This window comes from Pecten maximus, chromosome 19 (genome assembly GCF_902652985.1).
Source record: "Pecten maximus chromosome 19, xPecMax1.1, whole genome shotgun sequence".
Lineage (NCBI taxonomy): Eukaryota > Metazoa > Mollusca > Bivalvia > Pectinida > Pectinidae > Pecten > Pecten maximus.
The window spans coordinates 6,076,065-6,148,153 of NC_047033.1; the positions used below are offsets into that span (position 1 = coordinate 6,076,065).

At 38.6% G+C, this 72,089-nt stretch overlaps 6 protein-coding genes and 1 long non-coding RNA gene across 8 annotated transcripts in view; 2 read left to right on the forward strand and 5 right to left on the reverse strand.

Annotated features, from left to right (window-relative positions):
• Nucleotides 1-2,539: 2,539 nt before the first annotated feature.
• On the reverse strand, nucleotides 2,540-7,990 carry LOC117317743 (protein N-lysine methyltransferase METTL21A-like). The gene is made up of 3 exons (XM_033872653.1): nucleotides 7,675-7,990; nucleotides 6,251-6,362; nucleotides 2,540-2,945 (listed from the first exon to the last, which is right to left on the reverse strand). The coding sequence occupies exons 1-3, from the start codon at nucleotides 7,936-7,938 to the stop codon at nucleotides 2,545-2,547; spliced, it is 777 nt and encodes a 258-aa protein (XP_033728544.1). The 5' UTR covers nucleotides 7,939-7,990; the 3' UTR covers nucleotides 2,540-2,544.
• A 164-nt stretch (nucleotides 7,991-8,154) lies between these two features.
• On the forward strand, nucleotides 8,155-18,381 carry LOC117317735 (uncharacterized protein C7orf57 homolog). Its single transcript, XM_033872643.1, has 7 exons — nucleotides 8,155-8,290; nucleotides 12,721-12,903; nucleotides 13,194-13,317; nucleotides 14,368-14,673; nucleotides 15,545-15,769; nucleotides 15,988-16,107; nucleotides 17,146-18,381. The coding sequence occupies exons 1-7, from the start codon at nucleotides 8,254-8,256 to the stop codon at nucleotides 17,216-17,218; spliced, it is 1,068 nt and encodes a 355-aa protein (XP_033728534.1). The 5' UTR covers nucleotides 8,155-8,253; the 3' UTR covers nucleotides 17,219-18,381.
• A 3,896-nt stretch (nucleotides 18,382-22,277) lies between these two features.
• LOC117317745 lies at nucleotides 22,278-29,034 on the reverse strand. Its single transcript, XM_033872655.1, has 5 exons — nucleotides 28,674-29,034; nucleotides 26,845-27,010; nucleotides 25,667-25,803; nucleotides 25,001-25,154; nucleotides 22,278-22,749 (listed from the first exon to the last, which is right to left on the reverse strand). Exons 1-5 carry the CDS (start codon nucleotides 28,720-28,722, stop codon nucleotides 22,572-22,574), a joined length of 684 nt encoding a protein of 227 aa, XP_033728546.1. The 5' UTR covers nucleotides 28,723-29,034; the 3' UTR covers nucleotides 22,278-22,571.
• Nucleotides 29,035-31,054: 2,020 nt separating this feature from the next.
• Nucleotides 31,055-35,242, reverse strand: LOC117317741. Its single transcript, XM_033872650.1, has 3 exons — nucleotides 34,577-35,242; nucleotides 33,655-33,793; nucleotides 31,055-33,073 (listed from the first exon to the last, which is right to left on the reverse strand). Exons 1-3 carry the CDS (start codon nucleotides 35,184-35,186, stop codon nucleotides 32,998-33,000), a joined length of 825 nt encoding a protein of 274 aa, XP_033728541.1. The 5' UTR covers nucleotides 35,187-35,242; the 3' UTR covers nucleotides 31,055-32,997.
• A 2,559-nt stretch (nucleotides 35,243-37,801) lies between these two features.
• On the forward strand, nucleotides 37,802-39,661 carry LOC117317738. Its single transcript, XM_033872646.1, has 2 exons — nucleotides 37,802-38,510; nucleotides 39,143-39,661. The coding sequence occupies exons 1-2, from the start codon at nucleotides 37,994-37,996 to the stop codon at nucleotides 39,559-39,561; spliced, it is 936 nt and encodes a 311-aa protein (XP_033728537.1). The 5' UTR covers nucleotides 37,802-37,993; the 3' UTR covers nucleotides 39,562-39,661.
• Nucleotides 39,662-43,467: 3,806 nt separating this feature from the next.
• On the reverse strand, nucleotides 43,468-52,764 carry LOC117317742 (nicotinamide N-methyltransferase-like). Of its 2 annotated transcripts, XM_033872652.1 has the most exons (4): nucleotides 52,711-52,764; nucleotides 48,504-48,650; nucleotides 44,772-44,973; nucleotides 43,468-43,996 (listed from the first exon to the last, which is right to left on the reverse strand). In XM_033872652.1, exons 2-4 carry the CDS (start codon nucleotides 48,640-48,642, stop codon nucleotides 43,573-43,575), a joined length of 765 nt encoding a protein of 254 aa, XP_033728543.1. In that variant the 5' UTR covers nucleotides 48,643-48,650; nucleotides 52,711-52,764; the 3' UTR covers nucleotides 43,468-43,572. The 2 variants fall into 2 exon arrangements, with proteins under 2 accessions (XP_033728543.1, XP_033728542.1); XM_033872651.1 differs by lacking the exon at nucleotides 52,711-52,764 and having other exon boundaries at nucleotides 48,504-48,706.
• A 17,419-nt stretch (nucleotides 52,765-70,183) lies between these two features.
• LOC117317746 overlaps nucleotides 70,184-72,089 on the reverse strand; it is a 2,004-nt gene continuing 98 nt past the window's right edge. The window contains exon 2 of the long non-coding RNA XR_004530237.1: nucleotides 70,184-71,022. This is a non-coding gene — a long non-coding RNA (uncharacterized LOC117317746). The remainder of the gene's footprint in view (nucleotides 71,023-72,089) is intronic.

A 72,089-nucleotide genomic window follows, 5' to 3' on the forward strand; every position in this document is an offset into this window, starting at 1 on the left:
TGAATGTCCTTTTTCTTTTTACCTGAGGAATGTCCGTTTCCTTTTTTTCCTTGATGAATGTCCATTTCCGTTTCCTCCTGATGAATGTCCATTTTCTTTTTACCTGATGAATGTCCCGTTTCCTCCCCCCCCCCCCCCCCCCCCCCCCCCCCCTGTTGAATGTCCATTTCCTTGTTCTCTTGATGAAAGTCCATTACCTTTTTTCTCATGATTAACACCCTTTTTATCTCCCCCCCCCCCCCCCCTCCAATTTCATATTTGCTACATTGTATAACTGACTGTGCCAGATTCATTTTTCTATATTTCCTTCTCCATCGGAATGCTTATCCCCCACGAATTCTTATTTCGTTCCTCAATTTTGTGTTTTTCTTTGCAATGCCTGCTTTTTTAGTGTAGCACTTTACACGTGGTACTCTCGAGTTTTATCATTTATACAAAGCAATGATTTCTCAAGATATCTTCCATAACGTACAGTAAAACCCCAATTACTGTTGTTTCATGGCTAACTTTCTAATAATGATATGCTTGTATTGTTCAACCAAATTACCGAATCGCAATCAAGCATTATGCTCTGCAAACCTGTGTATCGTAATATTTTCTTTTTGAGCTGGAAAGGACTGTTAAAAGAGTTTATTTTGACATCGCACATGCAATCATGGTCACTTTAGTTTCTATTCAAACTGACCGTGAACGAATGTATTCATATGGCTGATATTTAGGAAGGCTTTTGCAGTTTTTGGCACGTTTTCAATTTTTTGAACTAGCCGACTACTTTGCATGTAGTCTTTATTGTATCAAAATAATTCAATGTTTCAAATTTAAATGTCTTCCTTTTCAATATTACGCTATTGAAATCATTATAAATCGCAATGATTAGCACAGTTATCGTACAACATATTAATTTATTTTTAAGATTATATATGTTGTAAAGATATGTATGATCGTATTCCATAAACAATTGACAGGGTCCCTTAAAGTTCAAGTTAGTTGGGTTTTACATCTTGCTTTTGTTTGTTAAGATACAACGTATCTTGTATCATTCAAGAAATATATCTTAAACATATTTATATCTTATATAATACTAGTATATAAGATATATCAGGATAAGATGAAATGTCAGCCATTTGTTTTAATAAGAATGAAAAAACCAAAACCAAAAAGAAAAAATAAATCAGTCCTTATCTACAATTTGATCAATCAGGAATAAGTAGAAACAAGTGACTGTTTCAATCAAGAAACAGTCCTGACCTATTCACATATTTTTTTTAATATAGATCTAGGAAAATGGCTCTGCTCCACATACTTTGTGGACATACAATATTAATCTATTGACCTAGTTTATTACGTACATGTCTGTAAAATTTCACAACGATATATTGAGATATTATCGTGTATAATGTAGAATGAAGATAGGTCTGATTTTGTTTGTTTCTGGGTAACAGGAGAATAGTGTTGGGAAGACAAGAGGCCCAGAGGGCCTGTATCGCTCACCTGGTTTCATGAGATATGAAACAAGAATGATGCTTAAGTATATTTGTCACTCACCAGTATTGCTATGTCAATATAGCATAAGCATTTTATATGGGTACATGAACATTGGTTTTTATTGTAATTCTAAAAATGTCAATTTAGCCAAATTGCTCGCTTTAGGCCCCACCCCTTAGCCCCCCGGGGGGGTCAGCCCCACCATTTGTACAATTTTGAATCCCTACCCCAAGGGGATGCTACCAGGCAAATATGAGCAATATCCATTGCTAAATTTCAGAGGAGAAGTCATTTATATCAATTAAGCCAAATTCACCCCTTTTGGCCCCCACCCCTAAGACCCCTGGGGGGGGGGGGGGGGGGGGGGGGGGGGGGGGGGTCAACCCCACCATTTGTATAATTTTGAGTCTCCACCCCATAGGGATGCTTTTGACCAAATTTGACCAAACAGACGGACGGACGGAAGACGGATGCAATGGTATGGCATGAGCTAAAAATATCAACTGTTGTTTCTTGGTAACAGGAGAATAGCATTGGAAAGAAAATATCAACCGTTGTTTCTTGGTAACAGGAGAATAGTATTGGAAAGAAAATATCCACCGTTGTTTCTGGGTAATAGGAGAATAGCATTGGAAAGAAAATATCAACCATTGTTTCCCGGGTTACAGGAGAATAGTGTTGGAAAGAAAATATCCACCGTTGTTTCCCGGGTAACAGGATAATAGTGTTGGGCAGAAAATATCCACCGTTGTTTCTTGGGTTACAGGAGAATAGTATTGGAAAGAAAATATCAACCAATCAAAATATCCAGCACAGCTAAATTTCATGACTGATTCACTTCTGATGTTTTTTCTAACCACCACCAAAGACGTACATTTTAAGATACAAAGTATCATCACGTAATTGGATCAGATGGAGAAATAAGTGAGTGGACATAACAATTCTTATGACTTTCAAAAGCCATTGTTTTCTGTTTGTGGGGATAAGGGGCAAGGGATAACAAATTAATGGATATGTTTACATAAGCTTGTCTGACATATCAAAATACAAAATATTTCATCATCTGGCCTTGTCTTTATTTTTCTGTAGGAGTTTTCCATGGAATATCTTTACATCTCGAGATGAGTCATAAAATATCTCTTTTAAAGTAAAATGTTGCCTCATCAGTTCCAGGTACCGGCTGTCTCTGTTATACCGATATCGCCACGACAACAGCACCACAGTATTTTCATTACAAATTTGTAAAAATGTTTTCAACAAATCATCAAAAAGTTCCTCAATGTAGATGATGTCAGCCCCAAGTACAACATCATAGTCTGCAGTAAATTTTGTCCAATCTTTTGTCCAATCAAGGCCTTTAACATCAACATCTACACCAGGATTGTCCTTAAGGTTTTCATCCACAACTTCATTGATGTACTTCAGAGCTGTATCTAGGTCGGTAATAGTCACTTTCCCACCTATAAAGCAGAGAGTTTTTTCTTTATTAATGACATTTAATAGTCTTGTTTGTTTTCAATGTGATATGTTGTTTGTTTTCAATTTAATTTCTTGTTTTCAATGTGATATGTTATTTGTTTTCAAAGTGGTTTGGTTTGGTTTAGTTTATTTTGTTTAACATCCTATTAACAGCTAAGGTCATTTAAGGATGGCCTCCCGTGCATGCGACATGCATGCGTGTGGTGAGTGCGCATGTGTGTTTTGGGAGGCTGCAGTATGTTCGTGTTAAGTCTCCTTGTGATAGGCCGGAACTTTTGCCGATTTATAGTGCTACCTTGATCACTGAAGCATATTACCGAAGACACCCAACAGGACACCCCACCCGGTCACATTATACTGACAACGGGCCAACCAGTCGTCCCACTCCAAATATGCTCAGCGCTAAGCAGGAGTAGCAACTACCATTTTTAAAGACTCTGGTATGTCTCGGTCAGGGGACAGAACCCAAAGCCTTCCTCACAGGGGCGAACGCTCAACTTAAGGCCAAAAGTGAGGCATTGTCAAGGGAGACATTAGGAAGAAGAAAGCTGATAAGACAGAAAAGATAAGATTCCAAATTTAGTTGCCTCTTACTATCATGCAATGGGGGCAGCAGGTATAATTCTTACGCCCTACCTGCAGGGCAGGTTTTCAAAGTGATCTATTGTTTGTTTTCAATGTGATCTCTTGTTTTTTTTAAATTGACGCTAATTTTCTTCTGTGTTTTCTCTTGTTTGTTTACAATGTGATATGTTGTTTGTTTTCAATGTGATCTCTTATTTGCTTTACATTGAATCTCTTGTTTTCTATGTGATGTCTTGTTTGTTTTCAATGTGATTTCTTGTTTGCTTTCAAAGTGATCTGTTGTTTTTGTTTTTCGATTTGCTCTCTATTTTTTTGTCTTTGTGATATGATGTTGTTTGATTTCAATGTGATATGTTGTTTGTTTTCAATGTGATTTCTTATTTGTTTTCAATTGAATCTCTTGTTTTCTATGTGATGTCTTGTTTGCTTTCAATGTGATTTTTTGTTTCTTTCAATGTGATATGTTTTTGGTTTTCAATTGAATCTCTTGTTTTTGAAGTGATGTCTTGTTTGTTTTCAATGTGATTTCTTATTTGTTTTCAAAGTGATCTGTTGTTTTTGTTTTTCAATTTGCTCTCTAATTTTTTGTCTTTGTGATATGTTGTTTGTTTTCAATGTGATATCTTATTTGTTTTCAAAGTGATCTGTTGTTATTGTTTTTCAATTTGCTCTCTGTTTTTTTGTTTTTGTGATATGTTGTGTGGTTTCAATGTGATATGTTGTTTGTTTTCAATGTGATTTCTTGTTTGTTTTCAATGTGATTTCTTGTTTATTTCAATGTGATATTTTTGTTTGTTTTCAATCTGATCTCTTGTTTGTTTTCAATCTGATCTCTTATTTGTGTCGTTTTGTCTACCATGGTATTCAATAATCTGTGGTGTACAATTCTGCTTACAGCTGGGTGTCAAGACAATTAAATGTTTAAAATCCTTAACAAGATAAGAGTAAATGGTACTGATCACAGGTTTGACCATTGACCCAGAATGAAACAGTTAACCCAAGGGTCAGATGGTCACTCCCAAATCATATATCCCAGGGTCATATCCCCAGATCACTTATAATAATAAGTGATCTGGGGGTAAGATCCTGGGGTTAGATATTTCATATGAGATCATACAAACATATCCATGTGGTATATATACATGTACAGTAAAACTCGAATATAACGAACTCGGTTAGGACGAATTTTCACGTATAACGAAATAGAAATCAATCCCCGACTGTAGCACTATATAATATTAGTAATGTAACCACTTGTACAGCGAAATTTATATAATGAATTTTTGTTCATAACGAACTAATTCTTGGGTCCCTTCATCTCTCTGTCTTAGTAAATAAGCGCTCACATAACGAATCGCCAATCACCCGTAGACTCACCTGTACAGGGTTTGTTTACACAGCCGTCAAATGTCACGGCCAGCTTGCCGGGGCTCCCCAAGGGGATTTATTTGTGTGTTTACAGCTATGCTCACATACGCAGGTATGTAACAGGTATGTTTTTGCAGGCATACGTTTTACATGTATAATGAAATAAATTGAATGAGTACTAATCAGTGTTGGGTTGTATATATGTTTTTGACTGTGTACGTCGTGTCGGGTGTAGATATGGTTCGCCGTCAAGAAAGCGTTAGGCTTTAACGTTGGAGACGAAATTTATGATAGTGACAGCTGTAGGAGAAAATCTAAGAAAGACACTGTCACACTGCAGGTGACTTCGATATCCCTGCCAGTACTTTAAATAATTTTCTTTAACACAAGGATGATATAATTACTGAGTCCAACCAAGTCGAAAACGTGGACAATCATGCGGCGTTTCGTGGAATGTCCCGGATGCCATTTTTAGTGCTATGCACACTGTTCAATCTTTTATTACTCTAAAGACTGATGCATGTTTTCAGCAAAAGTCCATTCTAAACGTATTAATTCTGTAATTAAAGGAACGTTAATTTACCTGTTTGTTAACTTTTTTGGTTTAACAGTACTAGTCTTAGAAATTCGCTAGTTACAGCAGGATTAACACATGTAACAGATATTTTATCACCTTTTATTTATACAACGAACTACTTGTATAACGAATTCAATTTCAAGGTCCCTTGGACTTTGTTTTAAACGAGTTTTACTGTACATGTATATGATCTAGCATATTAAGTTACAATTGGTTGATCCTGATTTTTGTTTTAAACTAAAGGATATTAATCTGTGTTGAGCTATCAAACACAAATATTTTACCAGTTTTTGCTGTTGTTTTTTTTCATTGCGTACAGTTTATTCTAAATGTGTATTTATATGTAGTCTAACAATGAAACTTATGACAAATGTGACAAAGAAAGCATAACATATTTTCTGTTTAGCTTGTATAAAATGTTCAGCTTTAAACTCACAATGCACATTTTGAGGTATACATGTAGGCCTACTGTACCAAGCTATTTTGCTACATTGTGTAATACTGATTCATTCAAATGACCTTAAGTTGTCCCTTGAGTTGTGTAACTCAATCCCACACCACACCAGTCTTGAGCCCCACAATAAGGCAAACAGGCAGTTGCTTACTATTACCCGTAGCTAGATTTTTTCGCTAAGAGATGTTAAATATTTGTTTTTAATATATTGTACTCTATACGTTTATACCAAATAACATGATCTAAGGATTAACCATTCTTTAGACATAATCTTGCCATCTCATTTATTGATTATCACTTACCAAGTAGTGCTGCTACTATTCCAACAATCCCAGATCCAGCTCCAAGTTCTATGGCTGTTTTACCATTAATCAAGTCTTTATTCTTTTCCAGGTACTCGCACAATACAACCGCCTGTCAATGTAGGAAATACATGTAGAAACATGTACAGGTACAAACTAACAAAGGGACAGAACTGTGAAATGGTGTTGCCAAGTGAAGTAGGCTGGACCATTTACTCAAATAGACAAAAATATGCTCAAATACAAGTAGAATTCTCTAACATAACCTCATTGTGTGTGTTACATGATCATTAATGTGTTAATATTGCAACATAAGGCCTGAAGGAAAAAGTTTCAAGGGAGGTAACTCTTTTTCATATACAATTAAGAACATAACTGCAAAAAATATACCCAATAAAAGCATCAGTCTGGGTTTTGTTACTAGGCAAAGACAACGGCATGCAGTCCCCCATCAAATGGGAAATTATATGTCAAAAATGCACACAACTAAATTTGTGTAGGATCTAAATGTAAACAATGAAATTTCATAGAATTAAACAATTGCATTTGGTGGTATCAATGTGAATAAATTGAATAATATTCCATCTTTTATTGACAATATTAGAAGTTAAATGTAAGTGAATCAATGCCCTTATTAAGAAGTTCCAGTGACAAGTAATGCAGGAAATCAGGCCTGAAAAAAAAAACTTTCTTTGATAAAGGTCACGATCAAAGCCAAGTTCAAAATGTAGTTGAAACTTAGAAGTAAAAAGTAACTTACATAAGTAACATTCATATACATGTATATAGGGTGCAACGAATCACCGAAACAGACTGATTCAATCCGAAACGGACCGAAAGGGATCAATCAGGGGTGGAAATATGACATTTAAAAAGAATGAAATATGTTTTAGAATGTGTGTAAGATGTAACCAAACTGGAACCGATATACAATTGTACATGTAGAAATGTAAACAAAATTGTAGAGTGTGTTTCATGTTATTTGCGAGTTGTTCAAGTCTTTCTTGTAACCATATCACTTATATTATAATACTTCTGACTTCATGTACATAATCATAAGAAATTGATGACTATATTAATATCAGCAACATTATTTATTCAATATTCATGACATAATTTTCTATTATAATGGGCCGTATACATATTTTATAAATAACGTGTAACATTTAGATAATTTCTTTTATAACGGGCGGTATATAACTAACAAGTAAGAATGATCTACTTTTGATACAAGCCACATTGCCTCACCTAGGTGAACCCTTACCCTAATTATGAAGTCTGTTACCTACATGTAGGTCTAAGAAAGATACTGTAAAATTAAAAGACTTTTTTTTCTCAACCAGATTGAATTATTTCATTTCTATGTAAAAATATGTAGGATACTGTTTTAAAGCGTAACTACAGCTTATTTGTTACATACTTACAGCATCCCAAACGACAGCTGCTATCCCCAAACCTTTCCAGTCTTGTTTGATAACCAATTCCTTGCCGACAAACACAAACATTCTGCTGGGCTTGTGGAATGGAGATACCAGACTTTCGTCATACAGTACCACTGCTTGGGATGCCATACCCTTCTCTTTTAACATGCAACTATCAGTATCACAACTTTCATGATCTGTGCAAACGACAGATATATGAAGCAAAACAAGTAAACAGCATTTCGATACGTGTCTGTTAGTGACCATGTGGTAGCGAAAGTCCCCGTCAACCAAATTGAAAGTAGAAAATGAAAACCGGAAGTTAGCTTAAAATTCAGTTTCGTAATAAATTGATTATAACAAGATTACTTTGATAGTGTTTAGTTATAGCATAAGTAATTTTATATATAATCATATTCTTCATACTGCATTTAAGACTGTCGTTTTGAACGATCATAATATCACCTTGTGAAATACGAAACAATCATCCTGGCTGTTACGTCGTTTCCATGGTAGCATGTACACGGATCTGATCCACACGCTACCGTAACCCTACGGTATCCGTTGTAAAATCCTTACACTATGGCGACAACATCCGCAAAGAAAATAAAAGATGCTGGTAGGTTATCATTAATTCTTGACTGTTTTAATTTACATGATAATTGTCAATGGAAATATGAGTGAGTGCATATTGTATATCATGTAGCCACAGTCAGCTGACACTGTGACAGTAGTTGGCACTACACTTGCAGCGTTATGTTATTGTTGCGAACTAAGAACTGATATGATTGTTCTTACCATACTTGTAATGTCTTTGTAAAACTCAGTACATCAGGCTACCATTTACACATGTATATCACAGGTACTTCACTTGTGGACATGGTTACATAAGAGACCTATATAGTATATAGGTCTCTGGTTACATGTATGATGTTTTTAATCAAAATGTTACATTTATAGACGAGTAAATTATTGTATTACAATCTCATCATCATGCTTAATTTGTAAAAAAAGATATACCTATCGCACCCTGGCCTTATAAATTAGTATTGTATGTTTATGTTGTTACATATGTACAGATGTATGCACGAATACTAACAAAATTATGGAAAATATAAATCTACTGTAGGACAATCAACATGACTGTAGACCGTGTACATATTGTACTGCAATTTCAGATAATGTTGTACTCACAGTCACTAGACTCGTCTGTCAATAAATGTATGCTGTACGTGTGGACGGGGATATATAAACGGTACTAGAAAATACAATAAGACACAGTAAGAGTAGTATTTTTGGTAGTAGTTGAAACCATGTACCCTTCGGCTGGCATGGGCCGAAGGCGGAGGCTAGCGTGACATATACAAAGCTATGTTCTATGATTGAATGCTATGTGACCAACGGCCAAGATTTTTGAAAATATCCTGCTCGTACAAATGCTGAGGTGTTAATAGACGTTTATATAGTGGCTGTGATATATACAGATGTACACGTACATATATATATATATGAGTCAATTTTTAGCCCACCATCATCAGATGGTGGGCTATTCAAATCGCCCTGCGTCCGTGGTCCGTCGTCCGTCCCTCCGTCCGTCCGTCCGTCCCTCCGTCCGTCCGTCCGTCCGTCCGTAAACAATTCTTGTTATCGCTAATCCTCCGAAAGTGCTGAAGGGATCTTTCTCGAATTTCATATGTAAGTTCCCCTTGGTGCCTAGTTATGCATATTGCATTTTGAGACCAATCGGAAAACAACATGGCCGACAGGCAGCCATCTTGGATTTTGACAATTGAAGTTTGTTATCGCTATTTCTGAGAAAGTACTGAAGGGATCTTTCTCAAATTTCATATGTAGGCTCCCCTTGGTGCCTAGTTATGCATATTGCATTTTGAGACCAATCGGAAAACAACATGGCCGACAGGCAGCCATCTTGGATTTTGATAATAGAAGTTTGTTATCGCTATTTTTCAGAAAGTACTGAAGATATCTTTCTCAAATTTCATATGTAGGTTCCACTTGGTGCCTAGTTATGCATATTGCATTTTGAGACCAATCGGAAAACAACATGGCCGACAGGCAGCCATCTTGGATTTTGATAATTGAAGTTTGTTATCGCTATTTCTGAAAAAGTACTGAAGGGATCTTTCTCAGATTTCATATGTAGGCTCCCCTTGGTACTTAGTTATGCACATTGCATTTTGAGACCAATCGGAAGACAACATGGCCGACAGGCAGCCATCTTGTATTTTGATAATTGAAGTTGCTATTTCTGAGAAAGTACTGAAGGGATCTTTCTCAGATTTCATATGTAGGCTCCCCTTGGTACTTAGTTATGCATATTGCATTTTGAGACCAATCGGAAGACAACATGGCCGACAGGCAGCCATCTTGGATTTTGATAATTCAAGTTTGTTATCGCTATTTCTGAGAAAGTACTGAAGGGATCTTTCTCAAATTTCATATGTAGGCTCCCCTTGGTGCCTAGTTATGCATATTGCATTTTGAGACCAATCGGAAAACAACATGGCCGACAGGCAGCCATCTTGGATTTTGATAATTGAAGTTTGTTATCGCTATTTCTGAGAAAGTACTGAAGGGATCTTTCTCAAATTTCATATGTAGGCTCCCCTTGGTGCCTAGTTATGCATATTGCATTTTGAGACCAATCAGAAAACAACATGGCCGACAGGCAGCCATCTTGGATTGTGATAATAGAAGTTTGTTATCGCTATTTTTCAGAAAGTACTGAAGGGATCTTTCTCAAATTTCATATGTAGGTTCCACTTGGTGCCTAGTTATGCATATTGCATTTTGAGACCAATCGGAAAACAACATGGCCGACAGGCAGCCATCTTGGATTTTGATAATTGAAGTTTGTTATCGCTATTTCTGAAAAAGTACTGAAGGGATCTTTCTCAGATTTCATATGTAGGCTCCCCTTGGTACTTTGTTATGCATATTGCATTTTGAGACCAATCGGAAGACAACATGGCCGACAGGCAGCCATCTTGTATTTTGATAATTGAAGTTTGTTATTGCTATTTCTGAGAAAGTACTGAAGGGATCTTTCTCAGATTTCATATGTAGGCTCCCCTTGGTACTTAGTTATGCATATTGCATTTTGAGACCAATCGGAAGACAACATGGCCGACAGGCAGCCATCTTGGATTTTGATAATTCAAGTTTGTTATCGCTATTTCTGAGAAAGTACTGAAGGGATCTTTCTCAAATTTTATATGTAGGCTCCCCTTGGTGCCTAGTTATGCATATTGCATTTTGAGACCAATCGGAAGACAACATGGCCGACAGGCAGCCATCTTGGATTTTGACAATTTAAGATTGTTATCGCTATTTCTGAGAAAGTACTGAAGAGATCTTTCTCAAATTTCATATGTAGGTTCCCCTTGGTGCCTAGTTATGCATATTGCATTTTGAGACCAATCGGAAAACAACATGGCCGACAGGCAGCCATCTTGGATTTTGACAATTGAAGTTTGTTATCGCTATTTCTCAGAAATTGCTGAAGGGATCTTTCTGAAATTTCATTTGTAGGTTGCCCTCTGTGCCTAGTTATGCATATTGCATTTTGAGACCAGTCAGAAAACAACCTGCCTGACAGGCAGCCATCTTGTATTTTGACAATTGAAGTTTGTTATCGCTATTTTACAGAAGGTACTGAAGGGATCTTTCTGAAAATTTCATATGTAGGTTCCCCTTGGTCCCTGGTGTTGCATTTTGGGACCAATCCGAAAACAACAGACAGCCATTATCGCCAAATCTTAAATTTTATATATAGGTTACCCTTGTTTGAAAAGTCCTAGAGGGCTGTTTCTGAATTTACACAGATTAGTAAGACTTAGAGGAAGGGAAAAGTAGAGAAAAGATCAATCTGACATGGAACCTATAAAGATCATTCAATGGTGGGCGCCAAGATCCCTCTGGGATCTCTTGTTTATGAAGGTTTCATCGAAATATCAGATAAACTTATACATTATGAATCCATTTACTCTTGTTTGTTTAAAAAGTCATACTCCTTGTGATAACATTGGCATATCTGTCAAAAGTTTCTCTGACATGTAATATGTACACATAAAATGTTTGAACAGCTGACTGGGTGTGATATACATGTATATATATATATATATACATGTACCAATGTAGTATGGTAAAGTGAAGCCCATGGTAAAGTGAATCCCCCATGGTAAAGTGGAGCATTTCGCTATTTTCTTACTAATTCACTTTTTTTCACCAAATATTTTTCAAATAACCTTGTTTTATTCCTCTGAACACATTAACACAATAAAAATGTCTGGGGGTCAGGAAAGTTTGGGTGGGGTGTGGCTCTTCACTTTGCTATGGGGGGGTTCATTTCGCCATAATGGTGAAATGAACCGCGGTTCACTTTACCATTATGGTATTTTGACCCAGGTTCATTTTACCAGGCTTCAAAATACCATGCCACACCGGTATATATATAGAGGTTACACAACGAGTGGTTGTTGGATATGGAATTTATTTCACACGAGTAAGTTATTTTTTAAAAGTTACAAAAGACACAAGCTTTAGCGAGTGTTTTTTGCAACTTTTAAAAAATAACTTACTCGTGTGAAATAAATTCCATATCCAACAATTTCGAGTCGTGTGACCTGTTTCTACCACAATAATATCGGCTTGAATCAAAGGGAAACGTGGCCAAGTATTATTTCGCGTATGCAAATAAAGTGTACCGGTGACGTCCGTAACCCGGTGATGTGACGTCATTAGATTATTGATGACGTCAATAACAATTGCAGCTTGGGTCAAAGTTCACTGTGTAAGCCAATCGAAATGCGCACAGAGTTTATACCACGTGTGGTATAAACAGATTGTTAATCAACAGCTGTAATGATTAACTGATGGTCTGAGAGTTGAATAACACAGGGTATATTGTGGTAGAAATATATATATACCTTTCATCCTGAGGAACTTTTTTTTGTAGAAATGTAGAAATGTATATAATATTATATGTATTATATATACAGTTTCCAGTCTATAATAACTTTGTTGTAGGTTGGTTTTACCATGCCCCGGCTAGGAGGAAGAATGTTGAGCCAGTTCTGGTGCCGCCTACCTCCCAGATTCCAGGACTCAATGATCCTCTGGAGGGTGAACTGATGGGGGACCCAGTGAGGCCTCTGTACCGTGACACGGACACAAAATATATACGACTTGCCAAACAGGGTGGCAGGCAAAGTAAGTGCACTAATTAATGTATTTGTAAAATTGGAAAGTATGACTAAGGTCACCTTTCTAGTTCAGACTAACAAGAATTTCCCTTCAGCCTCAGTGGTAATAGGATGCCTGCTTGGAGAGTGAGAATTCTATTGCTATAGTTTGAGCTAGCACTTGTGCCGTATTAAGTATGGGTTGGGTATCGAGTTGCTTTTGCCCTGATAATATTGCCCAGAAACTTTTGAATACTGGTACCAATTGAATTATTGATTGACTTCAGTATTATTAACAATTATCTATTTTTTTGTCAGATTTACTTCAGTTCAAAGAGAATCCAAAAATGTCAGAGAAGCCTTGTGTGGGATACCCAAGATCAGAATGGTTTTATCTGGAAGACAATGCTATAGAGGATGCTGCCACAGAACCAGATATGAGGTAAGTAGGGAGACTTGTGGGCAATTAAGCTTTTCTACAGCATTTTTTAGACTATTTTTAATTTGAAAATTACTGTTTTTTGTTGTATTTCAGTATTATATTTAGAAATATCTCTGCTGTCAATTTTTTTACTGATCTCAATGAGTCTTGGTAAACTAATTTGTTGTGATTTCCAGAGCAACATTAAGATTTGACTAATTTTAAGAGTTATTGCCCCTTTTTTCCCCCTCCTTTTTTCATTATCTATTCTTGTTTGCTGATCTTTTTCCTTTCAACCATGCATTTTATATATCATGTATATATCTCATGATATGTAGCCCTTGATGCTTTTTAATATCAGAAGCATTTTTAATTGATTTAACTCTCGATCCTATTCCATTTCCTTAAATCCTAGAAAGATCGAAAGAGCCAGTACGTGTCTGTTTGTTTGACTTTTATAAGGTGGGAAGTGTGATTAACTCAAGTTTCTCGCGCTGACACCAGACTTGCATCCACATTCTTACAGACATCCAATTGTGGGAATGTCCAAGTCTGGTGTCAGCGCCAGAGGAAACTCAGACTAGAAGGTGATTGATCACAACAAGCTGGGATATGGTACATTAGGTTTGGAGTGGACAGTAATATCTCACTCAATATCTTAAAAACCTACATTCCAAGCTGGCTTGTTGTGATTTATGCATCACCATCAATCTTTTTTCCTTAAAAATGTATATACATTTTAATAGAATGTTATACCAGAGACATATATAGATCTATATATGTCTCTGGTTATACATATATGTACATTGTATGTCACTTTGCATAGGACAAGTGTCTATCATGGGTTTTGTTTTTTTTGTTTTTTGTTTTGCCAAAAACGAAAGTTTGAAAGATCAAAGGTTCATTGTATGATGGATTTTGATTGTTACAAATGTACTTACAATGTGATTGTTAAGCTATAAGTCAGACTGGGAGAAAGATAAGGTTAAATAATGTTTGTAATACATGGATTAGTGATCAGTTGTACAAGTGCATGATGATCATAAATCAGGTTTTATACTTGTTTTGCAGTAAATATGAGTTCCGGGTCCCAGAATATATGGCCCATGATGTTCACCAAGCCTCAAGAGATGAAAACTACCTAAAGGCAGGGCGCACTCCATACGCATATGACAAGCTGTCTGCATACGACAGAGAGGGCAAAAGCTTGAAGGATAAGACCATTAAACTACCAGAGGTCAAGAGGTCAGGGTATGGGGTGAGGATTGCCAAACCTCCCAGAGTAAAATCCCATCCCCAAGAACGCACAAAGCCTTCAGATGTCGCCAAAATATCACAGCTGGAGCGAGAAAGACCACATCTGAAATATCTACCTTTGTACGTTTTTGTTACATAATTTTAAGTACTAATTACTGGATTTATCCACAAATAAGCCACTGAACACAAAAAAGCCTCACTTCATTTTCTGCAGTATTTATATGTTAGGCTAAAAAAGGTTCATAAGTATTAAGCTACCCCAAACTTGAATATAAAACTTTTACACTTAAGAGGAGGTAAAGCGAGGGTCTATACGGATGGAATAACACACCTAGGTGGGACTTAATTGGTGTTCTTGGGTAAATAAATATCTCATTTATCCATATATGTAAGGTAGGTGTTTTGTCACTCCCGATTTTATTGTATTAACACCAGATTCTTAGCGACATCAAACAGTGTCGGATAATTCCCCGTTTTATATCGTAGTGCGCTCTGGCCCTACACCAGATATGGTGTCAGGGCCAGAGGAAACTCAGGCTAAAGAGGAGGTGGCTTATGTGAGGATAAATATAGTAAAATCTTTGTAAGTTTTTTTTAATTTTCATTTCAAACTATCATACTTATGAAATTATATTTAAGCAGAGACATATATACGTCTCTGGTTTAAGTGCAATGAACTTCAATAAATTTTTTTGAAAACTTATAAAATTTGAAAAGTATCAGAAGTTCTTTACAAATCCAAAATAAAGTCTGTAATTATATAAACATGTACCATATTAATTTTTCTACAATTCGGCTATCATAACTTAGGTAATGCATTTGTTTATATCAGATATGAGGAAGATTAATTGATGAAAGTTGCCCGTTATCTTATACTTTGTATCATTCAATGATGCAATAAAATTTGTTGAATTAAAGTCGTAATTATTATTTGTTGGTTATAAATTTATCATGATCACTAATTTTTTTTCTCTTTTATTCATTCTTTAAGACCAGAAGAAGAGAAGGACAAGGCGAAGATGTCCAAACTGTTGTCATTTGCATATGACAAAGAATGGCAAGACCGAATCAACAGGTGGCAGACACAGCAGGACAAAGTCCGAGACAAACACCGCGCTATGGTGGCTGCTGACACCCAACTCGACAAGGAACCAATTAACACAGAATACAGAACAACCATCGGCAAACAACTCGGCAGTTCCTATAGACGATCCGAGTATGTGTGCTAGGCAATAATTTTAATTTTGATAAATTGCCAAATTCGATAAACTGGACCAAAACTTTGCACTCGAGATTGCCAAATTTACCAATTTGATTTGTAGAAGTTGACCATATCATATGTCAAGTTACCTTTGTTATCTAAATTAAAATTAAGACCATGAATTGAATTTTCAGATATTTATTTGAGTATAATATATATCTTGTATATTTCAGGAAAGGAAAGAAACAAGGTGAACAGTACTATTCAACACAATCAAATCCAGAGCAACAAATCTGTGATGCTGGTACAAAGGAAATGTCCAAGAAGGAAAAAGAATTGTTTAAATTGACCAGGTGAAAAGTTACTCCTATGTTTCTTTTTGTTCTGTCCTTAGACTGTATTGTTATATAAAACTCTATTATAGTTACTAGCACATGTGTATATATATGTGTCATACATATTTTTTTGTGATGTGTTAGATAAATCTTTTCATACTTTCTTCTAAATAACTCTTAGTTGATTGAATTCTAAAATATAAATCTTTAAAAAATTTTCCAGAAATAATTTCAAAATTTAGATGCAGCATAGCTGAGATTATAAGCACTTCCAACATATACACGTATAAGCATATGATGAAAGTAAATGAAAAAAAAATCCAAAGTTATATATACATTTGTACATTATAAAATGTAAATGCTCATAATGTAAAGCCAAGGAGAGAGGAAACATCCTTTTTAAATGCAATACAATGTGAATTATTTGGGAAAAGGTCTGAATCGCAGTTTGATTTATTCAGGATTTTATTGTCATTGAAAAAGTGTTTAACATCTCATGTTTGTGAAAATATTCGTCCTAAATGAAATCCAGGTCAAGTAACAATGTTAACAATATCAATTAAAAAAAAGTGAAAAATAGTAAAATGGAAAAAAGCAAATAGGTTAATTATGCTTATCAAAATGAAAATAATATATGTGGCCTACTGTGGGTTAGAAATTTGTGCCAAGTCAATGTGGTCCAACCTGTGATATTTACCAGGGATTTAATTCTGATTGACTGTAACAAATTCTAAATTATATGACACTATTTTTTATCAAAAAATAATTTTCTGTTATTAAAAAGAATTATCTGATATTTAAGCATTTATTGTATCATCAAATATAGTTATGATGTGAAAGACAATTATTTCATTGTGAAAAACAGATAAATGAATCAGAGATAAGCTCTCACAACTGACTTACCAGATCTTCAGGAATCATTTAATCAAACATACATACATTTTTACCTTGGTGGAGTCTCAGAAGATTATGCTAAGTTGCAAAGTTGAACAATATTTCACTTGTTTTATTAGACAAAGGCATCTGTATTAATACGTTTTCTTTTCTTTCTTCCAGATTTAAGAACATCCCTTCTAAGGTTGACTCTCATAATGCTGTGAAGGACGTCCCTGTAGTCACCGCTCATTGATTTAACATGTATTTTTGAAACAATTTATCCCTTGAAATTAAAACATATTAAGTTATCTGACAATGACAAAACACTTTAAAGTGATATAAAAAGGTAAAGTGATATAAGAAAGAATTCATTATCATTGTCAAATATTTCAAAACTTTTAACTTCCGATTTGTGATTCAAAACATAAATTCTGATGAAATATTAACAAGTGCAATATAGATGAGATTCTGTCTTGTCTCATTTGTAAGCCAAGTGATAAAATTAATATATTTGTACTTCATTTCTCTTAAAACTTTCTTCTTAGTTCATAATTTCATGTATTGGTTTAAGCCAAAAATACTGTATGTGTGACATTAAGCATGGACATACCATGTGTAGCATGTTTGCACTACATGTAAGCAAGGATTTCATGTCTTTTATTTCAATTTCCTTAAATTTACTTAATATTCTAAAAAAAGTGCTGATGCATTGTATATTTTCATAGTTTTTACTAAAGATAGTACCTCGTAATTCTTTGTTTGTTAGTCATATTCAAATATTTTTGATTTATATCTATTTTGACACATTTAGAATTTGATTTTTGCTAAATAGATGTATAAATTATTCAACATTTAAAAATGAATTTTCAAAGAATTTGCTGATAAATGTGTATTTTTATTCAAAATATGTATTTTAGTACCAGCTTTCAAGCCATTTGTCATTTATATGCTCTCTTTTGTTTTGGTATCTCTTTTTTTATGTCATTGTTTTGTTGTTCATTTCTACCCTTGTACATATAACTAAAGCCATTATCCTGAAATAGAGACATATGTTGTTGAAATGTAGAATATTTTAAGAGACCATTGGCAGATTTAGAGTCCATCAAAGATTTACACTGAATTCTACACATGCATAAATGCATGTAAAATGAATTCCTTGCAAAGGGAAATATTGAAAACAGCAAAATTCCAAGGCCTTTTTTTCTGCCATTGGTTTCTACTGCACGGAAAATCCTATGGAGCCAGAAAGGCCTTGTGGGAAAGTCTTTAATTATGCATAAAAGTTTTATGCATGAAGCTTTCAATTTCTACCATATCATTGTTATGAAATATTTATAAATTAATAATTTATGTGTTTCATTATCGTAATCAATGAATAATACCAAAATCTCTTTACTCAGGGACATATATATATATATATATATATATATATATATATACACACGTATATGTTCGTCCCTGCTTTGTATTTGAAATTGTCTTCCTCTGTAAACTGCAAGAAGTTTTTGTTAGCTTGATAATATTAAAGTTTGTTTTAAATTAAAAACAAATTGGTTATCGTTTTGCTAAGTTTTCATGAACAGGTATTTTATTGCAAATTTAAGTTGCATTTATTAACACTAACCCAAGTTTACTCTGGCCCCGACACCAGTCATGGACATTCTGACTGATAGATTCACCTACAACAGACATTTATCTGTTAGAATGTCCAAGTCTACGGGGACCAGGGGGGATAGGGCTGATATCTATTGATGTGAAAAAGAGAAAGAAGCGATGAGAGAGGAATGTAAGCATCATGTTTTACGTTTATTGGAAAATCAAATTTGACAGCCCCCCCCCCCCTCAGAATAAAACTTAATATTTTATCTTTTATATTTTTTTCCCTTCACAAACACCCTTTTAACAAATCAGAAACAGTATTTTACCAAGAAGGAAAAGCCAAAATAATTTATACTATATGAATATATAATTGTATATATAAAATATATATTTTGAAACAAGTGATCGTTGCATTTTCTTTTTTTTAAATTGAAGCAATCACTTTAAATTTTTACTATTTCAGCCAAGCAAATCTAAACAGAAATGGTACATGTGTGACTACATGTAATAGATATGTGATAATTGATAGGAAGAGTGGAATGCAACAGAAACTGCATGAACTATTGGTACTTGTAATATCCTGCATAAAGAAATCAGAATATTTTTGGTTTTTAACTTCACATGGAGTCCTGTACTATAAAGATATTACATGTATATGTTATGAGATAGTCAATAAAATAAAACATTATATAAATTTCAGAATATGTTCTTGTTTTTCCTCCCAAGCAACATACACTTTATAATGTTACAGCGCCGACAGCTACAAATGTCGTCTGCATAAAGGACGTTTTATATATTAGTTATTAGGTAGAGTTAAATTGATGGAAATGAGCATGAAGACGCGTCACGTAAGTTTCACATCTTTGGAGTTCTCATTCTATGACAACCTGGGATACTTTGTCCAGAAAGTCTAGGCACATTAATAGGAACTGACGTTTACAATTGGCACTATCGAATGTTAGCTGGTCTGCTCCAAGAACTCACAAGAAACATTTCGTCATTCATGTTCAAAATGTTTATGAAACAATCTGCTCCGAATGAGTTTATAATGTGGGTCTTATTGGGAGAGAGACAATCATGTACAGTATATGTACGGGAGCTCGCTGGTCTTATTGGGAGAGAGACAATCATGTACAGTATATGTACGGGAGCTCGCTGGTATTATTGGGAGAGAGACAATCATGAAGTATATGTACGGGAGCTCGCGAGTCTTATTGGGAGAGAGACAATCATGTACAGTATATGTACGGGAGCTCGCTGGTCTTATTGGGAGAGAGATAATCATGTACAGTATATGTACGGGAGCTCGCTGGTCTTATTGGGAGAGAGACAATCATGAAGTATATGTACGGGAGCTCGCGGGTCTTATTGGGAGAGAGACAATCATGAAGTATATGTACAGGAGCTCGCTGGTCTTATTGGGAGAGGGACAATCATGTAGTATATGTACGGGAGCTCGCGAGTCTTATTGGGAGAGAGACAATCATGTACAGTATATGTACGGGAGCTCGCTAGTCTTATTGGGAGAGAGATAATCATGTACAGTATATGTACGGGAGCTCGCGGGTCTTATTCGGAGGGAGACAATCATGAAGTATATGTACGGGAGCTCGCGAGTCTTATTGGGAGAGAGACAATCATGAAGTATTTGTACGGGAGCCCGCGGTTTTTATTGGGAGAGAGAGACAATCATGTAGTATATGTACGGGAGCTCGCGGGTCTTATTGGGAGAGAGAGACAATCATGTAGTATATGTACGGGAGCTCGCTAGTCTTATTGGGAGAGAGATAATCATGTACAGTATATGTACGGGAGCTCGCGGGTCTTATTCGGAGGGAGACAATCATGAAGTATATGTACGGGAGCTCGCGAGTCTTATTGGGAGAGAGACAATCATGAAGTATTTGTACGGGAGCCCGCGGTTTTTATTGGGAGAGAGACAATCATGTAGTATATGTACGGGAGCCCGCGGTTTTTATTGGGAGAGAGAGACAATCATGTAGTATATGTACGGGAGCTCGCGGGTCTTATTGGGAGAGAGACAATCATGTAGTATATGTACGGGAGCTCGCGGGTATAATTGGGAGAGAGACAATCATGTAGTATAGATAGAGAAACAATCATGAAGTATACAAATTGTATGTACGGGAGCTCGCTGGTCTTTAGGGAGAGAGAGACAATCATGAAGTATTTGTACGGGAGCCCGCGGGTCTTATTGGGAGAGAGACAATCATGTACAGTATTTGTACGGGAGCCCACGGGCCTTATTGGGAGGGAGACAATCATGTAGTATATGTACGGGAGCTCGCGGGTCTTATTGGGAGGGAGACAGTCGTGTACAGTATATGTACGGGAGCCCGCGGTTTTTATTGGGAGAGAGAGACAATCATGACGTATTTGTACGAGAGCCCTCGGGCCTTAATGGGAGAGAGACAATCATGAAGTATATGTACGGGAGCTCGCTGGTCTTATTGGGAGAGAGACAATCATGTAGTATATGTACGGGAGCTCGATGGTCTTATTGGGAGAGAGACAATCATGTAGTATATGTACGGGAGCTCGCGGGTCTTATTGGGAGGGAGACAATCATGTAGTATATGTACGGGAGCTCGCGGATCTTATTGGGAGAGAGACAATCATGAAGTATTTGTACGGGAGCTCGCGGGTCTTATTGGGAGGGAGACAATCATGAAGTATATGTACGGGAGCTCGCGGGTCTTATTGGGAGGGAGACAATCATGTAGTATATGTACGGGAGCTCGCGGATCTTATTGGGAGAGAGACAATCATGAAGTATTTGTACGGGAGCTCGCGGGTCTTATTGGGAGGGAGACAATCATGAAGTATATGTACGGGAGCTCGCTGGTCTTATTGGGAGAGAGACAATCATGTAGTATACAAATTGTATGTACGGGAGCTCGCTGGTCTTTAGGGAGAGAGAGACAATCATTTACAGTATTTGTACGGGAGCTCGCGGGTCTTATTGGGAGGGAGACAATCATGTAGTATTTTTACGGGAGCCCACGGGCCTTAATGGGAGAGAGACAATCATGAAGTATTTTTACGGGAGCCCACGGGCCTTAATGGGAGAGAGACAATCATGAAGTATATGTACGGGAGCCCGCGGTTTTTATTGGGAGAGAGAGACAATCATGAAGTATTTGTACGGGAGCCCACGGGCCTTATTGGGAGAGAGACAATCATGTAGTATATGTACGGGAGCTCGCTGGTCTTATTGGGAGAGACACAATCATGTAGTATATGTACGGGAGCTCGCTGGTCTTATTGGGAGAGAGACAATCATGTAGTATATGTACGGGAGCTCGCGGATCTTATTGGGAGAGAGACAATCATGAAGTATTTGTACGGGAGCTCGCGGATCTTATTGGGAGAGAGACAATCATGTAGTTTATGTACAGGATTTCGGGATCTTTTTGGGACAGTCGTGTAGTACGGGAGCTCGCAACTTTGTGGCAGCCATTTGATACTGTTTTTATTTTAAGCTACACTTGTATGGAGTTGCAAAAGGAAGACGATTTATAGTAATACAGAGACATACCATAACCAGAATGCTATTTTAGTAAAGGAATCAAATATTTCTCATGTCAACCTGTTGCTCTTAATGACATTTCTAGATAGATCTTTATGTACAATGTCGAATGAAATCCGATAAATCAGGGAAGTAGAGGAAGTTCAATCAATACGGACAAGAATTTATTGATGTATATTTTATTTTTTCAGAAAGTACATAACTTTTATGCGTGTTGATGTTATGATACATCTTTAAGACAACGAAGGATACATTTGCATTTTAACCGAGATAATCGACTCCGATAATGAACACCTCAATCTTCAGAAATAAAGAATATTTGTATACCTGTTTCTCATTTACGTGATTATAGAATGAAACGAAGAAAAAGAAAAATAGATTACAATAATCACAACTTGCATATTGCCATTCATATAATGGAATATTACGGGATGGTAAATCTTTAGCTGTTTTGGGGTTAGATCTGATCAATAAACTCCGATATGTCGACATGGGCTCCGACACCATAAGGTTCCGACCAGAGGTTGTCGAGTACAGCGAAGATCTTGGCATCGACTTCCGTCGTCCCTTCACAGCTGTCTGGAGATGGCGGCGTATCTTTCTCCATGATACACCGAACTGTATTAGTCCGCCTTCTGAAACACAAGAATACAGTCTGTTTTTGCATTACGTATACATTGTCCTCTGTCGACAATTTTAGTGGCACCGTCCATAATATCATACGTATCTATCCCATTACGGACTATATTTTGTCGCGTTATGATTCAGTTAACCTAATTTAGTTACTGCGTTGGGAGAATTTGAACTCGACATTTGTACCCAAACCAAACGAGTGACGGTTGTTGATAACAGTTTCGTTAGTTAATTTTCAAATTTAGAAATAATTTGTACGCACTATTGACCCCTAGCATCACTGTCATATGCTAGCAGGATAGCACAGGTCTATATATAGTTTTTTTTATAGTATTGTTTAATATCCTAACAGTATCTCAAGCTAACCAGATATTGTCATTTGAATAATATAGACAGCCTCCCCTGTGTGCAAGATGCATAAGGGTGGTGAACGTGTTTTCTTCGTCATACACAATGTAGATGAGCTTTATCTCGATCTATGTCTTATGTTAACGTGTAAATCTCGCCATTGCGATAGTATAAATGTCTAATTACTGTTATTACGCCTACATAATGTATATGTCAAGAACCATGGTTTTAGCATCGTTCATGTCATCTTCGCTAACCAAGGGTTACTCAACGCTATGCTCCATTTCACCCTTGGCTTCGTTCATTACCTACCCACTGACGCCTCCCGCGTATGACCGTAGAGAATCGGCCGAGGTGTTCCGAGTGGTGAAATGGGGCATAGCGTAGAGTAACCATTGGCTAGCGAAGATGCGTTCATGTAACTGGCGTCGTGTGTTCACATCAATCGGACTAGTTCGGGCCTTTCCGACAAGCTCGGAAAAACACCCGAGTTGGCAATCGGAGACCCTGGTCCTTTTCGAATGGAGCAACTCGCAGCTGTGCGGAGGCCACACGGAACTTCCGCTTTGTAGGAGTCATACTAATCGGCTAAGGTATTCCGAAATGTATGGTCATAAGTGGCCAGCTTTAGAGTTTCGTATCATCAGTATGAGAAATAACTTAAAAAGATTTTTTTAAATTTTAATTACTGAAAAAAAAAAAAAAAAAAAATAAGATTTAAAATTATATTTATAAGGAAATTTTGAAGGAAAGCATCTAAAATTCAACGTACAACCATGCACTCAAAGGGGTCCCTATTTATGCAGCCCAAAACATGAATTAAATGATCTATTACATTTAAAAATAATTATTCCATGTTTATAAATTCCGAAAATTCGCAAGATAGTTATAGTGGAACCGAATCAATCCAAGCAATGGCATATCTGGAACAATCCCGAGTCTTCATTTTCTGATCAGTTATTCCGAACGTCCCGTTTACGTACTTCCTTTTGCGCTGCTCGTTCAAGCACGTGGCGGATAGGTAAGATTTGGCAAGTCTGTTCTTTGACAGTTCAGAACTTTAATCTTTCAAAATATGCTAAGGGTTGGCATTGTAGGTTCCTCACATGTAAGGCGCATGGATCAATCCAATGAGTTTATCTATGGTACCACGGTTTCGAGATATTTTTCGAGAAGTGGTGGGATAGTAGAACACATGTATGGGTTCATGTCTGTCTTGTGTGCGTTTCGTCCCAATGTTATTTTCCTACAGATAGGAGGGAATGACATAAATGAAAATACATGTCCAGAACACCTTGTTCGGGACATCATGTGTCTATGTCAAGAACTATATCGTAGGGTAAATGGACTGGAATGTGTCATTGTTGGCTCACTTTTCCTCAGGCTTCGTACACGTGGTGTCCCAGCAGCTCAATACGAGGTGCTCCGACAGCGCGTTAATGAGTGTCTGGAGCGACAGGTGTATGGTCGGTTTGTGTTCTGGAAACATAAGAGGCTCGTACCTTCTTGTCTCTGTGAAGATCAGGTACACCTAAATGTTGTAGGAAACAGGCGACTACACTGGTCAATGAAAAGTGCAGTCGCGACCTTTCTCAAGGGACGATTTAGATTTCAACAGATAGATGCTTAGGTATGCAGTAGTGGACCTGTGAATCATGCAGACACAACTCTAATTAAGGTAAATTATTATACAGTTAATGACGAGGAGTTCCGATTGTCGCAGACGGAGGCGAGGTGTTCCGATTGCGAGGTGGATTATTGAAAAGAATACCCAATGAGTTCCGATTGGTGTTCACAGGTGTACCAGTTCTCAATCCTCATACGACTTGTTCACAGCACGTGTGGAGTAATTTATGAGAATAAAGGAATTTGTATATAGAAAGTAATCGGTAAATAAATTCGTACCTTGTCCACCATTCAATACCCAGGGAGATATTCATTGACGAATCTGGCCTGTCGGGAATCTCGCTGTATCCACGTGGATAGCACGGGTTAAAGACCGTTCTCCAAAACCTGGCACAATCTCCCGTTAAAGCCGTTTGTACAAACGTCTGCAAAACTGTCAAAAGAAATGACATATTACTTCCCTTCCATGTCATTCATTGTAATATTCAAGGACTTCCGAGTTCATATTTCAGGACGTGTAAATTATCATTTCGGGACTTCTGAGTTAACAATTAAAGACGCCTGAGTTAATATTCCAGGTCTTTCGAATAAATATTCAAGGACTTCCGAGCTAATATTTAAAGACTTCCGAGTAAATATTTCAGGACTTCCGAGCTAACGTTAACGTTTTAAAAGGTATTCCGAGCTACTATCTATACAGACTTTACAGTTAATATTTACGGACTTCTGAGTTGACATTTTTAGGACTTCCGAGCTAATATTTAAGGGTTTTCGAGTTATGTAACCAGTGTATTTTCAAGGCAAACTCCTATCATTTAAATGGAGCCGGTTGCAAAGAAATTTGTTGCCTGTGGAGTTTGCTGTTTTTTGTTTGGTGAAATACTGGGACCTGTTTGTTAGTAATGCCTGCTACACACCCATTTATTAAGGTCTACGCATACTTACAGGGCTGGACCTGCGGGTCGACTTCCCCATTAGCTGTACACAGCCCTCCATTCTCTAGATGAAGTTGGTGCAGTTCCTCCTGGTTCGAACATTGCTGGGTATTTGAGGAGATACACGGACCATACTGCAGCAGTGAGCTATAATAAATGTACGGAACAAGATTCAACATTTTGATAATAGTTTTATTGAGAAAGATGTTTATGTTAAACACAAATGAATAACTAAAATAAAAATTAAAAAAAAAAAGAAATCAAGAATCAAACGTTTCCGAAAACTTCAAACACAAGGGCCGGCTGAGCTGACGCTATATACATTTACAGTAACTAGTGGCCAATAGTTGCAGGCAATCATCATGTAAATTGTTAGGTTTGTCAGATAAAAAATACCTCTATCGCTTTCGCACCAGTCATTTATAACCTTTATATAATATAACAAAAACAGAATGGTAAAAAAAAACCCCAAAACTTATGATCATAACAATGTCATTTTCTGTCTAATGGGTCCAAATCAGTCGGCTTTCTGTTCACATACAACTGGAAATGTAATAGCTTAGTCGTTGAAACATTCATAAAATCATTTTTAATTTATCCAATTGACATTTAGAACGATGTTTACGTGTAAAGCGCCACAGCGTGTGAAGACTCTACAGGTACCAGATATTAGAATACATTTAAAAACCAAACTGTTGCTTTTAAGCGTGAAATCATTCGAAGTGTTTGTGCTATTAATTCCTTATTTCTTTTGTATAAAGAAATATAGATATAAGTAAAAACAGAAGAAAAAATGATATTCCCACTAAAAGCAGAGAAATCTCATTCGTTTAGCAGAATGGGCCGACACACTTGTAGAACTCGGAAAGTTAATTGGCTATTAAACGTTAAACCCTATCACTGGAAAATGGGCTGCGATATCAAGAACTTTTGATCAAGAATATTGAAATAGATAAATAAATGAATGTTTTTTCCCCTTTTAAATAACAATCAAACAAGGACGACATCGAGATGATGACGACGGCGACGGCGGCGACTGAGAGAAAAAGCCAATCATTGTATTAGCCGTCATTTGTAAGACATTTTGCTTCTGTCAGACAGATGGATGTGTATTCCCTCTCTGTCGCAGGTGTTTCTGCCTTTCCTTTGACAATGAAATACATATATCGACTGTATAACTGTACATACCTACACCAAACATTGAGGAACACCTGTAACCCTTCTCTGGTGAAATATCCACCACTAAATAGTCTTTCACGCTCATCTGGAGTCGGAGCCCTCATTCCTAGACAATACAGTCGTTGAATGGCATTGTAGGAATTGCACACGGATGCCTGCGCAGATCCGTGTCCAACTGATTATAAGAATATTGAATTTTATCATCAAACAGAAATGTCATGACAATGGTGAAATTAAGAACTGATGTATTTTGACAACACAACATTTATTCCAGAAATATAAGAAACTTATTCGAATCTTCTTTGAAAACAGCATGTAACATACTAAAATTAGTAAATGTAAAAGAACTAGATAAAACAGGTAAATTTATTCATTTTTTTTAAGAAAATGGACAGAGAAATTAAATAGTTGAAACTTGAATGTTATTTTGTTAAATTATTGATATGCACGTTGTTTAATCGTTTAATCGAAGAACAGTTAATTAAAACTTCAAGATGAGTTTCATGAAATAATATCTCATCTCAGAAAAAAAGTGGCAAACACGTAGTTGATGCAGCATTCAGGATAAACTCTAAATACTTCTAATAAAAATTAACATTTAAATATGCTACATACATGTGTGTTTGTTACATATCATTTCAATAACATGGCAAATAAAAAAAGTGTGATTTTCACGACAGATAATTATAATACAATCAAATCAATATTTTTAATCATATAATAGAAACCACAGGCGTTTGCTTCTGGTTAGTATTTACAGAAAAAATAACCCTTCTCCTACTATAAACTTGAAGATCAGACGATGCACCGACTGTTGAACGGAAGGAGGCTTTTGATTGGTCGACAATTATAGTTCGTATTGCTTACAGAGCTGTCGACTAATCAGATTATCCAATGGATACCCCCTAAAATATACAGATCACCTTTTTCTCATCTTTAAATCATTGAAAGCCGGACAAAGATCCGTTGATATTTAAGGAGTCTAATCCAAAACACGTTAATAAAATTTGTGTACATTTCATATTTTAGACAGATTGAACTTAAATTCAAAGTGAATCGAATCTCGCACCCCACTTCCGGCTTTTCGAGTGTTACACCTTACTTTTAAGGGCTTATATTATTTCTATCAATACTAACCAGAAGCAGTCGCCATTGCAGAAACGTACATATAGTTATAGCTGAAACAGGAGCGCGAACACACCAAATTCAACTTCAGACAAAACCAACGCATTTCATTTTACACTTTAATGTTCTGTGTAAATTCTACATCATATCAATACTCATTTTCCCACGCCTTATATTAAAATATTGTATTTTTGACGCTTTATTTCTTTAACAAATATTCATAAGCTAGCCTTAACTTGATATGTATAGTTTTACTCTTTCTACTTTCGTTTACTCACACGAATATCCACATGTTAATGTGTATGGAATATACTATATATATTCATTTTAAATATACCGGATTTCACATGGACCGAAGCAGTTCGCCTGTTTATAGAATTGACCTGTTGTAGCTACATGTAGCTGGTCCATACATAGACTAGAAAATTCGAAACATCAATGGGTGTATAACATTTGCATACAAAGAAACAGTGATAGATCTTAAACAATGCTCTTACTTCTACAAATATCTCTGTTTTGAGCGTGAACTAGACGACAAAAACATCACAATGAAGCAAGGTCACATCTGATCCCAAAATAAACCTATTTAATTTTCCATAAAACTAATAGAATATGTTCATAATGAAAATCTAAACTACATTCGTTAAGACATAGTGTGATATATATTAACAACAGGTGATGTTTCTGGATATCAATGTCGATAAAATACTTACCATTTATCAAAAGTACAAAACCGAGGATGGCAAGTGAACCTAGCTGCATTTTGTCCTGTCAGTTGGTTAACAGCCCGGTCGATTGTAAACGTGTACACGGCGCCGCCAATACAGACTGCGGATGTTGTAAAAGGTCATGATTCTAAAATTACAATTCATAATCTAGGCCTAAGCGAGAGAATAAATAAATGGTTTTATCTATCATAATATATAGTGAGTTCGAGGGCCGGGCAGGGCCCGTGTCATGATAAATATATTACAGTATACAATAGAATACAAAGTCAAACACAGATCTGCTGTCTCGCTAGTAATTTCGCGGCTATATATTTAAGGATTGATTGTCAATTTTGTTGCTTGCATGGACTGATGAAGGGAAGTGAACCTCGTGCAAATGAAGTGAACCTCGTGCAAATGAAGTGAACTGCGAAGCAGTTCATGTACCATTTGCACGAGGTTCACTTCCCTTCATCAGTCCATGCAAGCAACAAAATTGACAATCAATCCTTATATTTACGTTAACCAAATTAAAAACTTCGCCACCAGATTGCAAAATTCGGTCGCAACAGTGTGACGTAAGTGCGTCACTTTGTAACATTGTTATACTTATCGTACATGTGTACACAGTAGTGGAACAGCAAACAGTCAGCTATTCTCGTCGCCAAGGCAACACAAAATATAGTGCCATACACGTTTTGATTATTACGATGTTGATACATATAAATATGATACTTTCAAGGTAAAATATTCTTTTATAACAAATATTTATGATATTGTATAATAAAAACTTAGCAATACCCATATAAATACGAATTTAAAGTGCAGTGTTGACAGTATAGTATGTGTGTGATTTGGTCACTCGAGACACAGGGACTCGGTTAAAAAATGAGCACAAGTTGGTGTCTATCTATGTAAGTGGGTGTCTGTGTGTATGTCTATCTTTCTGACTGAGAGTGTGTCTATCTGGCGGCGTGTATGAATGTCAGGGTGGGTGTCTTTTGCATGTGTGTATCAGTCTGTGTGTGGTGGTGCATCGGTGTGTATGTATGTCTCTCGGCACGTGTGAGTGTCGCGGTGTGTATGTTATGTGTCTGTCTGTCTTCCTGTGTGTCTCAGTCTGTATGTGAGGGTGAATGTGTGGGTTTGTTGTATTTGAGTGTGTTTGTCTGTCTACCTGTCAGTGTTTGCATCTGTGTGTATATGTCGGACTATGAGTCTATCTGTCTTTCTGTTTGTGGTATGTATAATTATTGAGTGTAAACAAGTTTAAGCTAAGCAGATATGAAAATTCGTTGTATAATAAAGTTTGTAATTTTATAGTCTGCTAATGCAAAAAAGTCTTTGCTCTATGCTCTGAGTGCAAAAAAAAAAAAAATGAGCACAAGGTTTTGAACGTGACGACAATTCAGTGAAATATCACATCATTAAAAACAGTGTGTATATACTCTCTAAAGCTTGGAAAAAATCGATTTTGTAAGGTTTTATAATTTGAATGAATGTTGGATTTTTAGTCTTTGGATTATTTATAGATGTCATATGTTACCCAAAATTCAACGCTGAACCCCTTTGACCGTATGTGATGCAGTCTAATAGCCGGGATATTCAGAGCTCGAGAAAAAATGTAACAATGTGGATTTTAGTCGCAGGTCAGCTGATGATGTACATGGTGTTCTTGAAATATTGGATTTCATTGTCGCACTGGCGTTTTGGGATGTAAATTCTGATAGTAAGTAAAGAAACATTGATTTGAAAATTGACGGTATTCGACGGCCGGAAACATGTGTCCTCCATATGTTTAGATTGAATCAAATTATGACAATAATGTGTCCCTGTTCTCGATATAGCATACTTCTGCTACCAGTCTGTTTTGTGTTGTTAAATAGTGTTTAAATTGAGGTTTATTTTCTGTGACCACTGAAATGGTATCAAGCATGACATTCGAGATACAGCTAACGTTAGACCTACTGCGCTACGTACTGTACATGTAGGTCATGAGCTCGGTGCTATCGGGAGTGTCAGTGTTCTGTCATATCCTGTTTTCTAAACTGTCTGCATTATACTGGCATTTTTATTAGCACATAAAGCGGCTATTCCACTTGTGTTCAGATACGTTTATAACAATGTTACACAATTCACAAAGTGAAAGTGCATTCAAGTCTGAGGCGGTACAGAACTCGATCGCCATTGTAAACTCAGTGAATGTATGAATTCACACGCCGGCAAGAAAGTGATTCGTCTCTCAGAACAGAAGCACGCGACCCAAAATCTTCAACGGGAAATGAAGTGATCTGAGTTTACTATGTTCATTGAGGCGGAGCGAAGTGAAAATGTAAATATATATATATATATATGTATATAGGTGTGTGGTATTGACTATTAAGGGAATGACACACACATTTTGAAAAATAACTTATTACCGATGTTTTCCATGAGTGCGATGCGAGGGTAAAAATGGTTTGTGCTTAGGAACAATAAAATGGATAATATTTACAAAAACAAATACTTATCCTGTCGTCTCCCCATCTGCATAAGAAAAAATTACACTGGATTATTTTACCTGCCTTAGTACTATTTCTCTCCGCTAGGCTGCGCTCATGAGACTGAGTTGTATTTTCGATGCGAAGCCTAGCGGAGAGTAGAAAAACTACGGCAGGTAATCCAGTCTAGGAACATATTAGACGATTTGAATGCAGTGACAAGGAAGAAACATTCTGATTGGTCAATACATGTTGCAAATATTTTAGTCTCTTTGTTAAGAGCTAATATCAGTGTTCATGGTATTATTACAAATCAGCAATATATTACCCTCTCAATATTAAACGGACAAATTCAAACGATTATACTGATTTGATGACTTTTTGATGATACTAATGATACTTCAAGAGTTCTGATATGTTCAATCGGATATTTGCCCACTTCATTAGATATAATGTACACAATAAGCAGTACATAATCGTCTTTGAGACTCCAGGGATAACGTTCACTTTCGCCCTTTACACACCTGAAAGATCACATTTTGCATCTATGGAAGATCGCTCTTTGCACCCCTGGGAGCTCACGCTTTGCACTCCTGGATGATCGCCCTTTACCACCATTTACACCCAAGGTAGATCGCTTTTTGCATCTATGGAAGATCGCAACTTGCATCTCTGGAAGACCGCCCTTTACACCCATTTAAAGATCGGGCTTTGCATCCATGAAAGGTCGCCCTTCGCACTCCTGGTAAGATCGTCGTTTGTATCTCTGTTATATCACTTTTTGCACCACTTGAAGATCGCCCTTTGCGCCCCTGGAAGAGTGCTCTTTGCATCCTTGAAAGATCAACCACTGCATCTCTGGAAGGTCGCCCTTTGCACCACTTGAAGATCGCGCTTTGAACTCCTGGAAGATTGCTCTTTGCATCTATGAAAGATCAACCACTGCATCTCTGGAAAGTCGCACTTTTCACCCCATGAAGATTGCGCTTTGAACTCCTGGAAAGAACGCCCTTTGTACTCCTGGAGAGGTTGTCCGTTGCATCCCTGTTAAATCGCCTTTTGCACCTCTGGAAGATCGCCCTTTGCAACTATTCTATTATGCTTCTGGTTTCTCCTTAGTCAAATAATATTTGTCTGCGCTAAATAGGCGCACTTTTAACCTCGAGACACACTTAAATCTCTCTTTCCAACCAGTAAAACCTGGTAATTTTGTGTCTCCGTAGTTATATCTGATATGAATTTTGTGTCTCCTTGGATACCTCTATTATACTTGTCAGTTTCCTTACTTACATTCCTTATGACAAGTGTCTCCCTAGTGCATCAGACCTGACCTATGGTTCTATTGTAGCGTCATTAATGTTGCTTTACTTAAGGAAATCCCTTAACTTAAAATTGCTCAAAGGAAAGAAAGCATTGTAATATTTAGATAAGTTCCTGCATTCATACTTCTGTTTAAATTCAGGGCCACATTCTCAGACAAGGTTTGTGATAAACGGTGAAAAAAAAATAAAAAATAAAAAATAGCACTTTATTTCCCAATCAATCACACCTTTTGAATGAATTTGGAACTTTACAACATCTTTTACAAATGTTCATAAGAAACAATAAAGCACTTCTATTTTGCCAATAATAACATTGTTTTTATTAATGTGAAACTTAACTTGTCTTCCATCCCGAAAATGTTGGATTTGAGACTTCTGTAGATATTTTACCTCTCGCGATGTGACCTACACGAACAAATACATGGTCTCCCTTGCTGAGAGCCAGTACGGTGGTGGCAGATGTTTGGTGCAAGTCTCCAACCTCGTCTGCGTCTGTGAACGAGTTTCCTAGTGCAACGCCATTTACAATCAGCTGTGACTGAAATGATGCATGCCGATCTGCCATGGGGTCCAAGTAATGACGTAGGTTCCGGACTCTGGGGCACTGTAATAATACAAACGTTTCGATGTATGTTAATAAGTTTTTTTCATTGCTATAGCAAACCACATAGACAACTGTATTCGCCGTTACAACAAAACGCACACACGACACCTGTCTACTAAGTATTAATACCTCTAAAGTTCAGCTTTAAATAGGTAAATGTTTACGTAAAGCGTGCTACTGTGCCAGATTATTACAATGTACAGTTGTGTCGTATGGGAAAATAAGTACATCTTCAATACCACGACAAATAACAAGTATTTAAATGGTAAAATAGGTTCCGAAAATGGTAAGAAGCACTCTCACACTGGTATTGTGCGCGGTGCGTTTGGTGTAATACCGTGAGGTGATGCATGAGTGTAGATTGATGCGGTGTTGTGATATAAGTGTTGGTGAGGTAAGGTTTATATGTGGTGCGTTTTGAGCTATGAGACGTTCGTGCTGTGGTATGGTGTAAAGTTGTGATAGGACGAGTGCGGTTCGGAGGTTCAGAGCTGTGCCGTACGGTAGTGTGCGATGATTGTTTGTCAGTTATAAAACCTGGTTCTGGCTTAAAGCTTAAAACACAATTATTAATTTTACACCTGTAGATGCCATCAAGTGGATTGTATCCGTCTCCTTGATCGAGCTGTTCCTGGTCAAAGACAACTGTTGAATGCGGACTAGCATCTACAGTATGTGAAAGCGAGGCATGGAAGGCAATCGTCTGTCCTGTCGCTACTCCTGGAACCAAGAACAAAAACTAATATAATTGTTTGATATATTATTAAAAGGAACTCATGCATGACCAGGGGAAGTATAAGTCTGCAATATAACTGTGATGTAAGATGAGACATATTGTGGAAGCCCTAGTGGCTATGTAAGATGTTACTTTATGTTACATGCAAGTTAGTCCAAATCATATCAAATAAAATAAACGTTGGCATAGTTCGATTGCACAAAAAGAAAAAAAAAACGAAAAAAGAAAATTTGTCATCGAAGATTAAACATTATTCTCAAATCAAGCAATTACTTTTTCTGTATTTAAGGTAGAAATATTACACCATATTATGATATAGTGAAGACGACCATGGGACTACTATTCTGACCAATGTTACTAAAATACAGCTTCTTAATCTTTTTCTGACATTTTGCAAACGTATCTTGTAGACGTAACCGCAATACATCACACGATGCATTATAGGTCATTTGTGTCAATCAGAACTATTACAGACACTATTTCATTACTATGTTGAAATCATAATTCATATGATGAAAGGTTAATCTATATAGACAATACACAGTATAAAAATAATTATTGAGCACAGGTAACAAGTCTGGTACCGTCTTTTAACTGTATTGCATTTTGGACTATGCATAGCTGACCATTTAAAGTGTTTGTTTTTGATGTCACTGTATTTACCTCTCGAAAAATGACAAATACCAACGACGTATTCGATAGTCTAGTTTTTCCGCAAAATACCAAAATCTAACACCCCAGAGCGAAAAAAAACACACAAAAATTACGTTTTTGTTGGAATCCCTGTACCTCAGTGTCTTTCAAATGAACACGGCGATGGCGGAACGTCTTCGAGGAAGTCCATTGTGGTTTATAGTCATCAAGTGAAGGGGTACCGAGTTGTGCAATGTGTGGATTTTGTATGTTTTCACGTTGAAGGATAGAAATACCGTCTGCCGATGTATTTGTGTAGTCGTGGCGTTTGTCAGATGTAAGAGATTCGTTGACGATAAATTTTGTCCTATGTGTATTTTCACGTGATGTAAACAGATTCGATGAATTAATGTCCTCCAAATTGGCGAACACGTCCGACTTCGATTCTAAGGTAGGTGTTGTTTGTCCTTGAATTCCAGCATGCTTAGAATTCACCAGTTGAAGTAATCTCACGTCCTGTTTTAACTGCATCATCTCTACATTTTGGTTCTGTAGTTCACTTTTAAGTTGAGCTATGTGTCCGTCTTTGATATTCATCAGACGTTCAAAATGGCCGACTTTCTGATTTACAAATATTACGAGTTCATTCCATTCCCGAGGTAGGAGTTCCTGGTTAGACACCCCAGTGTGTATTTGTCCAAATTCACAGGAAACACAAAATATTAGTAAAAGAATAACATACATATTGGTGGACCTAATCTAGGACAAATAACAGTCGTGGGATTTGGACGGCAGTATAATCAACGATTACTGTACTGGTCGCGTGTCTTATCTGTTGGTCTCTTGTTAACCCGGATCCATGGATTTCTACAGATTGTCATATGATAAGGTTAGCTCATGGTATGTTTAAAGTCGAGACTATATTCAGCATATTTTGTTAAATATGTTTTTGTTACTTGAAAAAAATACTTCTTTTTCCAATGGTTAAGTCTTTATTATACCATAATGGGGTTTTCCAGATATTTTTCTTCTTAATTTGTTTTACCCTATCACATTCATCAAAACTATTTTTACATTTCTTTAGACACTCCCGAATATATTCATTACCACAGGTGGATAGCATATGTAGATCAATAATAGTTTTTAAAATGACTTGCCATTTACCTGACTTCTGAAATAGCCTTCTTACCCATCCTAGCTTCAAAGAATCAATAAAAAGTCTAATATCTACCATTTTGAGTCCTCCATCACTGTAATCCTGTATTAATACATCCCTTTTTATTTTGTCTGTTTTACTATTCCACAAAAAATTAAAAAGTATCTGGCTAAGATTATTCAAAAAGTGATTGTCTGGATTTGGCAATGACATAAATAAATGATTCAATTGAGATAACAACAGAGTTTTGATGAGATGAATTCTACCTATTGGAGTAAGTAATCTCCTACTCCATATCTTAATAATAGATTTAAGTTTGATCAACTTTTTGTCAAAGTTTAATTTGGGAATTTCATGAAGATTAACACTAAATTCTATGCCAAGAAGGGTAAATTTTGCCATTCCCCATTTTAATTTTAACTCTGGCAGAAAAGTATCTTCACTATATATTTTACTCCCTATCCAAATCACCTGTGTTTTGTCTATATTCAATTTCAAACCAGAGATTTTTGCAAAGGTATTCAATTCAAAAATGGACTCCCTTAAAGAATTTTCTGAACCATCTAATATCAGAGAGGTATCATCAGCATACTGTGAGATTAGGATTGGAGTGTTACTAACATTTATGCCTTTAATTCTACTGTTATTTTTTAGTCTAATACTCAAAATTTCTACACAAAGGATAAAGATATATGGAGCGATTGGATCCCCTTGCCGACAGCCTCTTTTAATATTAAGGAAAGATGACAAATTGCCCCCTTGATTTACAGTAGCATTTACATTATTATGCAGTACTTTTATCCAGTTTTGTATGTCAGGACCAAAATTGAAAAATTTGAAAACCTTATCAATAAATCTCCAAGAAACAGAATCAAAAGCTTTTTCAAAATCTATCATTAATAACATTCCTGGAATATTGTTTTCCTCAGCATATTGCATAACATCATAAACTAATCTAGTGTTTTCCCCAATAAGTCGGCCAGAAAGAAAACCTGTTTGATCATCACTTATGAGTTTATCTAAAACATTTCTAATTCTATTTGCTATAGATCCAGAGGCAATTTTATAGACTATATTTAATAATATTATGGGTCGCCAATTTTTCAAAAACTGTCTAGGTTTATCCCCCTTAGGAATACACGTAATTATACCTTGTCTTTGTGTAACTGATAACATACCTTTCTTATATCCAAAATTTATAGACCTTATAATAAAAACCCCTAGATATTTCCAAAAGCACTTAAAAAATTCCACAGTGAAGCCATCTGAACCAGGGCTCTTATTATTTTTCATGTTCTTCAAAGTTTTTGCTGCCTCATCAATAGAAATAATGCCTTCTAAGCTTTCAGAATCACCATGATCTAATTTTCTTACACTAAAAGTATCTAAAAAATCCATCAAATTTACATCTTCAATTGTTTCATTGTCTGCATATAATTTTTCATAAAATGAACGAATCTCTTCAAGAATATCATCCTGCTTCGAAATAACTACATTATTCTCTTTATCAATTTTTGGTATTATTTTGGATGTGAAATTCCTATTTTCTAGATTAAAAAAATAACTTGTCGGTTTTTCTCCTTCTTCTTGCCATTTTGCCCTAGACCTTACAAAACTGCCCTTAATCCTATTAAGCCTGATATTTTCTAATTCCTTTTTCTTTCTTTCAAGTTCTTCCACATCTACCTGTTCCTGCTCTTCAATATCTTGAATGGCTTGTCTTAGGTTATTTTCAGTCTGAGTTTGTTGTTTCTTTCTATAAGATGAATAAGATATTGTTTTCCCCCTAATTTCCATTAACAAAATTTCAAGAAAGAGTTGATCATTAATTACATACTGTAAATCTGTATCAGGAATGTTGGCAATACTGTTAAGGTTGTAAACTGGAAGACAATATTGAGTTTTTATATCCAAAATAGTTTTTTAACTAGTTGTAAATATTCTTCATGGTATAATAAGGACGTGTTAAATTTCCAAACCCCCCTCCCCCGTCTGAATTCGTTAAATTTTAAATTTACTGTTGGGAATGAATGGTCTGACCTATATCCAGATTCTATACCTGAGCTATTGACACTAGATAACAGATTGTCTTATAAAAGGAAAAAATCCAATCTAGCCTGTTTAATTGGGGTTTTCTTCCTCCACGTATACCTTCTACTATCAGAATGTAACTCCCTAGTCATGCATCTTGATATTTCGACGAAACACACAACACAGCTGAAACGTTTTCGTCTGCCATATAGCTCAGTGATAACACGACCTCACTTTATAAGTTGACTGTGGGTTATATAGCGCGCTCCAATTCCACAATTGTGTAGGAGGTAAAGGTGTAACACAAAACCACTTTCACGAGTACATATACTCTTACTTTAGTGATCGGTAGTACACGTACATCATGTGTGTGGCTATCATCATTATTTTATTGGCGGTCTCTACATACGGTTGTCATGGCCAGGTACCAGATGCAGTAAATCTGCCCAGACAATGGCAAGACCTTGTATCGGTAGTTGACCAAAAAATTGGTCAAATGGAAAACCTGGTGAACATTCAAGATCAACGCATCGACCAGCTGGAAAATAAACTACAAACTCAAGTTTCTGAAATAACGTCGCTAAAACGTTTAATGAATCTAAAGGATGTTGTTCTAACAAAATTGATGAAACAAGTTGCGGATTTAGAGAATCGTGTGGATATAAGTCCTAACACAGATATCAATGGAAACATACCAGGGAACACCACACGATTCCCTGAAGAATCAACTACCTTAACCAATCGGAGTTCTGTTGTCCCGGAACAGCCGTATGCTGTTCTTAGGGACTCTCGCGTACATTCACCCAGCGAAGACAATGAACAGGTCAGCGTGGAACTCCAAGACGCATCCAGGGACTTGACGAGATCAGCACATTCCAATCGTAAGTTTGAATTTACTGTTGGTAGTTGCCTGACTAACAAGATACTAGATCAACTTCATCACATTGTGACTTAATCAACCAACTCGATACCGAAATGCTTGTCAGAGGCACAATATACTTAATATACTTATAGAAAATGATTACGCATGTAAACCAATAGCCACAATGGTTCATCGGCATGGTATACGTAGTGGTTACACATTGAGTATTTGTTGTACACTTGAATATGGTATATCTTTTACTCTCGTTGGATATTTTTTAAAAGTTACACAATAACGAGCTTTAGCGAATAATTTAATTATCCTGCAATAATAAAGTAGCCAACCGCCTACCTTGATTGAAAGATTATCTATTGGCCACCTAGGCTTATTTCAGGATAATGATGCTACTATAAACGTTCGTATTTTATCGGTACTTTTGTTTTAGCGCTACCTGCCATCAAATCATCGTAATAAAATATCACTCTGCCAGTATGAGTGGTGTATACGTCATGTTATTGTTGCGCTGTAATTTGTCATTAACAAATATAATGCGCTAAAATTTGATTCCGCCAAAATAAGTTTTTTCCCACCAAAATGGGTACTTTTCCCGCCAAAATTAGTCCTTTAACAGTAGTCATTCTTGTTTGACAGGTGCAGCCTATCAAGAACAGGTTGCTTTCCACGCCTATCGTACCTCAACTGTAACCCTTGGCTCACTAGCCACGGTAGTGTTTGACCACGAGACACTAGACCAAGGGGATGGATATAACCCCCGTGACGGGATATACGTGGTACCAGAGTCTGGCATATACGTCATCACATGGACTATGATTTCCTTGGGCCGCTGTGCATTCCAAAATCAACTGGTTGTAAACGGAGCGACAAGAGGGAATACTTGGACAGATTCAGAAGAAATTGCGGACAGCCACCAAGTGACAGGGACCGTGCTTATCAACTTGAATCAAGGCGATCGTCTCTTTATTCGCATGGGTCGAATATATCGTAGCGGCGGAATCTTCAGTGATGCTTCTTATGCCAACCCTACGTTTTCAGGCTGGAAACTTGGTTGAATTAAAATGGCAGGCAATTTGATTTCTTTTAACTTTAACTTTGTGTTATATCTAATTTTATTTTATGAAATTCTGGGAGAATAAAAGAAATCCTCTTCAATCCAATTTGTTATAGTTTGCTGAATTTGTCAACATGACTTCGCTTTGAAGACGGAGTATATATATATATATATATATATATGGGGCAAAGAAGTAATTCAAACAGTGTGGACAATGAGGCTTGTTAAATTTTCGAGGCAATCCGCCCCTTTATCAAAACACAAAAAATACAAATACAATCACATAATATATATAAGACCTGCTACCCTCGGGGACCATTATATTTGACAATTCATGTAGTTAATTATTCAATTTGTTAAAATTTTCATAATTGCTGTACTTTTTTGGGCATCAATTCATTGTTGCTCTTTGAGACTCACATTTAGTCGCCTCCCGCCATCAACAGCATCTTGGTCCGATTTGGCCCGAACCGTCTGTTTCCTGTAGCGTCATGTAGGGACACTTCGGCATTCGTATTTCTTATATTCTCAGTCTTGATAAATATTCGTAGTAGTTTTTTTTACACCACTCTCTATAATTCTAATTATCTAAAAGATATTTTTCAAAAGTTTTTCAGACTTTGTACACGATATTTAATCAATCACTGTAGAGACGATAATTTAACATTTTTATTCTGAAATCTGATATCAATGCAATGTCGTCCACTAGCAGTATTTAGCGACGAATCGTCTTTGAACTCTTCGATATACTTTCACGTGCGGGGGAATTCAAAATATCTCTGCCGTTGGTCGCATAGCGTTCTAGTGTTGAACATGATACAGTCACGCTAGTATCCGCATTCGGCCCACGTTTGCCGAAAGGTTCATATTTGTTTCTCCAGTTGCTAAAACATTATTCTTATTGTATTTTAGTGTATTTCCAGTACTTCTTATATATATTATGTGATTGTATTTGTATTTTTTGTGTTTTGATAATGGGGCGGATTGCCTCGAAAATTTAACAAGCCTCATTGTCCACACTGTTTGAATTACTTCTTTGCCCCATATAATCATTACAAGTAATTCGTATCCTCCATACATTTATGTGAGGATCCAGTGTCATCTGGATTATACCGTTTATATTACTTCTTTGACCCATATATATATTGTCAAGTAGTAATGACGACAGTACAGACAAGTAAATTGTCGAATTTTCGAGGCAATCTGTCCCTTTATCAAGACACAGGTAAATTACATACGATCACATATAGACATAGAACATGGAACAGTTACACAAATATAGTAGGTATAAACAACAAAAATATCGTAATGTTGTAAAAACGATCCCCCCTCGGCCGATAATTAATTCGCCGAGGGCCTATTATGATTAATTAGGACAGATGCTAAAAGTAAATGAATAAATGAGATTGCCTCGAAAATTCGACAATTTACTTGTCTGTACTGTCGTTATTACTACTTGACATATATCTATTTCTAGTAATACGCATCCAACATTTGTTTGTTAGGATCCAGTACCTATATTGGTTTATACCGTCGTTATTACTTACTAGACCCTATATATATATATAGCTTAGAAACACAAATGACGAAGGAAGACAACTTTTTGACTCGTGCCCTGACCGGGCCTCGAACTCACGATCTACGGCACCCAATCGCCTAGCCAGAAATATCCACAGCCTATACCGCTGCGCCACATCGGTGTTCTTTATATATATATATATACATATTTCTCTCTCTTAAGGATAGCTACCATGAAAGGCGTTTGACCAGTAGATAATAAAATATCAAAACTAACCACAACTTCTATCTATCGATTGTCTTTTATAAAACTTATTCCTGACTGGGACTTCGTAAATATGACAACATTGATGATCCAACGATAAACATTGCACAGTAACGGCATTTTGTTTCTATCGATATACTGGTTTATGAACCGAAGATAATCAATATCGACCGAGACTAGAGGCATAATGTATTTAGATTACTCAAAAGACACACATACCGACAACACATCTGAGTTAAAGATATTGAAGTAGATATAGTATATATTGAACAAGCATATACAGTATTGCTAAAGCAATGCATGTGATCTACCGGGCCCCGATAGTTATAATGGTCCTTTACAAATGTCTGAAGTTTGATCCTAATCCCTCAAGGAATGAAGCCTCTAGAGGAGTGACGATGACTATCTAAAAATAGTAATCGCGACCTTGACCCAATATCCCTGAAAGCGAAGCTTGTCTGGGATATTAAAGTGCTTAATTAATGTTTTAAGTTTGATTGAATTTCTCTAAGTAATGAAGCCACTACAATGCCGACATTGAATATTCTAAAATAGTAATGGCAACCTTGACCCCGACCTAACAACTCTGAAACTGGAACATGTCGATATATCATGGTCCTTTGTAATTTTGTGAAGTTTGATCAATATTCACACTGGACTGAAGACACTAGAGCTTTCTAAAGAGAGTAACGCAGAACGTGACCTTGACTAGACCCGCCAACTCTGAATCTGAAAGTTGTTTGACCTTGACTAGACCCGCCAACTCTGAATCTGAAAGTTGTTTGACCTTGACTAGACCCGCCAACTCTGAATCTGAAAGTTGTTTGACCTTGACTAGACCCGCCAACTCTGAACCTGAAAGTTGTTTGACCTTGACTAGACCCGCCAACTCTGAACCTGAAAGTTGTTTGACCTTGACTAGACCCGCCAACTCTGAACCTGAAAGTTGTTTGACCTTGACTAGACCCGCCAACTCTGAATCTGAAAGTTGTTTGAGATATCATGGTCCTTTACAAATAAATGAAGTATGATCAAAATCCAAATCCCTCAACGAACGAAGCTGCTAGAGCACTTACAAGGATTTTTCTAAAAAAAGAAGTAAAAAGTAATAGTGACCTTCACCTTAACAAACATCCCCGAAACTCGATCTTGTTCGAGATACCAGTTATCGTTGTGTGAAGTTTGATAAAAATCCGTCAAGGACGTACATCCAAATTGACATGGGTACAAGACGGACGGAGAGGAAGCTTGTAGTCCCAATGGATTCTTCTGCATTATACAGCTGTGTCGTCCCTCTTGGAACTTCATATATGCCTAAATCATTAGTGGGAAATATAAGCTTTAAGAAATTAAATATAATTGGGTCTTAACAATAGGTCGAAGTCATATAAAAGGAGATTAACTAACCAACATTTCTATCAATTCAAATTGGTTTAGATACAGAAGATTGTTAGTTAAAGAACATATAGAATACATGAAAGAATTCGTAAGATTTTAAGATCATAATGTTGCGGATTGCTAACTTCCTCTTGTGATATGCTGTCACGCAATCGCCATGTTGCTAGTTAGAATCCCTCTATGGTGCGGATTAGCCTCTCTCTTTTGATGTTGCCTCACAAACCATCATATTGCGGATTAAACTCACTCTTGCGATACTGGCTCACAATCATAATGTTCCAGATTCATCATAAGGTGTGGTGAACATATATCCGGTTTTGGATGCACGTCGATATCTTTGTAGTAATTAACAACCATTTAGATTACAACTTAATGAAAAGTATTGATAGTAAGTCGTCTTCATCAAATCTGAACGTTATTTGTTTAAAACTAAACGCTGGGTTATAATGCACAAATATGTATTTGTGATACAGTAATTTTGTAGTGTTTTAGGCGAGTCCAAAACATTTTCAAACTTTAGCCGTGTCCCAATTCTCAGAGACAGAGGGTTTTCAAAATTTAAGAGAGTCCCACATAAAGAGAGTAAGCCTGGGACTACAAAATATACCCAAACATCACTGGTCAGCCTCAAATTATAAAAACCGCTTGATTCTAAGATACTCCAGATATGTATGTCCAATATCATTAAAGACACTGTATTGTTATCGATGACACTAACAACCGCCGATGACTACATTTGTATTTGGTATGTATTTTATTAGTGGTAGGGACACATTCTCTCTCACTGGCAGTGGTTCATTTTGCAATTTTGTCCAAGCTTTTTGAAATCGTTCATTTTCGTGCAAGCATATAATAACAGGAATCAAAACCCAGGTATTTGGCATCATATTCAGATTCTGCCACCTCTTCTGCTGCCACAATGTCAAATCCAACTTGTCGCATTGTTGATTGTAACTCTTCCCTAGTAATGGAGAGCGCACGATATTTATACTCTCCAATTTGGTAATTATCACCGTTCAAACAAACAAAAAGAATAAGATAACCACCCTTCTTAAGGAGGGAGGCTACATTTTCAAGGCATTTCCCATATTCTTCCACTGTAAACACCGCTGTCTCGATACAGTAGCTAGATATAATGATGTCGAATTGTGTGTCGTTGTACGTGTCTCCAAGAGGTTTTGATTTCGTCACATCCACGGGAAGAATGCCTTTCACTTTACTTCTTATCTCCGTCTCTCTTTGTCTGGCAGTCATCCTTTATTTAAAAAAGGAGAAAACTTCAATAACCTAACACCGGTATTATTGTACAGTTATAGGATATACAGCTACAGTGAATCAAACATGAGTATTCAGTTAATTACGCCATATTTCTTTTCTGGCACTACGTATTTGCTCTACGTTTCACGAAAAAAATAAAATTTCTGTAAGGCCTGCTGAAAGTTTCTTTTGGATCATTTGCTTTTTAGCCATCAGAAAATCTTCGTTAAAACGAAGTATTAATTAAATCTTGTAAATGACATACATTGTTATTAACACATTTTGGTAAGATCTATTTTAGTTTTTCGTTGTCAGCCCTATTGAGTACACCAATGAGACTACAACCCTGATTTAATACTGTAAAGAAGTTAAATCATATTACAGTGTGTTATTTTAATTATCGCAGTAATACTGTAAAGTTTTTAATATTTGCGTTGGATTTAATTTCGCTATACTCGATGTCATTAAATATAGCGCGAAAATAAATAGCCAGCCAATGTTTGAATGCACACACAATTGTACAGAAATGTTTTAGTTAATACCCGCAAAATAGTTTCGACTGGAACAACTGCGAACTAATAGCACCGTGAAATTTAAGAACTCTACAGTATTTTAGCGTAATAATGCGAAAAACATATAAACTGGGTTTTCACGAAATACGCATGTTCTAGCAGTGTGACATAGCAATTGATTTCAACTTACGTTCGTTCTTCAAGGCTCATAACGTAATCTATCAATTTTGTAGGTTGGTTAATCAATTGATTTCAACTTACGTTCGTTTTTCAAGGCTCATAACGTAATCTATCAATTTTGTAGGTTGGTTAATCTCCCCCTCAAGCCATTTCTCTAAATATTGGAGATTCTGTGGAAGGTAGTCTGAGAGGTAGATCTCATCCACGTGATTATAAGCCGTGATCAGTGTGTGAATAGTAGGACCAGTACCCACATCCAATAGGCGTTTACCGCTTACGTTGTCTGAAATAATAAACAAGTGTCTTATATGATATAGATCTAGACTTAATAGATTTAGCATTCACTGTTTATATGTAGTAATATGAACATTGATTGTATTGTCTAAAACATATGTTTTTTTTTCTGGTTTTATGGCCCCGTGAACAGCTAGGGTCATTTTGAGCGGCAGCTCATTGTAGTAGTTAATGACTACCTCACTTAACAACATAGGGGAGACCCGTCACATGCCAAAATTAAGGTAAAGTGTCTTGCTCAATAACAAAACCACGACAGCAGACAGGCCCGTTTCTCGGCTTCCGGGGGCCGCGGTGGCCGAGTGGTTAAGGTGTACCGACACTTTATCACTAGCCCTCCACCTCTGGGTTGCGAGTTCGAAACCTACGTGGGGCAGTTGCCAGGTACTGACCGTAGGCCGGTGGTTTTTCTCCGGGTACTCCGGCTTTCCTCCACAACCTGACACGTCCTTAAATGACCCTGGCTGTTAATAGGACGTTAAACAAAAACAAACCAAAATTCTCAGCTTAGAAATTAAAACCGGCACTGTTAGGGAGCGCCGAACCACGCATCTCAGATCTTCACCTGAGGCGCTCTAACCGACTGAGATATCGCGGCCCCTAGTCAAAGAGTTTGAGTAAAATAATAGAGCCACACTCTGACTATTGTTTGTAACAATCGTTAACGCCTTCACGTTGGACGCTGTCTCTTGGTCAGTATGTTATATACATGCAACTAATGTTGTGAGTCAGTTGTTACATATCATGTATACTGCAAATCACTTGGATTTCGCGAATACTTTATTGCACGAATTTACCACTTTAGACCACGGGCGCTTGCATAGAAAAAGAGAATTAAAACAAGAAATATTTAAAAAAAAAGATAAACGGCATAGTTTAAATGCTGGTGTTTATAATATAAAACTGCTGGTGAAATAAATGAACGAACTAATGTGTTTCAGCACAGATAACAAAATTATATCAGTTTGAATCATTTTGGTGATAATACCATGCACGTAGCCAAGTTATTTTGTATGTGTATGCAGAGAAATGAAATGAGGGGTGAATGAGTACCGTATATGATATACAGTCAAGTGTTGGGACAATTTAGGTCCGTCATTTAACGATGTCCGAATAGTTACGTTGTCCTGTTTTCTTGAAACGACGAGCCTTGTACAGCATTTAGAATGATAATTTGTGTTGAATTGACCTTATTTTGCACGCTTGGAACACGTTTACATAATGTCCGAATATGTGTTCAATAACCATACGTACATAACAATAGTCCATTGGGCAAAGCAATACCTTCCCTGTGGGAAGGGCTGTAAAAGAAAGAAATCAAGACCAAAAACCTGAGATCAACCTTGTATTTAAGTCGCGTTACCGTAACACAACGTTTTGATATGATCATTGCGACAATGGGTGATGTTTTCATGACGGTATGTGTAGGTAAAATACATTTATATATAAAAATACAGTTGTAGTTATAAAAGTTCCAGGAGAATCGAATTGAATTTAATATAAATGAACTTTTTAACTGTACAGGTGGTCATAACATAGCACGACATGTGTTCTAGAGTTAAGTTGAAAGTTGGAATTATAACGATTATCATTATACTCAGATAGGGGTTGTTTGACGAGGATTAATGTCCTTGCTCCGGTTATCGCCGAGCCTAGGACACTCTCTCAGTTAGGGGTCAGAGTTCAGAAGCTTAACTACCAGGGAACTGTGTTCATGCGACAACCCAGGCAAGCCAGGAAAACCACACTTGGTCACGTTTGGAGACGTTAATCCCACTATTTAGCAGCCTTCATATACATGTATAAGGCAAAACATTCGCGACAGCGTTGGTGTGCAAACCTAATGATTTAAAAATACATGAATTTACTAATTTCATTGAAGATCAGAAAAAGGGTACATATATAATATCAAAATCTGTACATTTGAAAATTAGATTTCTGTGTCTATCTGCGTTCAGAAAGCTGTGTTTCATTATATTCAATAACATTCCTAAGCATACGTATTTAAGGGTTAACTGTAATATTGGGGTGTACTCTGAATAAACCGCGAATCGGTTTATGAAAAGAGTACACCCCAGTTTTTTGTGTTATTGCTCAATAACGTAAAAAAAATATTACAGTTAACCCTTATAATTTAATTAACAACGGTAAGAAACATTTTCATTAAGTTTAACATATTTATTTTGCTCCAGATATTTAAAAACACATCGATAAATACAAAATCCCGTGAACAACGATTACTCCGCTGACGTCAGTCATTATTTATGTTATGAGATGATAACATATTTTTTTGAGCCAATGAAAATGCTTGTTACAAGCAAAATTAAATTATAGTAACGTTCACCTAACGTTTGAAAGCAAACGATTTCCTTAAAAGTATTGATTCATTTCTGCATCTTACCGACTGTCATGTAGTGGGGAAAATTCAAATAGTGAGTTTTGTACTCTATGCGCATATATAACTCCGGACCTGTTCTTTTGGTTAATGTTTTATAATTCACTTTATGATTAACAGTAACAAATATGTAAATCAGACTTCACCCTGGTTTCCGGTTGTAAGTAGCCCTTTATAGGAATGGCACCAAAGGGAGGATGGTGGGCTAGATCAGAACCCAGAATTTTGTTTTAAATGTTACTATGCCCAAATTTTAAATCATATTTAAATAAGCAATTTAAATATGTAAATGAGATATTATCTCCAATTTTCACTATTCGCTCATTCACTACATGTACGTTTAACAATAGATTATATAGGCGCTTATTTTACTTTTCTTAATTGAGAAAGTATCAGATTGTTTTTTCTACAAGTTTCATGCAATTTGTGCCGAAATACACACACATATTTGAAATAAAAAAGCTTTTCTCGTTGTGTATAATTGTTATAATGGAATGAGTTAAATTATAATGCTATGTTGTATTGTGTTTCGGTGTTTTTTTGGAGGAATTTGGCGATGTTTTCACGGATTATTGTGTTTTGGATGTAACAATTCGTATCGAGTGACACGGTAGGTTAAAGATGAATGTTTCTAGATGACGGTTGTTTTTGGTATGCACCGTGTCAGTTTGAATAAATGTGTTTTTTAGTCGATTGAAGTGTGGTGGTGTGCCGTTTCGCACGTGCCGGTTTGCCAACCTTGTACTTTACAGAGTACACATACCACTGTCATATAAAAAAAAAAAAAAAAAAATGAAATCACATTTTCTATGCAAGCGCCTGTGCTTTAGACATGTTCGCAAATACATGATTTTATGAACGCTGATCTAGAAATGACTTTCAATTCGAGAATGATGAGCTATTAGCTATATAGAGTAATGGATTCTTCAAGACCCCCATATCGGTATAATAACCGAGAGGTTGGTCACCATCCAAAATTGTTTCATATCAATAACCGCAAAGGAAGTGAATTCGCGATAGATTCTTCCCGCGTATTAGTTAAGCATTGATGATTTCAGTTTCATTGGGGTATGAAAAAAAATTGTTTGCAAACTGTATGAATCCGCATATGGCAAAAAACTTACGTTCGTTAAAAAATCTATGTAGGATTTCGACATCACATCTCATGTTGAAAGCAGCTTCATCTGATGCCAGCAAGTTTTGTATATACCAATCGGGATCAAAACTTTTCAAATCTTTTTCTTCCTTCAAATTCTCCATCATTGCTGTGTCTGTGGAATAAAACATTCAAATAAAGTAAACGAGAACATTTAGCTAAAACCTAAATAGGTATTTAACTATTTTCGTCATTGCATCTTTTTATTTATTTTTTTACATCGTTTAGTAAAAAACTGGTTTAAATTTAAATGACATTGAGCATATTTGTTAAAAAATATCTTAAACAACAGAGAATACCGAAAAACTCAAAATCTATAAAACCATACACATATAAAACTTGACTTAACGACCATCTCAAAATTACGATCACCCTGCTATTACGGACACTTTTTTCATATCCGTTTTTTTTTTAAACTCTACATTTCTTGGCATTCGTCGCTTCAGTAATATGACCATCTCGGTATTACGGACACTTTTCAGACCTGTTATTTTTAAATCGACCATCTCGCCATCCGTTGTACGACCAGATTTGGCAGTCTCAAAGACCACGTTGATTACAACCAGCTAGTTGCCGGAAGTTGATTAATCACTGATGTCCCGACCACGTGACTCCGACCCATGGTTAAGTTTCAGTAGTCAGTGTTCTTTTTTGATTTAAACATATTTTATTGTATCTTAATGTATACATGGGAATTGGGCACAAGTTATCAAACTTATATTAAGCCCTTTCCCTATATAATTTTACATACATATAATACATTTATTTTACAAGATGACATATATTTACATATGAGAGAGAGAGAGAGAGAGAGAGAGAGAGAGAGAGAGAGAGAGAGAGAGAGAGAGAGAGAGAGAGAGAGAGAGAGAGTTATAATGAAGATATAATTAAAAAAAAATCATTATGACTATAGATTATCAAATGAATAAACAAATCTAGTAAACTATTCCAATAAACTATTTCGATGCCGATAGCAGAAGTTCACACTATTCACTTTTCAAAACACTCTGCTGTTTCTAAAGTTCATCACATCCTGTGCCATGGTTAGCTCTCTCCGTTCGCTTCCTATGTCTCCTGGAAATTCGATTCTCTTTTGCCATCGGCATCGGAATAGATATGATAAGCACACATAAATTTACACAGATATATATAGAGAGATAGTCAGTGTTCTAATGGTGTGATGGAATGATCACTTTGTAATTTGTAATGAAACCGTCTGTCCTATAGTAAGTTTTTAAGCATTGATGTCATTTTTTTTAGTTTCATCGGGGAATGAAACAAATTTTGTTTGCAAACTGTATGAATACGCGTAGCGGATTCTTACAGAAGTTTGCAAACAAAATTTACCCGATGAAACTAAAAAATAATTGACATCAACGCTTATAATTAATTTTTGAAAATGATTTTCTAATTTAAAACATGTTTTATGTACAATTTTACTGGTTTTAAATGGGATTCTTTTTTTCTCAAATCAATACGCAACGTCAATTGTCGTATTGTGACGTCACATTTTTCGCGCCATTCTCGGAAAGAATGAAAAGAATTTTTCGACCAATCACATTTGAGTATTTACCATGAAAACAAAGAAAAATTAATTATAAGCAAATATGAAGACTGCTCCTGGTTTTGGTAGTATAGCTACCTCAGCATTTTTATCGTGATAACGTTAATCACAGTATCAGGATAGCTCGACTGCTTTTGACCGAACGACCGAAAAGAGATATCTTTCGTGTTATCATACAGAGTAACGGTTCTTGATGATCAAAAGGTCACCTAAAAATTAAGACCATCCCGCTATTAAGACAATTTTCTTTCACTCAGACCCCCAGGTGGCCATAGTGAGAAGTTTAACTGCAATTATAAAAATTCATCTAAATGTGACATTTTTACCCCCAAATTACTCTTTCCGAAACGTGAGACGAACAAAATCTGATATCATAACATACTGTAAAGGTGGAAATGTTCGCGGCGTGGAATTTTTCGCTTATTTTGCGACTTTTAAATCTCCGCAATTATCCACACGCGAACATAATAATATTGATAGTATTAAAAATACAAATAAAAACGTAATCTTTAGGCGTGTTGAGATGTCATTACAAGTCTAAACTATATTCCAGGTTTGGTTGGAGTGATATTGATACTTTTGAGAAACTGAGCTAAACGCTATATTTTAGGATTCAGAGTGTGGCATCGATGAAGTCCTGAGTCACTGGTCAATAAATTCTGGATAATATTTCCGTTAATGAAGCGTGTGTTGAGATGTCCGCCATATGTTTATAGGTTACCCTCGTTTTACCGATTTTAAAATAGTTCATCGAATGCTTTTCATATCTGGATAGTAGCATGTTTAAATATGGAACGGAATTCAAGAAAATATTACACTCTCCGTTATTGCATTCTTGTGTGCAACATTAACATTCTGTTATGCGAATTGAACCTCATCATTAACTTTATTATCATTCGTGTATTCAGTGTTAAGATTGCATTGCAGTTTGATTATTCCAGTCGTTACGAGTTTGCATTGCGCAATCCGGTATTCGCTAGGTCAACATTCAGTATTGCATTATCGGCATTCGCGTTGACTTTGTGAAAGCTGAAGGTTGACATTCCATTTTCCAGTGCGATAAGAAGTCAGACATATTTGATGCACGAGTATGTGCCTGAACTAAAATAGTTCTCATGTTTAGCTTACCTGGCCCGAAAGGCATGTCGCGGCGTCCGTCGTCCGTCAACATTTCATTAAAATCGTCCTGAATGACTCAATGGATTATGATGAAATTTGGTCTGGATCGTTATTGGGCAAACGAGACCCATTGTTTCATAAACGGTGGGCGTGACTCCAGGGTCGGGACTCAATATAGGGACAATTTATGCAAATCAACCGGGTGGATTTTGAGAAAATAAGATCTGTCCAGAGCATTATTGGGCAAAGGAGATCCAACATTGTATAGATATGAATTGTGGCTACATAGGGACAAGGGGGAAAAAGAAGTAAATTCTTTAAAACCATTCTTCATTTAGATTATTAAGATTTAGACCAGATTGGCTTAAAAAAATATTGAGAGAGGTAGCTAAAAAGCAGGAAAAATTCTGTAATATTTGAGCATTATACTACCTTCTTTGAAAAGTAATTGGCCTACAATCCTGGCAATTTAATACTTATAGTTCCGTTTTAATTGAAGGTTTTTTCATCTTATATTCAAATTGTAACCATGTCATAGCATTCTAAAATCAAATGTCGAGCTGTCTAATTGAACCAGTTTTTGAGATGCCATGGGTAGACGGACAGTTACCGACAAAAATGCAGTTCATGGAAATAAACACAAAATCTTCAATTTAATTTCAACATTTCCGTCAATATATACCACCGTGAAGTTATTCACCTTTTTTAACATAACTACATAAACTCTTTCGAGTTGCAATGATCAATCAGGTATCTTTATCCGAAACAATTTAATATTGTGACGTCAAACAGAATGACGTCATATCACTACACCAGTTGGAACCATATTACCATAATGACCTGAACTTTTTATTTTGTTTGGTAAGGTTATATAGTAACAATGCATAGCAATTGGAAATATATAAACATATTACCGAAATATCAAGGTGGCGATGCAGGCCCCCTGGGCCTCTTTTTATTACGTAACTTCAACCGGATTTGACATAGATTTGCTTTGCGCCTGTCGTTGATGAGGCAAATGACACGTACCCATAACACATGGTCTTACGTTTATACTTTTTCAATGATCGCCATGTGTTCAGTTTGTTTCGTTCGTTTGCATGTCGGTACATGCTCTGCATTCTTTTTTTCAAATTTTTGGCTAATGAAGCAAGCTCTTTAAGATGAAATAAAATAAAATGAAATGCGAAACAATTTATTACCAAGAGGTAAAAGCCGCTTCATATCAAAATGTTTTTCTCTCAATATTTAAATTTTCATCAAAATTGCATACACCATAGTCATCATTACACGGGCGCCCTATATAAACCTATATCATTTTCATTAACATTGAAGCAATTAAACATTGTGGTTATTTTGAAGATTTGTTGTCTTAATATACCACATTATAACTCCCTCTTTCTCTTATCAAAGAAAACAAAGTGTCGTATCATTAACATATCAATAAACAAATTACTACATTTGAAATAAGATATGTATACAATGTGCTTACCTGACCTGGCAATGTAACGTCTACTATTATCTACTTACGATACCAGGTCGATGTTCAGTAGTCCACTGGTCATCAGAAAAACGTGTCCGTTATCTCGTAATGATAGGGTTGTAGTCGTGATACGTACAGTCTTACCGAGAGACGTTTTATAATGTATTGTCCTGTTGGTCGGCATGAATGAAAATGTGTCCTCTTAAAAATTCTTTATGGGGATAATCCGTTCCTCGATTGTTAATTTTACAATTATCGATCATGTCGTTGTAAAATAGGAAGATTGATCATACTTCAGATCTGTTTCTTTATTTAACAGTCATTAGACCTGAGAAAGACAAGCCTGCATCATGTTTGATTTAGTATTTTGCAGGATGCATTTTATTGTTATTTTCATTTTTTTTCATATTAAACCTTTAATTTGCGTTTGTAATTATTACAACAGTGCTAAAAGAATTGAATTGGTATTGTTAAAAAAATAAACCCGTACAGGATACACCGCCTCACCAAGGTATAAACCCGTACAGGATACACCACCTCACCAAGGTAAACCCATACAGGATACACCGCCTCACCAAGGTAAACACATACAGGATACACAGCCTCACCATGGTAAACCCAAACAGGATACACCGCCTCACCATGGTAAACCCTTACAGGATACACAGCCTCACCAAGGTATAAACCCGTACAGGATACACCACCTCACCAAGGTAAAGCCTTACAGGATACACCACCTCACCAAGGTAAACCCTTACAGGATACACTACCTCACCAATGTAAACCCTTACAGGATACACTGCCTCACCAAGGTAAACCCATACAGGTTACACTACCTCACCAAGGTAAACCCATACAGGATACACTACCTCACCAAGGTAAACCCATACAGGATACACCGCCTCACCATGGTAAACCCGTAGAGGATACACCACCTCACCAAGGTAAACCCATACAGGATACACCGCCTCACCAAGGTAAACCCATACAGGATACACTACCTCACCAAGGTAAACCCATACAGGATACACCGCCTCACCAAGGTAAACCCGTACAGGATACACCGCCTCACCATGGTAAACCCGTACAGGATACACCGCCTCACCAAGGTGAACCCGTACAGGAAACACCACCTCACCAAGGTAAACCCATACAGGATACACCGCCTCACCAAGGTAAACCCGTACAGGATACACCGCCTCACCAAGGTAAACCCATACAGGATACACTGTCTCACCAAGGTAAACCCGTACAGGATACACCGCCTCACCAAGGTAAACCCGTACAAGATACATCGCCTCACCAAGGTAAACTCAGACAGGATATACCGCCTCACCAAGGTAAACCCATACAGGATACACCGCCTCACTCAGGTAAACCCATACAGGATACACCGCCTCACCAAGGTAAACCCATACAGGATACACCGCCTCACCAAAGTAAATCCGTACAGGATACACCGCCTCACCAAGGTAAAGCCTTACATGATACACCACCTCACCAAGGTAAACCCATATAGGATACATCGCCTCAACAAGGTAAACCCATACAGGATACACCGCCTCACCATGGTAAACCCGTACAGGATACACCACCTCACCAAGGTAAACCGATACAGGATACACCGCCTCACCAAGGTAAACCCATACAGGATATACCGCCTCACCAAGGTAAACCCGTACAGGATACACCACCTCACCAAGGTAAACCCATACAGGATATACCACCTCACCAAGGTAAACCCGTACAGGATACACCGCCTCACCAAGGTAAACCCGTACAGGATACACCGCCTCACTCAGGTAAACCCATACAGGATACACCGCCTCACCAAAGTAAACCCATACAGGATACACCGGCTCACCAAGGTAAACCCATACAGGATACACCACCTCACCAAGGTAAACCCATACAGGATACACCACCTCACCAAGGTAAAACCATACAGGATACACCGCCTCACTCAGGTAAACCCATACAGGATACACCGCCTCACCAAGGTAAACCCATACAGGATACACCGCCTCACCAAAGTAAACCCGTACAGGATACACCGCCTCACCAAGGTAAAGCCTTACATGATACACCACCTCACCAAGGTAAACCCATATAGGATACATCGCCTCAACAAGGTAAACCCATACAGGATACACCGCCTCACCATGGTAAACCCGTACAGGATACACCACCTCACCAAGGTAAACCGATACAGGATACACCGCCTCACCAAGGTAAACCCATACAGGATATACCGCCTCACCAAGGTAAACCCGTACAGGATACACCACCTCACCAAGGTAAACCCATACAGGATATACCACCTCACCAAGGTAAACCCGTACAGGATACACCGCCTCACCAAGGTAAACCCGTACAGGATACATCGCCTCACCAAGGTAAACTCAGACAGGATACACCGCCTCACCAAGGTAAACCCATACAGGATACACCGCCTCACCAAGGTAAACCCTTACAGGATACACTACATCACCAAGGTAAACTCATACAGGATACACTGCCTCACCAAGGTAAACCCGTACAGGATATACCACATCACCAACGTAAACCCTTACAGGATACACTACATCACCAAGGTAAACTCATATAGGATACACTGCCTCACCAAGGTAAACCCGTACAAGATATACTACATCACCAAGGTAAACCTGTACAGGATACACCGCCTCATCATGGTAAACCCTTACAGAATACACCGGCTCACCAAGATAAACCCGTACAAGATACACCACCTCACCAAGGTAAACCCGTACAGGATACACCACCTCACCAAGGTAAACCCATACAGGATACACCGCCTCACCAAGGTAAACCCATACAGGATACACCGCCTCACCAAGTTAAACCCTTACAGGATACACCGCCTCACCAAGTTAAACCCATACAGGATACACCGCCTCACCAAAGTAAACCCATACAGGATACACCGGCTCACCAAGGTAAACCCATACAGGATACACCGGCTCACCAAGGTAAACCCATACAGGATACACCGGCTCACCATGGTAAACACATACAGGATACACCACCTCACCAAGGTAAACCAGTACAGGACATACTACATCACCAAGGTAAACCCTTACAGGATACACTACATCACCAAGGTAAACCCTTACAGGATACACTACTTCACCAAGGTAAACCCTTACAGGATACACTACATCACCAAGGTAAACCCTTACAGGATACACTACCTCACCAAGGTAAACCCTTACAGGATACACCACCTCACCAAGGTAAACCCATACAGGATACACTACCTCACCAAGGTAAACCCTTACAGGATACACTGCCTCACCAAGGTAAACCCATACAGGATATACCACCTCACCAAGGTAAACCCGTACAGGACATACTACATCACCAAGGTAAACCCTTACAGGATACACTGCCTCACCAAGGTAAACCCGTAGAGGATACACCACCTCACCAAGGTAAACCCATACAGGATACACCGCCTCACCAAGGTAAACCCATACAGGATAAACTACCTCACCAAGGTAAACCCGTACAGGATACATCGCCTCACCAAGGTAAACCCATACAGGATACACTACCTCACCAAGGTAAACCCGTATAGGATACACCGCCTCACCAAGGTAAACCCATACAGGATACACCACCTCACCAAGGTAAACCCGTACAGGATACACCACCTCACCAAGGTAAACCCATACAGGATACACCGCCTCACCAAGGTAAACCCATACAGGATATACCAGATCACCAAGGTAAACCCTTACAGGATACACTACATCACCAAGGTAAACTCATATAGGATACACTGCCTCACCAAGGTAAACCCGTACAGGATATACTACATCACCAAGGTAAACCCGTACAGGATATACTACATCACCAAGGTAAACCTGTACAGGATATACTACATCACCAAGGTAAACCCATACAGGATACACCGCCTCACCAAGGTAAACCCATACAGGATACACCACCTCACCAAGGTAAACCCGTACAGGATACACCGCCTCATCATGGTAAACCCTTACAGGATACAGCGGCTCACCAAGATAAACCCGTACAGGATACACCACCTCACCAAGGTAAACCCGTACAGGATACACCACCTCACCAAGGTAAACCCATACAGGATACACCGCCTCACCAAGGTAAACCCATACAGGATACACCGCCTCACCAAGTTAAACCCTTACAGGATACACCGCCCTCACCAAGTTAAACCCATACAGGATACACCGCCTCACCAAAGTAAACCCATACAGGATACACCGGCTCACAAGGTAAAACCCATACAGGATACACCGGCTCACACCAAGGTAAACCCATACAGGATACACCGCCTCACCATGGTAAACACATACAGGATACACCACCTCACCAAGGTAAACCAGTACAGGACATACTACATCACCAAGGTAAACCCTTACAGGATACACTACCTCACCAAGGTAAACCCTTACAGGATACACTACATCACCAAGGTAAACCCATACAGGATACACTACCTCACCAAGGTAAACCCTTACAGGATACACTGCCTCACCAAGGTAAACCCGTACAGGATATACCACCTCACCAAGGTAAACCCGTACAGGACATACTACATCACCAAGGTAAACCCTTACAGGATACACTGCCTCACCAAGGTAAACCCGTAGAGGATACACCACCTCACCAAGGTAAACCCGTACAGGATACATCGCCTCACCAAGGTAAACCCATACAGGATACACTACCTCACCAAGGTAAACCCGTATAGAATACACCGCCTCACCAAGGTAAACCCATACAGGATACACCACCTCACCAAGGTAAACCCGTACAGGATACACCACCTCACCAATGTAAACCCATACAGGATACACCGCCTCACCAAGGTAAACCCATACAGGATACACCGCCTCACCAAGTTAAACCCTTACAGGATACACTGCCTCACCAAGTTAAACCCATACAGGATACACCGCCTCACCAAAGTAAACCCATACAGGATACACCGGCACACCAAGGTAAACCCATACAGGATACACCGGCTCACCAAGGTAAACCCATACAGGATACACCGGCTGACCATGGTAAACACATACAGGATACACCAACTCACCAAGGTAAACCAGTACAGGACATACATCACCAAGGTAAACCCTTACAGGATACACTACATCACCAAGGTAAACCCTTACAGGATACACTACCTCACCAAGGTAAACCCTTACAGGATACACTACATCACCAAGGTAAACCCATACAGGATACACCGCCTCACCAAGGTAAACCCTTACAGGATACACTGCCTCACCAAGGTAAACCCGTACAGGATATACCACCTCACCAAGGTAAACCCGTACAGGACATACTACATCACCAAGGTAAACCCTTACAGGATACACTGCCTCACCAAGGTAAACCCGTAGAGGATACACCACCTCACCAAGGTAAACCTTACAGGATACACTACATCACCAAGGTAAACCCATACAGGATACACCGCCTCACCAAGGTTAACCCATACAGGATAAACTACCTCACCAAGGTAAACCCGTACAGGATACATCGCCTCACCAAGGTAAACCCATACAGGATACACTACCTCACCAAGGTAAACCCGTATAGGATACACCGCCTCACCAAGGTAAACCCATACAGGATACACCACCTCACCAAGGTAAACCCGTACAGGATACACTACCTCACCAAGGTTAAACCCTTACAGGATACACCGCCTCACCAAGGTAACCCATACAGGATACACCGCCTCACCAAGGTAAACCCGTACAGGATACACCGCCTCACCAAGGTAAACTCAGACAGGATACACCGCCTCACCAAGGTAAACCCATACAGGATACACCGCCTCACCAAGGTAAACCCTTACAGGATACACTACATCACCAAGGTAAACTCATACAGGATACACTGCCTCACCAAGGTAAACCCGTACAGGATATACCACATCACCAAGGTAAACCCTTACAGGATACACTACATCACCAAGGTAAACTCATATAGGATACACTGCCTCATCATGGTAAACCCTTACAGGATACACCGCCTCACCAAGTTAAACCCATACAGGATACACCGCCTCACCAAAGTAAACCCATACAGGATACACCGGCTCACCAAGGTAAACCCATACAGGATACACCGGCTCACCAAGGTAACCCATACAGGATACACCGGCTCACCATGGTAAACACATACAGGATACACCACCTCACCAAGGTAAACCAGTACAGGACATACTACATCACCAAGGTAAACCCTTACAGGATACACTACATCACCAAGGTAAACCCGTACAGGATATACCACCTCACCAAGGTAAACCCGTACAGGACATACTACATCACCAAGGTAAACCCTTACAGGATACACTGCCTCACCAAGGTAAACCCGTAGAGGATACACCACCTCACCAAGGTAAACCTTACAGGATACACTACATCACCAAGGTAAACCCATACAGGATACACCGCCTCACCAAGGTTAACCCATACAGGATAAACTACCTCACCAAGGTAAACCCGTACAGGATACATCGCCTCACCAAGGTAAACCCATACAGGATACACTACCTCACCAAGGTAAACCCGTATAGGATACACCGCCTCACCAAGGTAAACCCATACAGGATACACCACCTCACCAAGGTAAACCCGTACAGGATACACTACCTCACCAAGGTAAACCCTTACAGGATACACCGCCTCACCAAGGTAAACCCATACAGGATATACCGCCTCACCAAGGTAAACCCGTACAGGATACATCGCCTCACCAAGGTAAACTCAGACAGGATACACCGCCTCACCAAGGTAAACCCATACAGGATACACCGCCTCACCAAGGTAAACCCTTACAGGATACACTACATCACCAAGGTAAACTCATACAGGATACACTGCCTCACCAAGGTAAACCCGTACAGGATATACCACATCACCAAGGTAAACCCTTACAGGATACACTACATCACCAAGGTAAACTCATATAGGATACACTGCCTCATCATGGTAAACCCTTACAGGATACACCGCCTCACCAAGTTAAACCCATACAGGATACACCGCCTCACCAAAGTAAACCCATACAGGATACACCGGCTCACCAAGGTAAACCCATACAGGATACACCGGCTCACCAAGGTAAACCCATACAGGATACACCGGCTCACCATGGTAAACACATACAGGATACACCACCTCACCAAGGTAAACCAGTACAGGACATACTACATCACCAAGGTAAACCCTTACAGGATACACTACATCACCAAGGTAAACCCTTACAGGATACACTACCTCACCAAGGTAAACCCTTACAGGATACACTACTTCACCAAGGTAAACCCATACAGGATACACTACCTCACCAAGGTAAACCCTTACAGGATACACTGCCTCACCAAGGTAAACCCATACAGGATACACCGCCTCACCAAGGTAAACCCATACAGGATACACCACCTCACCAAGGTAAACCCGTACAGGATACACCGCCTCATCATGGTAACCCTTACAGGATACAGCGGCTCACCAAGATAAACCCGTACAGGATACACCACTCACCAAGGTAACCCGTACCGGATACACACCTCACCAAGGTAAACCCATACAGGATACACCGCCTCACCAAGTAAACCCATACAGGATACACCGCCTCACCAAGTTAAACCCTACAGGATACACCGCCTCACCAAGTTAAACCCATACAGGATACACCGCCTCACCAAAGTAAAACCCATACAGGATAACACCGGCTCACCAAGGTAAACCAATACAGAGACACCGGCTCACCAAGGTAAACCCATACAGGATACACCGGCTCACCATGGTAAACACATACAGTACACCACTCACCAAGGAAACCAGTACAGACATACTACATCACCAAGGTAAACCCTACAGATACACTACATCACCAAGGTAAACCCATACAGGATACACTACCTCACCAAGGTTAACCCGTAATAGGATACACCGCCCACAAGGTAAACCCATACAGGATACACCACCTCACCAAGGTAAACCCGTACAGGATACACCACCTCACCAAGGTAAACCCATACAGGATACACCGCCTCACCAAGGTAAACCCATACAGGATATACCAGATCACCAAGGTAAACCCTTACAGGATACACTACATCACCAAGGTAAACTCATATAGGATACACTGCCTCACCAAGGTAAACCCGTACAAGATATACTACATCACCAAGGTAAACCCGTACAGGATATACTACATCACCAAGGTAAACCTGTACAGGATATACTACATCACCAAGGTAAACTCAGACAGGATACACCGCCTCACCAAGGTAAACCCATACAGGATACACCGCCTCACCAAGGTAAACCCTTACAGGATACACTACATCACCAAGGTAAACTCATATAGGATACACTGCCTCATCATGGTAAACCCTTACAGGATACACCGCCTCACCAAGTTAAACCCATACAGGATACACCGCCTCACCAAAGTAAACCCATACAGGATACACCCGGCTCACCAAGGTAACCCATACAGGATACACCGGCTCACCAAGGTAACCCATACAGGATACACCGGCTCACCATGGTAAACACATACAGGATACACCACCTCACCAAGGTAAACCAGTACAGGACATACTACATCACCAAGGTAAACCCTTACAGGATACACTACATCACCAAGGTAAACCCTTACAGGATACACTACCTCACCAAGGTAAACCCTTACAGGATACACTACTTCACCAAGGTAAACCCATACAGGATACACTACCTCACCAAGGTAAACCCTTACAGGATACACTGCCTCACCAAGGTAAACCCATACAGGATATACCACCTCACCAAGGTAAACCCGTACAGGACATACTACATCACCAAGGTAAACCCTTACAGGATACACTGCCTCACCAAGGTAAACCCGTAGAGGATACACCACCTCACCAAGGTAAACCCATACAGGATACACCGCCTCACCAAGGTAAACCCATACAGGATAAACTACCTCACGAAGGTAAACCCGTACAGGATACATCGCCTCACCAAGGTAAACCCATACAGGTTACACTAACTCACCAAGGGTAAACCCGTATAGGACTTATCACCGCCTCACCCAATGGTTCAAACCCCATACAGGATACCCCACCTCACCAAGGTAAACCTTACAGGATACACCAACCTCACCAAGGTAAACCCATACAGGATTACCACCGCCCTACCCAAGGTAAACCCATACAGGATATACCAGCTCACCCAGGTAATCCCTTCCAGGATACCACTACATCACCAAGGTAAACTCATATAGGATTACACGGTTGCCTCACCAAGGTAAACCCGTCAGGATATCTACATCACCAAGTGTAACCCGTACAGGATATACTACATCACCAAGGTAACCTGTACAGGATTATTATACTTACATCACCAAGGTAAACCCATACAGGATTACACCGCCTCACCAAGGTAAACCCATAACAGGATACACCACCTCACCAAGGGTAAACCCGTACCAGGATTACACCGCCTCAATCATGGTAAACCCTTGCAGGATACAGCGGCTCACCAAGATAAACCCGTACAGGATACACCACCTCACCAAGGTAAACCCGTACAGGATACACCACCTCACCAAGGTAAACCCATACAGGATACAGCGCCTCACCAAGGTAAACCCATACAGGATACACCGCCTCACCAAGTTAAACCCTTACAGGATACACCGCCTCACCAAGTTAAACCCATACAGGATACACCGCCTCACCAAAGTAAACCCATACAGGATACACCGGCTCACCAAGGTAAACCAATACAGGATACACCGGCTCACCAAGGTAAACCCATACAGGATACACCGGCTCACCATGGTAAACACATACAGGATACACCACCTCACCAAGGTAAACCAGTACAGGACATACTACATCACCAAGGTAAACCCTTACAGGATACACTACATCACCAAGGTAAACCCATACAGGATACACTACCTCACCAAGGTAAACCCGTATAGGATACACCGCCTCACCAAGGTAAACCCATACAGGATACACCACCTCACCAAGGTAAACCCGTACAGGATACACCACCTCACCAAGGTAAACCCATACAGGATACACCGCCTCACCAAGGTAAACCCATACAGGATATACCAGATCACCAAGGTAAACCCTTACAGGATACACTACATCACCAAGGTAAACTCATATAGGATACACTGCCTCACCAAGGTAAACCCGTACAAGATATACTACATCACCAAGGTAAACCCGTACAGGATATACTACATCACCAAGGTAAACCTGTACAGGATATACTACATCACCAAGGTAAACCCATACAGGATACACCGCCTCACCAAGGTAAACCCATACAGGATACACCACCTCACCAAGGTAAACCCGTACAGGATACACCGCCTCATCATGGTAAACCCTTACAGGATACAGCGGCTCACCAAGATAAACCCTTACAGGATACACCACCTCACCAAGGTAAACCCGTACAGGATACACCACCTCACCAAGGTAAACCCATACAGGATACACCGCCTCACCAAGGTAAACCCATACAGGATACACCGCCTCACCAAGTTAAACCCTTACAGGATACACCGCCTCACCAAGTTAAACCCATACAGGATACACCGCCTCACCAAAGTAAACCCATACAGGATACACCGGCTCACCAAGGTAAACCAATACAGGATACACCGGCTCACCAAGGTAAACCCATACAGGATACACCGGCTCACCATGGTAAACACATACAGGATACACCACCTCACCAAGGTAAACCAGTACAGGACATACTACATCACCAAGGTAAACCCTTACAGGATACACTGCATCACCAAGGTAAACCCTTACAGGATACACTACCTCACCAAGGTAAACCCTTACAGGATACACTACATCACCATGGTAAACCCATACAGGATACACTACCTCACCAAGGTAAACCCTTACAGGATACACTGCCTCACCAAGGTAAACCCGTACAGGATATACCACCTCACCAAGGTAAACCCGTACAGGACATACTACATCACCAAGGTAAACCCTTACAGGATACACTGCCTCACCAAGGTAAACCCGTAGAGGATACACCACCTCACCAAGGTAAACCCATACAGGATACACCGCCTCACCAAGGTAAACCCATACAGGATAAACTACCTCACCAAGGTAAACCCGTACAGGATACATCGCCTCACCAAGGTAAACCCATACAGGATACACTACCTCACCAAGGTAAACCCGTATAGGATACACCGCCTCACCAAGGTAAACCCATACAGGATACACCACCTCACCAAGGTAAACCCGTACAGGATACACCACCTCACCAATGTAAACCCATACAGGATACACCGCCTCACCAAGGTAAACCCATACAGGATACACCGCCTCACCAAGTTAAACCCTTACAGGATACACCGCCTCACCAAGTTAAACCCATACAGGATACACCGCCTCACCAAAGTAAACCCATACAGGATACACCGGCACACCAAGGTAAACCCATACAGGATACACCGGCTCACCAAGGTAAACCCATACAGGATACACCGGCTGACCATGGTAAACACATACAGGATACACCAACTCACCAAGGTAAACCAGTACAGGACATACTACATCACCAAGGTAAACCCTTACAGGATACACTACATCACCAAGGTAAACCCTTACAGGATACACTACCTCACCAAGGTAAACCCTTACAGGATACACTACATCACCAAGGTAAACCCATACAGGATACACTACCTCACCAAGGTAAACCCTTACAGGATACACTGCCTCACCAAGGTAAACCCGTACAGGATATACCACCTCACCAAGGTAAACCTGTACAGGACATACTACATCACCAAGGTAAACCCTTACAGGATACACTGCCTCACCAAGGTAAACCCGTAGAGGATACACCACCTCACCAAGGTAAACCCATACAGGATACACCGCCTCACCAAGGTTAACCCATACAGGATAAACTACCTCACCAAGGTAAACCTGTACAGGATACATCGCCTCACCAAGGTAAACCCATACAGGATACACTACCTCACCAAGGTAAACCCGTATAGGATACACCGCCTCACCAAGGTAAACCCATACAGGATACACCACCTCACCAAGGTAAACCCGTACAGGATACACTACCTCACCAAGGTAAACCCTTACAGGATACACCGCCTCACCAAGGTAAACCCGTACAGGATACACCGCCTCACCAAGGTAAACCCGTACAGGATACACCACCTCACCAAGGTAAACCCATACAGGATACATCGCCTCACAAAGGTAAACCCATACAAGATACACCACCTTACCAAGGTAAAACCATACAGGATACATCGCCTCACCAAGGTAAACACATACAGGATACACCACCTCACGAAGGTAAACCCATACAGGATACATCACCTCACCAAGGTAAACCCATACAGGATACACAGCCTCACCATGGTAAACCCATACAGGATACATAGCCTTACAATGGTAAACCCATACAGGATACACCACCTCACCAAGGTAAACCGATACAGGATACACTACATCACCAAGGTAAACTTGTACAGGATACACCGCCACACCAAGGTATAAACCCTTACAGGATACACCACCTCACCAAGGTAAACCCATACAGGATACATCACCTCACCAAGGTAAACCCATACAGGATACACAGCCTCACCAAGGTAAACCCATACAGGATACATAGCCTTACAATGGTAAACCCATACAGGATACACCACCTCACCAAGGTAAACCGATACAGGATACACTACATCACCAAGGTAAACTTGTACAGGATACACCGCCACACCAAGGTATAAACCCTTACAGGATACACCGCCTCACCAAGGTAAACCCATACAGGATACACCGCCTCACCAAAGTAAACATGTACAGGATACATCGCCTCACCAAGGTAAACCCATACAGGATACACCACCTCACCAAGGTAAACCCATACAGGATACACCGCCTCACCAAAGTAAACCTGTACAGGATACACCGCCTCACCATGGTAAACCCATACAGGATACACCACCTCACCAAGGTAAACCGATACAGGATACACCACCTCACCATGGTATACACCCGTACAGGGTACACCACCTCACCAAGGTAAACCCGAACAGGATACACCGCCTCACCAAGGTAAACTTGTACAGGATACACCGCCTCACCAAGGTAAACCTGTACAGGATACACTGCCTCACCAAGGTAAACCCATACAGGATACACTACCTCACCAAGGTAAACCCGTATAGGATACACCGCCTCACCAAGGTAAACCCATACAGGATACACCACCTCACCAAGGTAAACCCGTACAGGATACACTACCTCACCAAGGTAAACCCTTACAGGATACACCGCCTCACCAAGGTAAACCCGTACAGGATACACCGCCTCACCAAGGTAAACCCATACAGGATACATCGCCTCACCAAGGTAAACCCATACAGGATACACCACCTCACCAAGGTAAACCCATACAGGATACATCGCCTCACCAAGGTAAACACATACAGGATACACCACCTCACCAAGGTAAACCCATACAGGATACATCACCTCACCAAGGTAAACCCATACAGGATACACAGCCTCACCATGGTAAACACATACAGGATACACCACCTCACCAAGGTAAACCAGTACAGGACATACTACATCACCAAGGTAAACCCTTACAGGATACACTACATCACCAAGGTAAACCCTTACAGGATACACAACCTCACCAAGGTAAACCCTTACAGGATACACTACATCACCAAGGTAAACCCATACAGGATACACTACCTCACCAAGGTAAACCCTTACAGGATACACTGCCTCACCAAGGTAAACCCGTACAGGATATACCACCTCACCAAGGTAAACCCGTACAGGACATACATCACCAAGGTAAACCCTTACAGGATACACTGCCTCACCAAGGTAAACCCATACAGGATAAACTACCTCACCAAGGTAAACCCGTACAGGATACATCGCCTCACCAAGGTAAACCCATACAGGATACACTACGTCACCAAGGTAAACCCGTATAGGATACACCGCCTCACCAAGGTAAACCCATACAGGATACACCACCTCACAAAGGTAAACCCGTACAGGATACACTACCTCACCAAGGTAAACCCTTACAGGATACACCGCCTCACCAAGGTAAACCTGTACAGGATACACTGCCTCACCAAGGTAAACCCGTACAGGATACACCACCTCACCAAGGTAAACCCATACAGGATACATCGCCTCACCAAGGTAAACCCATACAGGATACACCACCTCACCAAGGTAAACCCATACAGGATACATCGCCTCACCAAGGTAAACACATACAGGATACACCACCTCACCAAGGTAAACCCATACAGGATACATCACCTCACCAAGGTAAACCCATACAGGATACACAGCCTCACCAAGGTAAACCCATACAGGATACATCGCCTCACCAAGGTAAACCCATACAGGATACACCACCTCACCAAGGTAAACCCATACAGGATACACCGCCTCACCAAAGTAAACCTGTACAGGATACACCGCCTCACCATGGTAAACCCATACAGGATACACCACCTCACCAAGGTAAACCGATACAGGATACACCACCTCACCATGGTATAAACCCGTACAGGGTACACCACCTCACCAAGGTAAACCCGAACAGGATACACCGCCTCACCAAGGTAAACTTGTACAGGATACACCGCCTCACCAAGGTAAACCCGTACAGGATACACTGCCTCACCAAGGTAAACCCATACAGGATACACCGCTTCACCAAGGTAAACCCATACAGGATACACCACCTCACCATGGTAAACCCGTATAGGATACACCGCCTCACCAAGGTTAAAACCCATGCAGGATACATCACCTCAGCAAGGTAATCTGATACAGGATACACCGCCTCACCAAGGTAAACCCATACAGGATACACTGGCTCACCAAGGTAAACTCGTACAGGATACACTGCCTCACCAAGGTAAACCCGTACAGGATACACCGCCTCACCATGGTAAACCCGTACAGGATACATCGCTTCACCAAGGTAAACCCATACAGGATACACCACCTTATCACAGTTAACCCATACTGCAAGTATGAAGTTCCAGTCACCAGTGTAGGAAATTAAGACGGATAAATGATTTCTTTGATGGGAGTCAAAGGTTAAAATGTAGGTCAGAGTGCATCAGTGCCCTTTGTACGAAGTTCCAGTGACAAGTAGTACAGGATAGGTATGGTGGCATATTTCTGCCATCGAGTTGCAGACTTATGACTTAAATATGTCGACATCATAAAAAATATGCCGACATAAAATGAAAAATATGTCGACTTAATAGTTTACTTACCGAGATAATATTGCTGTAAATTATACACAAACTTTGAAGTTTAATTGATAAATAGTACCAGTTTATAAAGCCGAGACAATTGTTTCTTTCTTCGTATGTCAAAGGTCAAAATGTAGGTCATAGTGACTCAAAAATACATTTATATGTTTTCAAAAATAAATTCAAATTGCAGTGATTTCTGAAAGGGTGAAGCTTACATTTACTTTCTAAAAAAACAGAAAATAAGAAAATTTTGTTTTTTGGCCCCGGGGCAGGGATTTGGCAGGATTATTCATACCATCCTGATGTTTCTTCATAGCTTTGTTAACTATCACTTTTTACTAATTTGTTACATCATTTCTTGTCTATTGATGCACCAATACAACATTCAAATCGATTATAAAGCGCTTTTTCAAACAAGAGATCCCAGAGGGATCTTGGCACCCACCATTGAATGATCTTCATAGGTTCCATGTCAGATTGATCTTTTCTCTTTTTTTCCCTTCCTCTTACTAATCTGTATAAATTGAGAAACATTCCTCCAGTGCTTTTTAAACAAGGGAAACTTATATATGAAATTTGAGATTTAGCGATAATGGTTGTCTGTCGACAATGTTTTCAGATTGGTCCAAAAATGCAATACGACGGACCAAGGAGAACCTACATATGAAAATTGAGAAAGATCCCTTCAGTTCTTTCTGAGAAATATCGATAACAAACTTCAATTGTCAAAATCCAAGATGGCTGCCTGTTGGCCATGTTGTTTACGATCGGTCCCAAAATGCAATATACATAACAACAGACCAAGGGGAACCTACATATGAAATTTGAGAAAGATCTCTTCCATACTTTCGCAGAAATAGCGATAACAAACTTCAATTGTCAAAATTAAAGATGGCTGCCTGTCAGTCATGTTGTTATCCGATTGGTCCCAAAATGCAATATGCATAACTAGGGACCAAGGGCAACCTACATATGAAATTTGAGAAGGATCCCTTCAGTACTTTCTCAGAAATGGTGATAACAAACTTCAATGGTCAAAATCCCAGATGGCTGCCTGTCGGCCATGTTGTTTTCCGATCCGTCCCAAAATGCAATATGCATAACTACAGACCAAGGAGAACCTAAATATGAAATTTGAGAAGGATCCCTTCAGTACTTTCTCAGAAATAGCGATAACAAACTTCAATTGTCAAAATCCAAGATGGCTGCCTATCGGCCATGTTGTTTTTCGATCGGTCCCAAAATGCAATATGCATAACTAGGCACCAAGGGAAACCTACATATGAAATTTGAGAAAGATCCCTTCAGTACTTTCTCAGAAATAGCGATAACGAACTTCCATGGTCAAAATCCAAGATGGCTGCCTGTCGGCCATGTTGTTTTCCGTTCGGTCCCAAAATGCAATATGCATAACTAGGCACCAAGGGGAACCTACATATGAAATTTGAGAAAGATCCCTTCAGTACTTTCTTAGAAATAGCGATAACAAGAATTGTTTACGGACGGAGGGACGGACGGACGACGGACCACGGATGCAAGGCGATTTGAATAGCTAAAAACACCCGTTACGCTATATTATAACAACCAGAAAAGGGTGTTTTTTGATAAGGTGCTTTATAATAGATTCCTATTTTGTATAAATAGACAAGAAATGATGTTACAAATTAAAATTAGACAACTTTAGTTCCTGACCCCAAGTACCTGTGCTGTGTATATGAAGATTTTGAGACCGTTTTTACCTTGGTAGGATATATTGGGAACATTTGAGGCCAAAATACAAGATCATTCTACAATAAATAATGAAGATGGGAGTTCATACATATAAAGGAGAGTTTCAAAGGAACATCAAATCTGTCTTTTTTCATTTGAAAGTCCATGAATTATTTGTATCATAGTTCTATCAATTAACAAATTGGAAGTATTAATTAATAGAGTGAAATCACAAGAAATATTTGAGAAAAGCAGAGATTTGTCTAAAATAGGTGTCAATTTTGCCAGTCTAAACTTTTTTTTGGCTGTTTTCACGTCGGGCTAGAACGAATCTTTCATGCGCAGAAGATGTAAAGTTCCAGTATCTGAAGAATCATACATTATCAAAATATCAGTAACTAATTCAAAATTTTACAAATTACTTACTTGGGTATTTATTGTGTGAATCCCAAACATACAATATGATTTATTTCAAGAAATAGTGAGAGCGAATTTTGTCGCCAGCAGATTTTCTGTACAACTCATTATTGCCATTTTTTAGCATACAGTTATAGTGTAGTCTCTTTGTTTCATTTTGCTGAAAAGTGAAACATAACGTATTCAACCTTATAAACACACTGTGTACTTACAAAAACACAAAAGGATGCACTTACTATAACAAAATACCGGGAAAAGTTTCCAAGTGAAATCTGGATGTGAAAAATAACATTTTGTTATTTACATCTCTTTATGAAGGAAACACATATCCACAGCCTTTCGTTAAAAGACTGAAGATTGTATAAAAAGATCCTTGTCGTTAGTAGGTAAGGAACTTTTCATATGTTTCAATTAGCACAAACATCCTCTTTCCTGAAAAAGGTGGGGTTGTACTTATATGGGCAGATGTGCTTATTAGGTCGAATATGGTAGTGAATCACTGAAAAATTGTTTGTTACTGCTTACTGAACAAATGATGAATCAGTTTTGAAAAATTAGTGATCCTCAGAAAATTTTGAGCGAGTGGTTGTATAGCTTAATGGCTTCCAACTTCTAGTACTCGTCTTGCTTATCTCATCAAGTCTCTTCCCTAGTTTTCTTCCTTTTCTTCGTAAAATTCCCGAAGCCAATTCATATCTGTGTCTTCCAGTATGTACGGATTAACAGTCTCTTGACTTTTCTCATCGTACTTAGGCCCAACAGCCCAGAGAGTTTCAAGGTCGTACATCTCTCGTACCTCTTCTTTAAATACGTGTAGGATGATGTTGCCTACAAGGTAAAAGAAAACATGATAATTCATCAAATAAGTCCCCCACTCGGCACTGGATGTAAAATTATAGTAAAACTAGAAAATGTCTGTATGACGTAAATGACCCTGCTGCCATCTGATACCCTGAAACATGTCCAATCATGTACAAGCTATCACACTTAGAATAAATCTTAATATTCCTATGGCTTTTCCCCTCTTTGGTATCACCATCTCTATAACATACTGAGACAGCATGGGAGTCAAACTCAATGATGATTCTAATGTATCAGGTTATAAAACAGCTGTTTAAGAGTTGATTATTGTAATTATATTAAATATTATGAGGTTACCATCCTATGTTATGGATATCTGATCAATATCCTAGAAAGACAATGGAACGGTCAGAAAAATATTAAAAAGTTTGATGAGAATCTGTCAAAGGATGAAGTTGCTAGGGTTTTAAATTGAATCAGGACTGGACGGAACAGTGTCTATGAAGTGACTTTGATTTTGAAATTCTGAAGCACAAAAACTGATAGTAATCAGTTATGTTGTAACTAGGTGTTGAAATTGAACTGCAATGGGATGTGATGAGACAAATGTAAGATGAACATGGGCAAAGCTACATGTATACATGTATATTGCCCCCCCCCCCCCCTTATTTTTGGCGGGGGCATAAATATAGCTCCCCCCCCCCCCCCCCCTAAATTCTTAAAGATTTCAATACTTTAATATATGTATCAGATATAGACAGTGGTAGATACAGGAATAAGAAGTTAGCAATAGACGAGTGATTTTATACACCGTTAGAACTGATAGTTAGGTGGTATTTATACACCAGTTGTACATGTACAGTAGACATTCCCTATATACATTCAGTATAGACAGGCAAAGTTTCATTCATGTTTTCTTTTTAAATAATAAAGTCCTACTATATATATATATATTTTTTTTAATCTAAAGAAAATTTATCTTCATTTAAATCTCGCACACAATATGCCGCATTGCGTTACGTACTGGTATGAGTGATATAACTAGAGTACAAGCTTCCGCCATTCCTTTGGGTAATTGTTTCATGTTGGAGGGT

Excerpts from the sequence above, each read along its gene's own strand:
- LOC117317741 (XM_033872650.1), bottom strand. The coding sequence starts at position 35,186 with ATGTATGTTATTCTTTTACTAATATTTTGTGTTTCCTGTGAATTTGGA. Across the intron at positions 33,794-34,576 it reads ACAGGGATTCCAACAAAAAC|GAGTAGCGACAGGACAGACG; the intron begins GTAATTTTTGTG and ends TCTTGGTTCCAG. Across the intron at positions 33,074-33,654 it reads CCACTTGATGGCATCTACAG|TGCCCCAGAGTCCGGAACCT; the intron begins GTGTAAAATTAA and ends GTATTATTACAG.
- LOC117317743 (XM_033872653.1), bottom strand. The coding sequence starts at position 7,938 with ATGGTCACTAACAGACACGTATCGAAATGCTGTTTACTTGTTTTGCTT. Across the intron at positions 6,363-7,674 it reads CAGCTGTCGTTTGGGATGCT|GCGGTTGTATTGTGCGAGTA; the intron begins GTAAGTATGTAA and ends CTACATTGACAG. Across the intron at positions 2,946-6,250 it reads AATAGTAGCAGCACTACTTG|GTGGGAAAGTGACTATTACC; the intron begins GTAAGTGATAAT and ends TCTGCTTTATAG.
- LOC117317745 (XM_033872655.1), bottom strand. The coding sequence starts at position 28,722 with ATGCAGCTAGGTTCACTTGCCATCCTCGGTTTTGTACTTTTGATAAAT. Across the intron at positions 25,804-26,844 it reads TTCCTCAATGTTTGGTGTAG|CTCACTGCTGCAGTATGGTC; the intron begins GTATGTACAGTT and ends CATTTATTATAG. Across the intron at positions 25,155-25,666 it reads CGACCCGCAGGTCCAGCCCT|TTTTGCAGACGTTTGTACAA; the intron begins GTAAGTATGCGT and ends TTCTTTTGACAG.
- LOC117317742 (XM_033872651.1), bottom strand. The coding sequence starts at position 48,666 with ATGTTTTATTCCACAGACACAGCAATGATGGAGAATTTGAAGGAAGAA. Across the intron at positions 44,974-48,503 it reads ACATAGATTTTTTAACGAAC|ACAACGTAAGCGGTAAACGC; the intron begins GTAAGTTTTTTG and ends TTATTATTTCAG. Across the intron at positions 43,997-44,771 it reads ATGAGCCTTGAAAAACGAAC|GATGACTGCCAGACAAAGAG; the intron begins GTAAGTTGAAAT and ends TTTTAAATAAAG.
- LOC117317735 (XM_033872643.1), top strand. The coding sequence starts at position 8,254 with ATGGCGACAACATCCGCAAAGAAAATAAAAGATGCTG. Across the intron at positions 14,674-15,544 it reads CATCTGAAATATCTACCTTT|ACCAGAAGAAGAGAAGGACA; the intron begins GTACGTTTTTGT and ends TCATTCTTTAAG. Across the intron at positions 16,108-17,145 it reads GAATTGTTTAAATTGACCAG|ATTTAAGAACATCCCTTCTA; the intron begins GTGAAAAGTTAC and ends TCTTTCTTCCAG.
- LOC117317738 (XM_033872646.1), top strand. The coding sequence starts at position 37,994 with ATGTGTGTGGCTATCATCATTATTTTATTGGCGGTCTCTACATACGGT. Across the intron at positions 38,511-39,142 it reads GAGATCAGCACATTCCAATC|GTGCAGCCTATCAAGAACAG; the intron begins GTAAGTTTGAAT and ends CTTGTTTGACAG.